The sequence below is a fragment of the Coregonus clupeaformis genome, unplaced genomic scaffold, assembly GCF_020615455.1.
Source record: "Coregonus clupeaformis isolate EN_2021a unplaced genomic scaffold, ASM2061545v1 scaf0468, whole genome shotgun sequence".
Classification (NCBI taxonomy): Eukaryota; Metazoa; Chordata; class Actinopteri; order Salmoniformes; family Salmonidae; genus Coregonus; species Coregonus clupeaformis.
In genome coordinates this window covers 219,718-289,403 of record NW_025533923.1, presented here as the reverse complement: position 1 = coordinate 289,403, position 69,686 = coordinate 219,718, and the positions used below count along the sequence as shown (strand labels likewise).

At 44.7% G+C, this 69,686-nt stretch overlaps 4 protein-coding genes across 9 annotated transcripts in view; 2 read left to right on the top strand and 2 right to left on the bottom strand.

The window, feature by feature from the left end:
• Positions 1–7,647, bottom strand: part of LOC123481029 (putative glutathione-specific gamma-glutamylcyclotransferase 2) — an 8,308-nt gene extending 661 nt beyond the window's left edge. The window contains exons 1-3 of one of the 2 annotated variants that reach the window (XM_045215527.1): positions 6,667–7,647; positions 6,358–6,393; positions 1–47 (exon numbers count right to left, since the gene is read on the bottom strand). The exon at positions 1–47 is cut by the window's left edge and continues 661 nt beyond it. In XM_045215527.1, the coding sequence (XP_045071462.1) occupies positions 1–47; positions 6,358–6,393; positions 6,667–6,801 (218 nt within the window). In that variant the 5' untranslated portion in view covers positions 6,802–7,647. The remainder of the gene's footprint in view (positions 48–6,357; positions 6,394–6,666) is intronic. The other variant, XM_045215528.1, reaches the window with a different exon arrangement.
• A 1,184-nt stretch (positions 7,648–8,831) lies between these two features.
• LOC123480955 (ubiquitin-conjugating enzyme E2 D4-like) lies at positions 8,832–13,160 on the top strand. Of its 3 annotated transcripts, none has more exons than XM_045215531.1 (8): positions 8,832–8,965; positions 9,603–9,666; positions 11,033–11,064; positions 11,199–11,276; positions 11,380–11,485; positions 11,763–11,856; positions 12,065–12,106; positions 12,254–13,160. In XM_045215531.1, the coding sequence occupies exons 1-8, from the start codon at positions 8,942–8,944 to the stop codon at positions 12,291–12,293; spliced, it is 480 nt and encodes a 159-aa protein (XP_045071466.1). In that variant the 5' UTR covers positions 8,832–8,941; the 3' UTR covers positions 12,294–13,160. The 3 variants fall into 3 exon arrangements, with proteins under 3 accessions (XP_045071466.1, XP_045071468.1, XP_045071467.1); XM_045215533.1 differs by having other exon boundaries at positions 12,065–12,158; positions 12,254–12,320; XM_045215532.1 differs by having other exon boundaries at positions 12,065–13,160.
• A 939-nt stretch (positions 13,161–14,099) lies between these two features.
• On the top strand, positions 14,100–60,888 carry tfam (transcription factor A, mitochondrial). Of its 3 annotated transcripts, XR_006658708.1 has the most exons (9): positions 14,100–14,309; positions 18,127–18,254; positions 18,344–18,414; positions 21,098–21,247; positions 22,684–22,779; positions 27,923–27,979; positions 32,014–32,268; positions 49,358–49,618; positions 60,864–60,888. XR_006658708.1 is itself a non-coding variant. In XM_045215530.1 (8 exons), the coding sequence occupies exons 1-7, from the start codon at positions 14,224–14,226 to the stop codon at positions 32,233–32,235; spliced, it is 810 nt and encodes a 269-aa protein (XP_045071465.1). In that variant the 5' UTR covers positions 14,100–14,223; the 3' UTR covers positions 32,236–32,268; positions 49,358–49,621. The 3 variants fall into 3 exon arrangements, 1 of the variants encoding a protein (XP_045071465.1); XR_006658707.1 differs by lacking the exons at positions 49,358–49,618; positions 60,864–60,888 and adding an exon at positions 32,648–32,953 and having other exon boundaries at positions 32,014–32,609; XM_045215530.1 differs by lacking the exon at positions 60,864–60,888 and having other exon boundaries at positions 49,358–49,621.
• Positions 33,059–53,951, bottom strand: LOC123484800 (glutenin, high molecular weight subunit PW212-like). The gene is made up of 12 exons (XM_045215529.1): positions 52,530–53,951; positions 49,585–49,631; positions 49,334–49,488; positions 49,093–49,217; positions 42,403–42,508; positions 37,809–38,049; positions 37,243–37,691; positions 36,792–37,141; positions 36,178–36,699; positions 35,479–35,583; positions 35,337–35,381; positions 33,059–34,443 (listed from the first exon to the last, which is right to left on the bottom strand). Exons 1-12 carry the CDS (start codon positions 52,698–52,700, stop codon positions 34,303–34,305), a joined length of 2,457 nt encoding a protein of 818 aa, XP_045071464.1. The 5' UTR covers positions 52,701–53,951; the 3' UTR covers positions 33,059–34,302.
• Positions 60,889–69,686: the final 8,798 nt, after the last annotated feature.

The following is a 69,686-nucleotide window of genomic DNA, read 5'->3' as shown; positions in this document are numbered from 1 at the left end:
TGCTCTCGGCCAGACGGCAGCTTATAGGCCACGCCCCAGACACAACCCTGAGAGAGAGAGAGAGAGACAGAGAGAGAGACAGAGAGAGATAGAGAGAGAGAGAGAGAGACAGAGAGAGAGAGAGAGAGAGAGACAGAGAGAGACAGAGAGAGAGACAGAGAGAGACAGAGACAGAGAGAGAGAGAGAGAGAGAGAGAGAGACAGAGAGACAGAGAGAGAGACAGAGAGAGACAGAGAGAGACAGAGAGAGACAGAGAGAGACAGAGAAGCCCAGTTATACCAGGCACTACCTTTACCGACCAATCATTGCCAATAGGGGGAGGAGACACACGCAAAGACATTCAGCAACTTAACGGTTGGTGGCGATGAGCTTGGGCGACCAGAGCTCAGCAACTACGCGATAACTAATCAGAGGAGGGAGGGTATTGCTAGCTAGCTTTGACACTGTGATGGATAGGCTAACAGCCAATGTGATGCTGTGCATGCTGTTTGGAAGCTACACTGACAAAGGGAGAACTGGCCAGCAGAGAGACGGACAGAAGTCAAATCGGAGGACATCTACAGTGCCTTCAGAAAGTATTCAGACCTCTTGACTTTTTCCACTTTGTTAAATTACAGCCTTATTCTAAAATGGATCAAATACAATCCTCAGCAATCTACATCCAATACCCCATAATGACCCAATACCCCATAATGACCCAATGCCCCACAATGACCCAATACCCCACAATGACCCAATACCCCATAATGACCCAATACCCCATAATGACCCAATACCCCATAATGACCCAATACCCCATAATGACCCAATACCCCATAATGACCCAATACCCCATAATGACCCAATAACCCATAATGACCCAATACCCCATAATGACCCCTGACCAAACCCATAATGACCCAATACCCCATAATGACCCAATACCCCATAATGACCCAATACCCCATAATGACCCAATACCCCATAATGACCCAATACCCCATAATGACCCAATACCCAATAATGACCCAATACGCCATAATGACAAAGAGAAAACAGGTTGTTAGCAATTTTTGCTAATTTATTAAACATAAAAAACATAAATACCTAATTTACATAAGTATTCAGACCCTTTGCTATGAGACTCGAAGTTGAGCTCAGGTGCATCCTGTTTCTATTGATCATCCTTGAGATGTTTCTACAACTTCATTGGAGTCCACCTGTTGTAAATTCAATTGATTGGACATGATTTGGAAAGGCACACGTCAGAGCAAAAACCAAGCAATGAGGTCGAAGGAATTGTCCGTAGAGCTCCGAGACAATCTTGTGTGGAGGCACAGATCTGGGGAAGGGTACCAAAAAATGTCTGCAGCATTGAAGGTCCCCAAGAACACAGTGGCTTTTGGCCGCCCGGCCAAACTGAGCAATAGGCCCTTTTCACGTGACGTCAGACAACTTCCGTTCTGCCGCGATGCAGGTTATGTTTACATCCGTGTCGCTTAGGAACGCAGCTAGTAGCACATCATTATGGAGTTCACCCAGTCCCTTTCATCTGCCACCAATAACGACTTAACGACGTAGAACGACTTGCTGACAAGTGGTCCCTTACTTCAAGATCGAAGCTTGATAAAGGCTACAAGTTCTTCGTTGAAGGTTACCTGTTTGATTATGAAGGTACGTGTTTATCTTTATTTAGCTTAAATTAGCCCTATGCTAGCTGAAGGTTATGAGCTGACGAAGTTTCTGTTTTGCAGCCTCCTTTAATATTACTGCTGTTTGTATCGACCGTAAGATAAGAGTCAGTAATGTATTAATGGCAATGCTGCGCCCTTTCTCCCAATCACTGTATTGAAACAGTCTCAAGTGTAGTTAACGGTGAGGTGACAGTGAGAGGGCGATGTTACAGGTCCATGAAGAAAAATGAGGAGGCTCATCGGCTTCAGGTTTCTCAGATAAACAGTTCTCTAACATTATGATAAGATAGGTTAAGATAGATAAGTTTTTCTTTTTGTTGTGTTTTGCTGCGTTGCAGATTTAATAAGAATGATTCCACAATGTTCCACTGTGGATCAGTTTGTTTCTCAGTCTGAGCTCTGATTTTGTATCATTAAACTTAATACACAACGAAATTCTTACAAACCGATGTGGGTTGTTGACGGCAATAAAGACTGGGAAAGATTCTGTGATAACTCAAAATGTTCAAATTTTCGATAAGTGTTGGCACTACTTGTCAAAGGTTTCAGAACAGCCAATTTTTCTTAATTAAAAAAAGAAATTGGGTTTTGAAAATTGTGTACAGTAGTTTATAATGAAACGCAGAAAAAAATGTTTTGTAAGTACAGCACTAATTGTTATGTCTCTATGAACAGGTTACACTAGACTCTGCAGAGGTTCCTGTGGTACTCAATCACATGTCATGTTCCTGCTCTGCTGGGAAAGCACTATGTAATCACATAGTAGCACTTCTTTTTCAAAGTGCTCACTATGTTACCATGGGCTTTAAGACAGTGCCATTGCCTCTGTCATGCACCAGCGCACTGCAGACCTGGCACCGGCCTAGGACACAGGTCAGACATTATTTGTTACACTGATGCAGAACTTTGCAGTTTGTATTGACTTTTGACAATGTATTGTTCATCATTATTATATCACAGGGAATTGTACCAGAGGCCACCAATGATATGGCGGTGTGTAAACCAGCTGCTAAGAAAAAACAAGTGTCAGAGCTGGTGTGAAGTGCACACTGTACCGAGCCTATGATGGTGAGTCTGAATGAGCCCCCGCTGTACTAGAGCACAAAGACTTTAGTGCATTTCTAAAATAATACAAACATAAAAGTGATTATTATTTGTTACTTTTTATATAGACTTTCAGTGGATATTTTTTTATTTGTATTAGAAGCATGTACGAGACTGGATGAGTGTGGTTGTCTTTTTTAGTGAAAAAGATAAGGTGGCATTTAATGAAATCTAAACTTGACATATCTCACTTTCATGCCAGGGCCTATTCCGGATCCTCACGTCATGGCCAGTGCTGAGAAACTGAAAGACATCCGTCCACAACCAGGATTTGCAAATTGCTGCACGGGCTTGAGGGCCTTAATTTGGTGGACTCTAAATTTGGCCCTGTGCCATTTTGGGTCTGTGCTTTCTTACCAGTGCCCTCTAGAATTAAGTAGAGATATTATTAAACACCCTGGTGCCAGTGAGTTTCCTCAGTTGCCCATTGAAGGTTACAACTTTACATTTCCCATTGATTTTGAGCCCAACTACATACAACAATGTCATTTGGACAGCCTGATTGTGTCAGAGGAGATGTCTGCTGCTATTGAAGCAGAAACAAGAATGCAGTCAGAATGCCAGCTGTGGAGCCAGGTACGCAAACCCCGACTGACAGCCAGCAGATTCCGTGAAATATGCCATGTTCGTGGGGGAGTTGTCTGCCAAGGCTTTGGCAACCCGCAGATTCTGAGAGGAACTCCTCAGACAGCTGCTATGAGAAGAGGGTTGGATCTGGAACCTGAGATACTGAGGCAATATTCTGATTTTTGTGATGTCTCTCTGAAACAATGCGGGGTCATCATCCACCCTGATTCACCTCACCTTGCAGCCAGCCCGGATGCTAAAGTCTTCTGCCCAACAGAAGCACCACCATTTGGTCTTGCTGAGGTTAAGAGTTGCGATGTTGAAAATGTTACCCAAGTTAAACACCTGATCACAGTTAAAGGCCAGGCCTGCCTTAAGAAGAGCCACAAATACTACTATCAGGTTCAAGGCCAACTCGCCTTAAGCGGACTTCAGTGGTGTGACTTCATTACAGATACCCGCACTGACTTCACAGTTGAGAGAATCTTTAGGGATGAGGAGATTATCCACTCAATGCGACAGAAGCTTGATCATTTCTATTATAACATCTACATGGATGTCTTAAGTTATAAAACATAAGGCAGAATTTTATGTGTAAATAGTGTTAAGGTAAATGTGGAAGGTGAACCTTTGACATTTTTTTCTTTAACTGCAAATTAACTTGTCATATACTGTATATCTCCTATGTACTGAAACACACATTTTGAAAAGGATTGTGATGTAAATGTCGACATGTTTTTCTTTAACTGCAAATGAACTTAATTGTGTTATATACTGTATATCTATGTATTGAAATACAAATTTTGAAAAGGATTGCGATGTTGTAAATGCTCTTACCAAAATCAAAAAGGATTGGAAGCAGTTGCTTGCAAACATATATTTAATAGTTCCATCAGTGCCATGACACATAAGCACATAACATGGTTAATAGTTGGATATTTTTACAATATATCACATTAGGTTCATTAATAGCTATGAAAAAGTTATTACCCTTAACAAAAACATACAGTATAACATTAGATCAATTAAATTACCAACAAAGTTAATTCATATTTACATTTTTTTGTACATACAATACAGTAATATAAAAGTACTTCTATTTACAGCCCATCTAGCTTACTCAGGAAATATACAACTTCCAGTTGACAAAAACATCAGACTGGTTTGTCTCCTTTAATGTCAAGAGGTCCCTGATAGTTCGACATGAGGCAGCAGATGGCCCACAGCTGATTCACTGAACCCACTGTGGAAAGAGGAACAAGCCCATCCCAGATATGGTACTCCTTCACCCTCCGTATGGCCCTCTCGACTAAAATCCTCAGCCGGGCGATGGCCTGGGTCTTAAGAGTGTCCTCCCTGCTGAGCTGAGGAGATTTTTACGGGAAGATACGGGAATTTCTGTTTGTTGTTTGAACAAAATGGTACACTGCAATAGCATCTTCTCGAAGATTGTGCCATGCTTCGGTGTTGGATGGGATACTGTTGCGATACAGACACCGGGAGAAAAAGAAACAGCTAAATTAACATTCAGCTTTGACCAGGAATCAATATTTATCTAGCTATCATGCACAACAGTATTTGAATAGGTGAGTTACTATACATTCATGAATAAACTAACTGCCTAACAAAGGGTTAGATAGCTAGCTAAGTAAACTTGTTACATTACAGCCAGGCAGCAATGTAACGCTACCTTTTAACGTTATCGGTATCTGGTACTAAGTTGTTGTTAGCTAACGTTAGCCCACTTTTAAGTAACTAAGGCAGTGAACAATTATGAATTAACAATAACGTTAGCAAGTTACAAACCATTGCATATACGTAAACATTATTACTCTTAACTTTACTAATTTAACTTAAACGTACCTCAGAAGAGAAAGTCTCAGGTTACGGGCGAACGGAAGTGAAGTTAACCTGCTACGCGGAAAGGCGGAAGTTAGATGACGTCATCGTGAAAAGGGCCTATCAGGGGAGAAAGGCCTTGGTCAGGGAGGTGACCAAGAACCCGATGGTCACTCTGACAGAGCTCTAGAGTTCCTCTGTGGAGATGGGAGAACCTTCCAGAAGGACAACCATATCTGCAGCACTCCACCAATCAGGCCTTTATGTTAGAGTGGCCAGACAGAAGCCACTCTTCAGTAAAAGGCACATGACAGCCCGCTTGGAGTTTGCCAAAAGGCACCTAAAGACTCTCAGACCATGAGAAACAAGATTCTCTGGTCTGATGAAACCAAGATTGAACTCTTTGGCCTGAATTCCAAGCGTCACATCTGGAGGAAACCTGGCACCATCCACACGGTGAAGCATGGTGGTGGCAGCATCATGCTGTGGGGATGTTTTTCAGCGGCAGGGACTGGGAGACTAGTCAGGATCGAGGCAAAGATGAACGGAGCAAAGTACAGAGCGATCCTTGATGAAAACCTGCTCCAGAGCGCTCAGGACCTCAGACTGGGGCGAAGGTTCACCATCCAACAGGACAACGACCCTAAGCACACAGCCAAGACAACGCAGGAGTGGCTTCGGGACAAGTCTCTGAATGTCCTTGAGTGGCCCAGTCAGAGCCCGGACTTGAACCCGATCTAACATCTCTGGAGAGACCTGAAAATAGCTGTGCAGCAACGCTCCCCATCCAACCTGACAGAGCGTGAGAGGATCTGCAGAGAAGAATGGGAGAAACTCCCCAAATACTGGTGTGCCAAGCTTGTAGCATCATACCCAAGAAGACTTGAGGCTGTAATCGCTGCCTAAGGTGCTTCAACAAAGTACTGAGTAAAGGGTCTGAATACTTATGTAAATAAGGTATCTGTTTTTTATTTTTAATACATTTGCAAAAATGTCTAACAACCTGTTTTCGCTTTGTCATTATGGGGTATTGTGTGTAGATTGATGATTTTTATTTATTTAATACATTTTAGAATAATGCTGTGAACAAAATGTGGAAAAGTGAAGCGGTCTGAATACTTTCCGAAGGCACTGTTTCACACCGGTTCCATTACCACACAGGTGGCAGCTCACCTCTGGGTCCTCCACTAGAGTCACGACTCGGCCAGGCTGAAAAGAGAAGAGAAGAGAGGAGCTGATTGAGCTGTAATAAATCCAACCTGTAGAGAGGTGGACAACATTGAGCCTCTGTCCCCATCCAGAACCTGTAGAGAGGTGGCCAACATTGAGCCTCTGTCCCCATACAGTGCAGATGCCGTAGAGCAGTCATGTAAATAACTATACACCGCCCCGGTAGCTGGCTGGATATCACCACTAGTCAACAGACTATTATTTAATAATAAACGTACACTACCTTCACTAGTCAGACAGACAGACACACACCTTGCCTGGCACTCCCCTGTGGTCGGTGCTGCCTTGCCAGAAGCGCCGGCTGAAGCCTGTGATGAAGCCGACCCGCTTCTCCTCATAGGGAAAATCCACCTTCCATATCAGAGAGCCATACCCGAACACCCACATAGCTACCGTACCTCCTCCTCCTCCACCTGGCCTGCTAACTGTCACACCGGGGCGGTGTATAGTCACGTAGCTTGTCCTGTCAGACTTTTAGCTTTTAGCACTATATACCAGCATCTCTGCTGTTAGTAGCAGCTCCTACTGCATTCACAATGGCGCTCACTGTCGTGACTAGCTACTTCTGTCTGAAGCAACCAGCAACTCGTCACGTGATCATCAGACAGAACTTGCTGCACAGACTTTGCTTGCCAGGCATTAGTAATCAATCATCATCAAATTCAATCTGCACTCAAAATAAAATCAAAGTTTAATCGTGACGTGCAGAGGATACAGCAGGGGTGTAAACATTATGCCGTTTCTGTATCTGAGCCATTGCAGCGTCTGTGACGTGGGCAGCGCCAACGAGTAAGGTTACATGCATACAATAATGCGATTACTGTAGCTATTCGGATTCATATAATAGTTCTATTAAAACGTTGACATGCTTTGCAAGAAGAGCGATTTCCCTAATAATCCTGTTTACATTGACACACCTGAAATCAGGGTACGTAATGTCAATCTGATAAATGCAGAAAATCGCCAATCAAAAGAAATGTTCTACCACAGTGACCATGTTATTTTTGTGAAGTATGTTTGATTCTCAGTTCGGACATATAAAGTTTGTATGTGATAACTATTTCTAAAACGCATACATTCAGTTGTTCCGAACTCACTTCACTCGCGCTGAAGAGGGAAGCTTGCACTATGGGTGCTGACACGTTCCGATTAAGGTGGTTACATTTTAGTCATTTAGCAGACGCTCTTATCCAGAGCGACTTACAGGAGCAATTAGGGTTAAGTGCCTTGCTCAAGGGCACATCGAAAGATTTTTCACCTAGTCGGCTCGGGGATTAGAACCAGCGACCTTTCGATTACTGGCACAACGCTCTTACCCACTAAACTATCTGCCGCCCTATACGCCTAATCATTTGAAAAATTGCTCACAAAACCAGGTGTTTTAATCGGCGTATGCTTCGATTTAGTCCTTATGCCTTTTAAGATAAACAGAGTAAGGTGTTTACCTGACTATTGCATTATCCGCCTACTGCCATAATCAGTTTAATATCCAATTATTCCTGTGCATGTAAACATACTCATTGAGTATCCATTTTGAAGTAGTCCATTTTCTTCTTCATGATTGGCTGATCCCTCTTGATGACCCGGTTGGACATTACTCCAAAGGGTCACCAGGAGGATCAGCCAATGAAGCTGGAAGTCCCACCCAGTTGACTATGTTAAAATGGTGAAAGGCCGTGCTAATATAGCCTTTTCCCCACTAGAGGCCTCTATCATTCTCTATGGTCCCTCGCAGTTTTGGTTCCATTTGCTCTGTTTGCTTCTGTTTGGTAAACGGTTTCCGTAAGGAATACACCCAGGGGGAAAACGGTACAGTGAAAGGCTTACTTGCAAGCTCTCCTCAACAGTGCAGTCCCCAGTACAAATATAAATCATAAAAAATATAACTAGTAAGTATTAAAAAGTTGTATAGCTGACATAGTGGTCCTCTGTAGCTCAGCTGGTAGAGCATGGCGCTTGTAACGCCAAGGTAGTGGGTTCGATCCCCGGGACCACCCATACACAAAAATGTATGCACTCATGACTGTAAGTCGCTTTGGATAAAAGCGTCTGCTAAATGGCATATTAATTAAAAATAATTAATAATACAATTTACTGCGGTATACACAATAGGATATAGGGTATAAATGATGAAATGCGCTATGTCAAGTAGGCTTATTCTTATTTACAATTAATAAACACGCACTCAGTTGATCAAACGATTTAAAAATACAATAATCAACGAATTGATAGTGGGAAATAAATGTTTTATATCAATAATAAATCATTGTTGAAAGGTAGAAATGTATTATGCTAAAAAAAAATGACATTTTCAAAGAAGAACTACAATTCCCAGAAGTCCCTTGTTTAAAGCCAACCGTAAACAGAAAGCGGAAACAATAGAGAACCACAAACACACACCCTTGCCTTGAGCGATCTACTCAGGGAAATAAAATACCTTTACCTTTTAAGCAATACTATTAAAGTTGACATCTAAGAAAATACCAAGTCGACGAGTACTTAGGGGCATTTGACTAAGTTGGTCACCATGGCATTGAAAAGAATACAAAAGGTAAGATGGTTAGCTAGCATTGTGGCTAGCTGTGCTAGGCTAGCTAGCTAACTAACGTTAGCTTCATGGAACCGAACGTCATCTATCAGAAGTTGTTATTGTTTGTTAACGTTAGCTACATAATCGGTTCATTTTAAAACTAATCCTAACCACGTAGCTAGCTGTCTAGCTATAGAGTGTACACATATGCGGAAGCTATGTGTGTTGTTTCACTGGTTAACTAACACGGTCCACAATCCTAATGTTTAGCATAACATGATATCACGGTATGGCACAACGTCAGAAGTAGATTTTAATGTTCCTTGTTGTCAGCCATTCCCCCTCTCCAGGACACAGCTATTCATGCTAACTACACTTAGCTAGGTGCAGCACCTGTTCGTGTTGTAACGCTAACTAGTTAGTCTAATTTGACTTGAGGGTGTAGCTAAGGCAGGACATGATGAAGAAGGCCAATAATTATGATAACAGTCGGAGTCAAATATATCTACCAATAAAGCTGTGACTAGGGACAGGTTAAGAAACCCAGCTTTTTCGTGGATGTAAAATGCATCCGAGTATCTGACCTAGTCCACAAGGACAACTTTCAGTTTCATGTGTAACCCCTAGCACTACTTGTCTGACTTGTTTTGTCCCCTAGGAGCTTCATGACCTGCAGAGGGATCCGCCAGCACAGTGCTCCGCTGGACCCGTGGGAGAGGACTGTAAGTTTAGACAGAGGGACTCTGAGGGTAATGTACTCTATATCTGGTGAAGAGGAGAGGGACTAGGGCTGGTTGTATAGATCCTACCTAGAGGGACTAGGGCTGGTTGTATAGACCCAACCTAGAGGGACTAGGGCTGGTTGTATAGATCCTACCTAGAGGGACTAAGGCTGGTTGTATAGATCCTACCTAGAGGGACTAGGGCTGGTTGTATAGATCCTACCTAGAGGGACTAAGGCTGGTTGTATAGACCCAACCTAGAGGGACTAAGGCTGGTTGTATAGACCCAACCTAGAGGGACTAAGGCTGGTTGTATAGACCCAACCTAGAGGGACTAAGGCTGGTTGTATAGACCCAACCTAGAGGGACTAAGGCTGGTTGTATAGATCCTACCTAGAGGGACTAAGGCTGGTTGTATAGATCCTACCTAGAGGGACTAAGGCTGGTTGTATAGACCCTACCTAGAGGGACTAAGGCTGGTTGTATAGACCCTACCTAGAGGGACTAAGGCTGGTTGTATAGACCCAACCTAGAGGGACTAAGGCTGGTTGTATAGACCCTACCTAGAGGGACTAAGGCTGGTTGTATAGACCCTACCTAGAGGGACTAAGGCTGGTTGTATAGACCCTACCTAGAGGGACTAAGGCTGGTTGTATAGACCCAACCTAGAGGGACTAGGGCTGGTTGTATAGACCCTACCTAGAGGGACTAGGGTTGGTTGTATAGACCCTACCTAGAGGGACTAAGGCTGGTTGTATAGACCCTACCTAGAGGGACTAAGGCTGGTTGTATAGACCCTACCTAGAGGGACTAAGGCTGGTTGTATAGACCCTACCTAGAGGGACTAAGGCTGGTTGTATAGACCCTACCTAGAGGGACTAAGGCTGGTTGTATAGACCCTACCTAGAGGGACTAGGGCTGGTTGTATAGACCCTACCTGGTGAAGGGGAGAGGGACTGGGGGTTGTTGCAGGCTGTACTTCACCTGGTGAAGGGGAGAGGGACTGGGGGTTGTTGCAGGCTGTACTACACCTGGTGAAGGGGAGAGGGACTGGGGGTTGTTGCAGGCTATACTTCACCTGGTGAAGGGGAGAGGGACTGGGGGTTGTTGCAGGCTATACTACACCTGGTGAAGGGGAGAGGGACTGGGGGTTGTTGCAGGCTATACTACACCTGGTGAAGGGGAGAGGGACTGGGGGTTGTTGCAGGCTATACTACACCTGGTGAAGGGGAGAGGGACTGGGGGTTGTTGCAGGCTATACTTCACCTGGTGAAGGGGAGAGGGACTGGGGGTTGTTGCAGGCTGTACTACACCTGGTGAAGTGATGCTCTATAGGCCTAATACATGTTATCTTTCTATATTCCAGTGTTCCATTGGCAAGCAACAATAATGGGGCCAGTGAGTATGACTTCAAAATGATCTGTGTGGTTTAATGATTGCAACATGGGTCATCTGAACAATGGGTATTGAAATAATTTTGTTGCACATTTTCATAATTTCTAACAATGTCTATCTGTTCCTGTTATTCCTAGGGTGATAGTCCATACCAAAGTGGGGTCTTCTTTCTCACAATCCACTTCCCCACTGACTATCCCTTCAAGCCACCAAAGGTAAGAATAGATTTGTTATGGAAGTCATTACATCATGAAACTGTTGCTAAAGAATGGTCCTCATGGATAAATGGTACATAAACACAGGTCCATGTTTCTACAGGTAGCATTCACAACAAAGATTTATCATCCAAACATCAACAGTAACGGGAGCATTTGCTTGGACATCTTGCGATCCCAGTGGTCTCCAGCACTAACTGTATCAAAAGGTGAGATAACTGGGTTAGTACTTTACCAAACAAATGCTGCCACAATGTAGCTGGTTAACTGGCAGAAATGACACACCTGGTTCCATGTTAAAACATTGTTCCATCCGTTTCCATCCAACACTTGTAGAATGTTCTATTACAACCCTCCTACAACTTGAACCTGATCATTAAATCAGAATGACCAATTATTACATCACATGACCAATCTGACTGACTGGTGATTGAATGTGAAATGGGACCATTAACTGTATCAGCTGCTGCTTCGTCTGTTTTCCAGTTCTGTTGTCCATATGTTCATTGCTTTGTGACCCGAACCCGGACGACCCTCTAGTTCCAGACATAGCACAGATCTACAAACTCGACAAAGAGAAGTGAGTATATTGTTACTGTGTAAAGTGTTAGGCCTATTTCTCCAATGAGCTGCTGGAACCAAATTCTTTGAATAATGGAGGACTTCTTTAGGTCATTGCAGTATATTTGAACATTCTATAGCAAATCAACAGAGATGGCACCTAGACTTTGTTTCATATTATCTTTGTATTTGTTATTGTGAGCAAAACGTGTTTATTTTGTTTCCAGATACAACAGACTAGCAAGAGATTGGACCCAGAAGTATGCAATGTAAAGGCCCTCCTGAAGATTTTTTTAAAGTCACAAAACACTGTACATTCTGGTAATAGAAAGTAAACTTAGGTGATATGGAACACATTGTACTGTCAACATTTTATCATGTGAACCAATTAACTATAGATGATTTTGTGTTTACAGGGGGTATGCACTGCACATATGTACATTAAGGGTGAAATAGGGGGACAATAACTGGACATTGTTGTTCTCCCCACTTCCTGCTTTTGGGAACTTTTGTTTCTCGTCTCCTGAATAGAAGAGGAAGTCATCAGAATACTGTAGCCCACGGTTACATTCAGAATACTGTAGCCTGCTGTTAGTCATCAGAATACTGTAGCCCACGGTTACATTCAGAATACTGTAGCCTGCTGTTAGTCATCAGACTACTGTAGCCCACGGTTACATTCAGAATACTGTAGCCTGCTGTTAGTCATCAGAATACTGTAGCCTGCTGTTAGTCATCAGAATACTGTAGCCCACGGTTACATTCAGAATACTGTAGCCTGCTGTTAGTCATCAGAATACTGTAGCCTGCTGTTAGTCATCAGACTACTGTAGCCTGCTGTTAGTCATCAGACTACTGTAGCCTGCTGTTAGTCATCAGACTACTGTAGCCTGCTGTTAGTCATCAGACTACTGTAGCCTGCTGTTAGTCATCAGACTACTGTAGCCTGCTGTTAGTCATCAGAATACTGTAGCCTGCTGTTAGTCATCAGAATACTGTAGCCTGCTGTTAGTCATCAGAATACTGTAGCCTGCTGTTAGTCATCAGACTACTGTAGCCTGCTGTTAGTCATCAGAATACTGTAGCCTGCTGTTAGTCATCAGAATACTGTAGCCTGCTGTTAGTCATCAGAATACTGTAGCCTGCTGTTAGTCATCAGACTACTGTAGCCTGCTGTTAGTCATCAGAATACTGTAGCCTGCTGTTAGTCATCAGAATACTGTAGCCTGCTGTTCCAGTACAACATACTCATAAATGCCGTAAATGTAAATACTCATGGCTCTGCTGACTGTCACCCATAAAGAGGGAAATTGAGGAATCAAACCAATTTTACTGTATTTTTTTCATTCCTTTTGTTGATTTTCTTTTAGAGATGTTTTTTATTGTATCAAACTATTCTGGACCTACTTTAGTTGTTTTAGCATTAAGTCATCAGAACTTGTATCATTAAAACATTGGTATACATACTCAGCAAATAACAGTGATTTAGGGTCTTCAATTATGGCTATGGCTTATGCTGTTTAGCACTTTGTATAGTTAAAGAACGGTACACTTTTTATTAATGTTCATGTCTTCTAATTCACTGCTGATGGAAGCATGGATTCCAGTTCTATTATGGGTTAAATATTCCACTCTAGTTTAAAGGCTCAACATGTTCAGTGGAGTGAATGACGCTCACACTGAGTTGAGTTGGAACTGCTGACTCCTGAAAGACACTCCCAGGGAAAAGAGTGCAGGCCACTGGAGGGGAAATTCAGATGGTTACTCTTCTGATCAAACAGTTGGAAAGTGTGGTGGAGGCATGCTTACCCCCTGTTATTGGGTATGGCCAAGGGGCATTAGGCCTTGGCCCCTGTTATTGGGTATGGCCAAGGGGCATTAGGCTCTTACACTAGTAGCTGATTATTAAAGATGATACTGCCGTTCCATTTTCATCCCTCAAAATGGTCATCATTTGGGAAGCTCTGATTGGACTTCAGGCAACGCCTACTCACAAGAACTAATGCAATGAAACCCATGGATCAAGAACGCAGCAATGATCATTTATTTAAATGAAACCCTTAGGCCAAGAACACGGCAATTTATTGGAGCTATTCCTAAAGTCACTTGCTTATTTATGGTTGACATTTCTTTTAAATTGGTTGACGTTCCCATTTGTGGTGAATGTGCTGCAGTGAATGTTAAACTACGTAAACACTGCCATGACCTTATCCCACAATGCAGCTGGATGGTGAAAGCGCGTTATCCGTGCATGGCAGGGCAGAAGGACGTTACTGAATTAGATAGCTGTTAAACAACGAGTAGCTAGTGAGCCAGTCAGCCGGGACAGTAACGTTGTTGTCTCTGTCAGAACTATATTCGGACCGTCTAGTTGATTCAACCAGACATGGCGCCCTTCGGTCTCCTGTCTGCTGGTGCCAGCCTTTTGGCCAAGTCACTCAGTCTCTTCTCCAACGCTTCCAGTCTTGCAAGGTAACATAAGGAGCAAAACTTCCTATTGTCAAGATAGTTAGTTAGCTATGTTAGGTAGGCAGTTAGTAAGCCACCCTGTACAATTTCTCATTGGTATTTTAGATTTTTTGAAATTCATGAAGCCAATTCTGCAAAGGAATTGCTGTATTTCCAGCTATCACTCCAGGATTAGCATAATTAGAGCTAAATTAGCTAGCTAGGGTTAGGGTTATCTAACGTTAGCTTGACTGACCACATTGGTTAGATTTGGGTAAACTAGCTAGGAATGATAAGACGTGTTTTACTTCTGAATGTAGTATTGGATGATTATAGAAATGAGTCTCATATATGATTTAACTACTAACTGGCCAATAGCTTCTACCCCCAGACCATCGGGCTGCTGAATAGTGTGGGGTTCTAGATGTGATGACTAGCTTAGAAAGAATGCATTAAGGATTAAACATAAAGGGTTTGTACTGTACTGATATAAAGTGTTTCACATAGCAAGCTGTGATTCATGTGAGGAACGTTAGGGGGTAGGATGAGATAAGACTTGTATTTCTCACAGACACATACACACTGCCTCTTTGTTAAACCATCATACTCAAGGATGTGTACTGCAAAAAGTGCTGACTTTCAGGATAAGTTGCAAAACAAGTAGACACCTGGCAACAGTGGAGCGCCAAGGGTCTGGGACCAGCCTGTGCGCCAACGGATTGGCTGAGTAAGTCTAAACCACGCTCAGTCTCTACCCTGATAGGCCCAGCAAGGAGCGGGAACTATCACTGTCAGGGTATTTAAAGAACAGCCTGTAACAATGGATCAGTTCTCTGTCTGCCCTGCGTTGGTATTTCAGTGAGCCCGTATACGAACCATCATACTTATCATACATACATTTTGCATATAATAAATGTAGCTTGGATTGAATATCTCTTGATTATGTTTTCTCTTATTCCAATACCAGATTTGAATTACGCTATTTCTAACGATAGACACCATTAGTCATGACACAGTTGTTAGTATTTATACAGCACCAGTCAAAGGTTTGGACACATTCTCATTCAAGGGTTTTCATTTATTTTTTAAAAAAAATTTTACATTGTAGAATAATCGTGAAGACATCAAAACTATGAAATAACACATATGGAATCATGTAGTAACCAAAAGTGTTAATCAAATAGCCACCCCTTGCCTTGATGACAGCTTTGCACACTCTTGGCATTCTCTCAACCAGTTTCATGAGGTAGTCACCTGGAATCCATTTCAATTAACAGGTGTGCCTTCTTAAAAGTTAAATTCTGGAATTTATTTTCTCCTTAATGGGTATTCAGAAGATAGCCCTATTTGGTAAACGACCAAGTGCATATTATGGCAAGAACAGCTCAAATATGCAAAGAGAAACGACAGGCCATCATTACTTTAAGACATGAAGGTCAGTCAAAACTGAAAATTTCAAGAACTTTGAAAGTTTCTTCAAGTGCAATCGCTAAAACCATCAAGCGCTATGATGAAACTGGCTCTCATGAGGACCGCCACAGGAAAGGAAGACCCAGAGTTACCTCTGCTGCAGAGGATACGTTCAGTAGAGTTACCAGCCTCAGAAATTGCAGCCCAAATAAATGCTTCACAGAGTTCAAGTAACAGACACATCTCAACATCAACTGTTCAGAGGAGACTGTGTGAATCAGTCCTTCATGGTTGAATTGCTGCAAAGAAACCACTACTAAAGGACACCAATAATAAGAAGAGACCTACTTGGGCCAAGAAACACAAGCAATGGACATTAGACCAGTGGAAATTTGTCCTTTGGTCTGGACTCCAAATTTGAGATTTTTGGTTCTAATCGGCGTGTCTTTGTGACACATTGTGGGTGAACAGATGATCTCTGCATGTGTATTTCCCACCATAAAGCATGGAGGAGGAGGTGTTATGGTGTGAGGGTGCTTTGCTGACTGTCTGTGATTTATTTAGAATTCAAGGCACACTTAACCAGCATGGCTACCACAGCATTCTGCAGCGATACGCCATCCCATCTGGTTTGGGCTTAGTGGGACTATCATTTTTTTTTCAACAGGACAATGACCCAACACACCTCCAGGCTGTGTAAGGGCTATTTTACCGAGAAGCAGAGTGATTGAGTGCTGCATCAAATGACCTGGCCTCCACAATCCCCCGACCTCAACCCAATTGAGATGGTTTGGGATGAGTCGGACCGCAGAGTGAAGGAAAAGCAGCCAACAAGTGCTCAGCATATGTGGGAACTCCTTCAAGACTGTTGGAAAAGCATTCCAGGTGAAGCTGGCTGAGAGAATGCCAAGAGTGTGCAAAGCTGTCATCAAGGCAAAGGGTGGTTACTTTGATGTATTTAAAATATATTTTGTTTTGTTTAACACTTTTTTGGTTACTACATGATTCCATATGTGTAGAAAATAGTAAAAATAAAGAAAAACCCTTTAATGAGTAGGTGTTCTAAAATGTTTGACCAGTAGTGTGTGTGTATATATATATATATATATATATATATATATATATATATATATATATATATATATATATATATATATATATATATATATATATATATATATATATATATATATATATATATATATATATATTTTATACTGCTCAAAAAAATAAAGGGAACACTTAAACAACACAATGTAACTCCAAGTCAATCACACTTCTGTGAAATCAAACTGTCCACTAGGGCTAATGTGGTGTAGGGTTAGGGCTAATGTGGTGTAGGGTTAGGGCTAATGTGGTGTAGGGTTAGGGCTAATGTGGTGTAGGGTTAGGGCTAATGTGGTGTAGGGTTAGGGCTAACGTGGTGTAGGGTTAGGGCTAATGTGGTGTAGGGTTAGGGCTAACGTGGTGTAGGGTTAGGGCTAACGTGGTGTAGGGTTAGGGCTAACGTGGTGTAGGGTTAGGGCTAACGTGGTGTAGGGTTAGGGCTAACGTGGTGTAGGGTTAGGGCTAACGTGGTGTAGGGGTTAGGGCTAACGTGGTGTAGGGTTAGGGCTAACGTGGTGTAGGGGTTAGGGCTAACGTGGTGTAGGGTTAGGGCTAACGTGGTGTAGGGGTTAGGGCTAATGTGGTGTAGGGTTAGGGCTAACGTGGTGTAGGGATAGGGCTAACGTGGTGTAGGGTTAGGGCTAACGTGGTGTAGGGTTAGGGCTAATGTGGTGTAGGGTTAGGGCTAACGTGGTGTAGGGTTAGGGCTAATGTGGTGTAGGGTTAGGGCTAACGTGGTGTAGGGTTAGGGCTAATGTGGTGTAGGGTTAGGGCTAATGTGGTGTAGGGTTAGGGCTAATGTGGTGTAGGGTTAGGGCTAATGTGGTGTAGGGATAGGGCTAATGTGGTGTAGGGTTAGGGCTAACGTGGTGTAGGGATAGGGCTAATGTGGTGTAGGGTTAGGGCTAATGTGGTGTAGGGTTAGGGCTAACGTGGTGTAGGGTTAGGGCTAACGTGGTGTAGGGTTAGGGGCTAACGTGGTGTAGGGTTAGGGCTAATGTGGTGTAGGGTTAGGGCTAATGTGGTGTAGGGTTAGGGCTAACGTGGTGTAGGGTTAGGGCTAACGTGGTGTAGGGTTAGGGCTAACGTGGTGTAGGGTTAGGGCTAATGTGGTGTAGGGTTAGGGCTAATGTGGTGTAGGGTTAGGGCTAATGTGGTGTAGGGTTAGGGCTAATGTGGTGTAGGGTTAGGGCTAATGTATTGTGGTGTAGGGTTAGGGCTAATGTATTGTGGTGTAGGGTTAGGGCTAATGTATTGTGGTGTAGGGTTAGGGCTAATGTATTGTGGTGTAGGGTTAGGGCTAATGTATTGTGGTGTGTTGTAGGTTCGTCAGTGTGATCCCAGCTGTAAAGAGCTTCACCACCAGTGCAGGTGCGCCCCCCAAGAGGCCCCTGAACGGATACATGAGATTTGTGAAACAGCAACAACCTCTCGTTGTCAGGCAGTATCCAGGTGACTGGTGATATAACGTACAGTATTGTATCTCTACAGTTGCACTGTACACTCCTTTATCACTGAGTTAATGTTGATGTGAGTTTCAGATGTGAAAGCTGTGGACGTGATAAGGAAGATTGCACAGCAGTGGAGAACTCTGACAGCAGACCAGAAACAGGTAGGTTGCGTCTAGATTCATTAGAGATTCAGTAAGGCCACCTTGGACAGCAAGGCACCCAGACCCCCGCGGCCCCCTAACACCTTGGCAGCAAGCCAGGCCCACCGACAGCAAGGCACCCAGACCCTAACACCTTGGACAGCAAGCACCCAAGCCCACCCTGACAGCCCAGCCCTTGGACAGCAAGGCACCCAGACCCACCCTGGGACACCAAGCACCCCCCCAGCCCTAACACCTTGGACAGCAAGGCACCCAGACCCTAACACCTTGGACAGCAAGGCACCCAGATATCTTCTGTCTCCTTGGGTGACGGAGAATACATTTGACACTTCTGTAGTCCATGTTTGCACCTTTCATGGAGAAGTAAGACTACACAGACTGTCATCAGTCTACTTCCTACCAACATGGATCTAGACTACACAGACTGTCATCAGTCTACTTCCTACCAACATGGATCTAGACTACACAGACTGTCATCAGTCTACTTCCTACCAACATGGATCTAGACTACACAGACTGTCATCAGTCTACTTCCTACCAACATGGATCTAGACTACACAGACTGTCATCAGTCTACTTCCTACCAACATGGATCTAGACTACACAGACTGTCATCAGTCTACTTCCTACCAACATGGATCTAGACTACACAGACTGTCATCAGTCTACTTCCTACCAACATGGATCTAGACTACACAGACTGTCATCAGTCTACTTCCTACCAACATGGATCTAGACTACAGACTGTCATCAGTCTACTTCCTACCAACATGGATCTAGCCTACACAGACTGTCATCAGTCTACTTCCTACCAACATGGATCTAGACTACACAGACTGTCATGAGTCTACTTCCTACCAAAATGGATCTAGACTACACAGACTGTCATCAGTTTACTTCCTACCAACATGGATCTAGACTACACACTGTCATCAGTCTACTTCCTACCAACATGGATCTAGACTACACAGACTGTCATCAGTCTACTTCCTACCAACATGGATCTAGACTACAGACTGTCATCAGTCTACTCCACTAATATCGCACAGACTGTCATAGTCTACTTCCTACCAACAATGGATCTAGACTACACAGACTGTCATCAGTCTACTTCCTACCAACATGGATCTAGACTACACAGACTGTCATCAGTCTACTTCCTACCAACATGGATCTAGACTACACAGACTGTCATCAGTCTACTTCCTACCAACATGGATCTAGACTACAGACTGTCATCAGTCTACTTCCTACCAACATGGATCTAGACTACAGACTGTCATCAGTCTACTTCCTACCAACATGGATCTAGACTACACAGACTGTCATCAGTCTACTTCCTACCAACATGGATCTAGACTACACAGACTGTCATCAGTCTACTTCCTACCAACATGGATCTAGACTACACAGACTGTCATCAGTCTACTTCCCTACCTACATGGATCTAGACTACACAGACTGTCATCAGTCTACTTCCTACCAACATGGATCTAGACTACACGACTGTCATCAGTCTACTTCCTACCAACATGGATCTAGACTACAGACTGTCATCAGTCTACTTCCTACCAACATGGATCTAGACTACAGACTGTCATCAGTCTACTTCCTACCAACATGTATCTAGACTACAGACTGTCATCAGTCTACTTCCTACCAACATGGATCTAGACTACACAGACTGTCATCAGTCTACTTCCTACCAACATGGATCTAGACTACAGACTGTCATCAGTCTACTTCCTACCAACATGGATCTAGACTACACAGACTGTCATCAGTCTACTTCCTACCAACATGGATCTAGACTACACAGACTGTCATCAGTCTACTTCCTACCAACATGGATCTAGACTACACAGACTGTCATCAGTCTACTTCCTACCAACATGGATCTAGACTACACAGACTGTCATCAGTCTACTTCCTACCAACATGGATCTAGACTACACAGACTGTCATCAGTCTACTTCCTACCAACATGGATCTAGACTACACAGACTGTCATCAGTCTACTTCCTACCAACATGGATCTAGACTACACAGACTGTCATCAGTCTACTTCCTACCAACATGGATCTAGACTACACAGACTGTCATCAGTCTACTTCCTACCAACATGTATCTAGACTACACAGACTGTCATCAGTCTACTTCCTACCAACATGGATCTAGACTACACAGACTGTCATCAGTCTACTTCCCTACCAACATGGATCTAGACTACACAGACTGTCATCAGTCTACTTCCTACCAACATGGATCTAGACTACACAGACTGTCATCAGTCTACTTCCTACCAACATGGATCTAGACTACACAGACTGTCATCAGTCTACTTCCTACCAACATGGATCTAGACTACACAGACTGTCATCGGTCTACTTCCTACCAACATGGATCTAGACTACACAGACTGTCATCAGTCTACTTCCTACCAACATGGATCTAGACTACAGACTGTCATCAGTCTACTTCCTACCAACATGGATCTAGACTACACAGACTGTCATCAGTCTACTTCCTACCTACATGGATCTACTTGGCAGTGTATTTAAATAACAGAAAATAGGCTATATGTCTGACTTATAGCTTACCTGAAAAGACATATCAATATTGTTGTACTGTGGACAGACCTGTGTGGTCAATTAGCTAAATACATGTTGACTTTCCCCCACAGCCTTTTCAACAGGCGTCAGTGGTTGCCAGGGAACAGTTTAAGGTGGACCTGCAGAGGTACCAGTCCCAACTCAGCCCGGCACAGGCTGCTGCTCTGAAAGAGGAGAGGAGACGGAGGCTGGCCAAGAGGAAAGCCATCAGAAGGAAGAGGGTGAGTGTAGTGATGTGCTGTCCTAGTGAATGGAATGGCTTACTACTAAGGCCTTGTGATAGTAGTGGTGTGTTCTGATGATGTGCTGTGGGCCGTGACAGGCCCCTCCTAGTGAATGGAATGGCTTACTACTAAGGCCTTGTGATAGTAGTGGTGTGTTCTGATGATGTGCTGTGGGCCGTGACAGGCCCCTCCTAGTGAATGGAATGGCTTACTACTAAGGCCTTGTGATAGTAGTGGTGTGTTCTGATGATGTGCTGTGGGCCGTGACGGGCCCCTCCTAGTGAATGGAATGGCTTACTACTAAGGCCTTGTGATAGTAGTGGTGTGTTCTGATGATGTGCTGTGGGCCGTGACAGGCCCCTCCTAGTGAATGGAATGGCTTACTACTAAGGCCTTGTGATAGTAGTGGTGTGTTCTGATGATGTGCTGTGGGCCGTGACAGGCCCCTCCTAGTGAATGGAATGGCTTACTACTAAGGCCTTGTGATAGTAGTGGTGTGTTCTGATGATGTGCTGTGGGCCGTGACAGGCCCCTCCTAGTGAATGGAATGGCTTACTACTAAGGCCTTGTGATAGTAGTGGTGTGTTCTGATGATGTGCTGTGGGCCGTGACGGGCCCCCTCCTAGTGAATGGAATGGCTTACTACTAAGGCCTTGTGATAGTAGTGGTGTGTTCTGATGATGTGCTGTGGGCCGTGACAGGCCCCTCCTAGTGAATGGAATGGCTTACTACTAAGGCCTTGTGATAGTAGTGGTGTGTTCTGATGATGTGCTGTGGGCCGTGACAGGCCCCTCCTAGTGAATGGAATGGCTTACTACTAAGGCCTTGTGATAGTAGTGGTGTGTTCTGATGATGTGCTGTGGGCCGTGACAGGCCCCTCCTAGTGAATGGAATGGCTTACTACTAAGGCCTTGTGATAGTAGTGGTGTGTTCTGATGATGTGCTGTGGGCCGTGACGGGCCCCTCCTAGTGAATGGAATGGCTTACTACTAAGGCCTTGTGATAGTAGTGGTGTGTTCTGATGATGTGCTGTGGGCCGTGACGGGCCCCTCCTAGTGAATGGAATGGCTTACTACTAAGGCCTTGTGATAGTAGTGGTGTGTTCTGATGATGTGCTGTGGGCCGTGACAGGCCCCTCCTAGTGAATGGAATGGCTTACTACTAAGGCCTTGTGATAGTAGTGGTGTGTTCTGATGATGTGCTGTGGGCCGTGACAGGCCCCTCCTAGTGAATGGAATGGCTTACTACTAAGGCCTTGTGATAGTAGTGGTGTGTTCTGATGATGTGCTGTGGGCCGTGACAGGCCCCTCCTAGTGAATGGAATGGCTTACTACTAAGGCCTTGTGATAGTAGTGGTGTGTTCTGATGATGTGCCACTGAAATGGTCCAGTCCTGATGACTCATCTGACTTGACCACCATCTTCCACTTTTAGGAGTTGAACAGTCTGGGCAAACCCAAACGCCCCCGGTCGGCCTTTAACATCTACATGGCAGAACACTATGAGGAGTCCAGAGGGATTACCATGCAGGTTAGTATTGGGGAATGGTTACCATGCAGGTTAGTATTGGGGAATGGTTACCATGCAGGTTAGTATTGGGGAATGGTTACCATGCAGGTTAGTATTGGGGACTGGTTACCATGCAGGTTAGTATTGGACTGGTTACCATGCAGGTTAGTATTGGGGAATGGTTACCATGCAGGTTAGTATTGGGGAATGGTTACCATGCAGGTTAGTATTGAGGACTGGTTACCATGCAGGTTAGTATTGGCTGTTACATGCAGGGTATTGGGGAATGGTTACCATGCAGGTTAGTATTGCGGACTGGTTACCATGCAGGTTAGTATTGGGGAATGGTTACCATGCAGGTTAGTATTGGGGAATGGTTACCATGCAGGTTAGTATTGAGGACTGGTTACCATGCAGGTTAGTATTGCGGACTGGTTACCATGCAGGTTAGTATTGGGGAATGGTTACCATGCAGGTTAGTATTGGGGAATGGTTACCATGCAGGTTAGTATTGAGGACTGGTTACCATGCAGGTTAGTATTGGGGAATGGTTACCATGCAGGTTAGTATTGGGGAATGGTTACCATGCAGGTTAGTATTGGGGACTGGTTACCATGCAGGTTAGTATTGGGGAATGGTTACCATGCAGGTTAGTATTGGGGACTGGTTACCATGCAGGTTAGTATTGGGGACTGGTTACCATGCAGGTTAGTATTGGGGAATGGTTACCATGCAGGTTAGTATTGGGGACTGGTTACCATGCAGGTTAGTATTGGGGAATGGTTACCATGCAGGTTAGTATTGGGGACTGGTTACCATGCAGGTTAGTATTGGGGAATGGTTACCATGCAGGTTAGTATTGGGGACTGGTTACCATGCAGGTTAGTATTGGGGAATGGTTACCATGCAGGTTAGTATTGGGGAATGGTTACCATGCAGGTTAGTATTGGGGAATGGTTACCATGCAGGTTAGTATTGGGGAATGGTTACCATGCAGGTTAGTATTGGGGAATGGTTACCATGCAGGTTAGTATTGGGGACTGGTTACCATGCAGGTTAGTATTGGGGAATGGTTACCATGCAGGTTAGTATTGGGGAATGGTTACCATGCAGGTTAGTATTGGGGAATGGTTACCATGCAGGTTAGTATTGAGGACTGGTTACCATGCAGGTTAGTATTGGGGAATGGTTACCATGCAGGTTAGTATTGGGGACTGGTTACCATGCAGGTTAGTATTGGGGAATGGTTACCATGCAGGTTAGTATTGGGGACTGGTTACCATGCAGGTTAGTATTGGGGAATGGTTACCATGCAGGTTAGTATTGGGGAATGGTTACCATGCAGGTTAGTATTGGGGAATGGTTACCATGCAGGTTAGTATTGGGGACTGGTTACCATGCAGGTTAGTATTGGGGACTGGTTACCATGCAGGTTAGTATTGGGGAATGGTTACCATGCAGGTTAGTATTGGGGAATGGTTACCATGCAGGTTAGTATTGAGGAATGGTTACCATGCAGGTTAGTATTGGGGAATGGTTACCATGCAGGTTAGTATTGGGGAATGGTTACCATGCAGGTTAGTATTGGGGAATGGTTACCATGCAGGTTAGTATTGGGGACTGGTTACCATGCAGGTTAGTATTGGGGAATGGTTACCATGCAGGTTAGTATTGGGGACTGGTTACCATGCAGGTTAGTATTGGGGAATGGTTACCATGCAGGTTAGTATTGAGGACTGGTTACCATGCAGGTTAGTATTGGGGACTGGTTACCATGCAGGTTAGTATTGGGGGACTGGTTACCATGCAGGTTAGTATTGGGGAATGGTTACCATGCAGGTTAGTATTGGGGAATGGTTACCATGCAGGTTAGTATTGGGGAATGGTTACCATGCAGGTTAGTATTGGGACTGGTTACCATGCAGGTTAGTATTGAGGAATGGTTACCATGCAGGTTAGTATTGGGGACTGGTTACCATGCAGGTTAGTATTGGGACATTGGGGACTGGTTACCATGCAGGTTAGTATTGGGGACTGGTTACCATGCAGGTTAGTATTGGGGACTGGTTACCATGCAGGTTAGTATTGGGGACTGGTTACCATGCAGGTTAGTATTGGGGAATGGTTACCATGCAGGTTAGTATTGGGGAATGGTTACCATGCAGGTTAGTATTGGGGAATGGTTACCATGCAGGTTAGTATTGGGGACTGGTTACCATGCAGGTTAGTATTGGGGAATGGTTACCATGCAGGTTAGTATTGGGGACTGGTTACCATGCAGGTTAGTATTGGGGACTGGTTACCATGCAGGTTAGTATTGGGGAATGGTTACCATGCAGGTTAGTATTGGGGACTGGTTACCATGCAGGTTAGTATTGAGGACTGGTTACCATGCAGGTTAGTATTGAGGAATGGTTACCATGCAGGTTAGTATTGGGGACTGGTTACCATGCAGGTTAGTATTGGGGACTGGTTACCATGCAGGTTAGTATTGGGGAATGGTTACCATGCAGGTTAGTATTGGGGACTGGTTACCATGCAGGTTAGTATTGGGGAATGGTTACCATGCAGGTTAGTATTGGGGACTGGTTACCATGCAGGTTAGTATTGGGGACTGGTTACCATGCAGGTTAGTATTGGGGACTGGTTACCATGCAGGTTAGTATTGGGGAATGGTTACCATGCAGGTTAGTATTGGGGAATGGTTACCATGCAGGTTAGTATTGGGGACTGGTTACCATGCAGGTTAGTATTGGGGAATGGTTACCATGCAGGTTAGTATTGGGGACTGGTTACCATGCAGGTTAGTATTGAGGAATGGTTACCATGCAGGTTAGTATTGGGGAATGGTTACCATGCAGGTTAGTATTGGGGACTGGTTACCATGCAGGTTAGTATTGGGGAATGGTTACCATGCAGGTTAGTATTGGGGAATGGTTACCATGCAGGTTAGTATTGGGGACTGGTTACCGTGCAGGTTAGTATTGGGGACTGGTTACCATGCAGGTTAGTATTGGGGACTGGTTACCATGCAGGTTAGTATTGGGGACTGGTTACCATGCAGGTTAGTATTGGGGAATGGTTACCATGCAGGTTAGTATTGAGGAATGGTTACCATGCAGGTTAGTATTGGGGAATGGTTACCATGCAGGTTAGTATTGAGGACTGGTTACCATGCAGGTTAGTATTGAGGAATGGTTACCATGCAGGTTAGTATTGGGGAATGGTTACCATGCAGGTTAGTATTGGGGACTGGTTACCATGCAGGTTAGTATTGAGGAATGGTTACCATGCAGGTTAGTATTGGGGAATGGTTACCATGCAGGTTAGTATTGAGGACTGGTTACCATGCAGGTTAGTATTGGGGACTGGTTACCATGCAGGTTAGTATTGGGGAATGGTTACCATGCAGGTTAGTATTGGGGAATGGTTACCATGCAGGTTAGTATTGGGGAATGGTTACCATGCAGGTTAGTATTGGGGAATGGTTACCATGCAGGTTAGTATTGAGGACTGGTTACCATGCAGGTTAGTATTGGGGACTGGTTACCATGCAGGTTAGTATTGAGGACTGGTTACCATGCAGGTTAGTATTGGGGAATGGTTACCATGCAGGTTAGTATTGAGGACTGGTTACCATGCAGGTTAGTATTGAGGACTGGTTACCATGCAGGTTAGTATTGAGGACTGGTTACCATGCAGGTTAGTATTGAGGACTGGTTACCATGCAGGTTAGTATTGGGGAATGGTTACCATGCAGGTTAGTATTGGGGAATGGTTACCATGCAGGTTAGTATTGAGGACTGGTTACCATGCAGGTTAGTATTGGGGAATGGTTACCATGCTGGTTAGTATTGGGGACTGGTTACCATGCAGGTTAGTATTGGGGAATGGTTACCATGCAGGTTAGTATTGGGGAATGGTTACCATGCAGGTTAGTATTGGGGACTGGTTACCATGCAGGTTAGTATTGGGGACTGGTTACCATGCAGGTTAGTATTGAGGACTGGTTACCATGCAGGTTAGTATTGAGGACTGGTTACCATGCAGGTTAGTATTGAGGACTGGTTACCATGCAGGTTAGTATTGAGGACTGGTTACCATGCAGGTTAGTATTGAGGACTGGTTACCATGCAGGTTAGTATCAGTGTTGAGTTATAAAATACTTTTTCATGGGTTCCGAGGCAATGGAATGGAAATATAATGTTCTTTAACATATTACATATTAACCATCTCTTTAATGCTGGTATAATGTAATGGAAATGTAGTTGTATAACGCTGTCACCTGTTATAATGCTGCTATAACGCTGTCACCTGTTATAATGCTGCTGTCACCTGTTATAATGCTGCTATAACGCTGTCACCTGTTATAATGCTGCTATAACGCTGTCACCTGTTATAATGCTGCTGTCACCTGTTATAATGCTGCTGTCACCTGTTATAATGCTGCTATAACGCTGTCACCTGTTATAATGCTGCTATAACGCTGTCACCTGTTATAATGCTGCTGTCACCTGTTATAATGCTGCTATAACTCTGTCACCTGTTATAATGCTGCTGTCACCTGTTATAATGCTGCTATAACGCTGTCACCTGTTATAATGCTGCTGTCACCTGTTATAATGCTGCTATAACGCTGTCACCTGTTATAATGCTGCTGTCACCTGTCATAATGCTGCTGTCACCTGTTATAATGCTGCTGTCACCTGTCATAATGCTGCTGTCACCTGTCATAATGCTGCTGTCACCTGTCATAATGCTGCTGTCACCTGTTATAATGCTGCTGTCACCTGTCATAATGCTGCTGTCACCTGTCATAATGCTGCTGTCACCTGTCATAATGCTGCTGTCACCTGTCATAATGCTGCTGTCACCTGTCATAATGCTGCTGTCACCTGTTATAATGCTGCTATAACGCTGTCACCTGTTATAATGCTGCTGTCACCTGTTATAATGCTGCTGTCACCTGTTATAATGCTGCTGTCACCTGTTATAATGCTGCTGTCACCTGTTATAATGCTGCTATAACGCTGTCACCTGTTATAATGCTGCTGTCACCTGTTATAATGCTGCTGTCACCTGTTATAATGATGCTGTCACCTGTTATAATGCTGCTATAACGCTGTCACCTGTTATAATGCTGCTGTCACCTGTTTGCCCTCAGGGCAAGATGAAGATGCTGCGGGAGGAGTGGACCAAACTGGCAACTTCACAGAAACAAGTAGGTCTAATGAAGTGTTTGATGTACAGTGCATTCGGAAAGTATTCAGACCCCTTTTTCCACATTTTGTTCAGTTTCAGCCTTATTCTAAAATGGATTAAATCGTATTTTCCCTCATCAATCTACACACAGTACCCCATAATGACAAAGCAAAAACAGGATTGTAGAAATGTTAGCAATTTTTATTTTATTTTTTAACCCCCCACATTTACAGAAGTATTCAGACCCTTTACTCAGTACTTTGTTGAAGCACTTTGACAGAGATTACAGCCTCAAGTCTTCTTGGGTATGATGCTACAAGCTTGGCACACCAGTATTTGGGGAGTTTCTATTTTCAGGTCTCTCCAGAGATGTTCGATCGGGCTCTGGCTGGGCCACTCAAGGACGTTCAGAGACTTGTCCCGAAGCCACTCCTGCGTTGTCTTGGCTGTGTGCTTAGGGTCGTTGTCCTGTTGGAAGGTGAACCTTCGCTCCAGTCTGAGGTCTTGAGCGCTCTGGAGCAGGTTTTCATCAAGGATCGCTCTGTACTTTGCTCCGTTCATCTTTCCCTCGATCCTGACTAGTGTCCCAGTCCCTGCCGCTGAAAAACATCCCCACAGCATAATGCTGCCACCACCATGCTTCACCGTGTGGATGGTGCCAGGTTTCCTCCAGATGTGACGCTTGGCATTCAGGCCAAAGAGTTCAATCTTGGTTAAAGGCCTGATTGGTGGAGTGCTGCAGAGATGGTTGTTCTTCTGGAAGGTTCTTCCATCTCCACAGAGGAACTCTAGAGCTCTGTCAGAGTGACCATCGGGTTCTTGGTCACCTCCCTGACCAACGCCCTTCTCCCCCGATTGCTCAGTTTTGCCGGGCGGCCAGCTCTAGGAAGAGTCTTGGTGGCTCCAAACTTCTTCCATTTAAGAATGATGGAGGCCACTGTGTTCTTGGGGACCTTCAATGCTGTTGAAACCTTTTGGTGCCCTTCCCCAGATCTGGGCCTCGACCCAACCCTGTCCCGGAGCTCTACGGACCATTCCTTCCACCTCATGGCTTGGTTTTTTAAATATAAATATGGTGGTGGTGTAGATGTAGTTGTATAAATATGGCTGTGTAAGGGCTATTTTACCAAGAAGGAGAGTGATGGAGTGCTGCATCAGATGACCTGGCCTCCACAATCCCCCGACCTCAACCCAATTGAGATGGTTTGGGATGAGTTGGACCGCAGAGTGAAGGAAAAGCCGCCAACAAGTGCTCAGCAAATGTGGAAACTCCTTCAAGACTGTTGAAAAGCATTCCAGGTGAAGCTGGCTGAGAGAATGCCAAGAGTGTGCAAAGCTGTCATCAAGGCAAAGGGTGGCTACTTTGAAGAATCTCAATTTGTTTAACACTTATGATTCCATATGTGTTATTTCATAGTTTTGATGTCCACTATTATTCTACAATGTAGAAAATAGTAAAAATAAAGAAAATGTATGGTATATAGTGACTGGTTCTGTAGGTGTGGTATATAGTGACTGGTTCTGTAGGTGTGGTATATAGTGACTGGTGCTGTAGGTGTGGTATATAGTGACTGGTTCTGTAGGTGTGGTATATAGTGACTGGTGCTGTAGGTGTGGTATATAGTGACTGGTGCTGTAGGTGTGGTATATATGCTCTACATCAAAATGCAGACTGACACAATATAGTCATATAGTATAGTGAAAGTTTGCACCTGTTCAGATTTCTGTGATGCTGTGTTTCTCTGCTGGCATCTGTCACATGCAGCACCATTCACGTCGAAGGAAGTATGTCACGTCCAGCTTTCAGTGCGGGAAAACTGAATTGACCTTCAAAGATTCTCTCCTATCCGCACCACATCAGAAGATGGTTGGAAAGAGGAGGAGATGGATGGATTCTCTCCTATCCGCACCACATCAGAAGATGGTTGGAAAGAGGAGGAGATGGATGGATTCTCTCCTATCCGCACCACATCAGAAGATGGTTGGAAAGAGGAGGAGATGGATGGATTCTCTCCTATCCGCACCACATCAGAAGATGGTTGGAAAGAGGAGGAGATGGATGGATTCTCTCCTATCCGCACCACATCAGAAGATAGTTGGAAAGAGGAGGAGATGGATGGATTCTCTCCTATCCGCACCACATCAGAAGATGGTTGGAAAGAGGAGGAGATGGATGGATTCTCTCCTATCCGCACCACATCAGAAGATGGTTGGAAAGAGGAGGAGATGGATGGATTCTCTCCTATCCGCGCCACATCAGAAGATGGTTGGAAAGAGGAGGAGATGGATGGATTCTCTCCTATCCGCACCACATCAGAAGATGGTTGGAAAGAGGAGGAGATGGATGGATTCTCTCCTATCCGCACCACATCAGAAGATGGTTGGAAAGAGGAGGAGATGGATGGATTCTCTCCTATCCGCACCACATCAGAAGATGGTTGGAAAGAGGAGGAGATGGATGGATTCTCTCCTATCCGCACCACATCAGAAGATGGTTGGAAAGAGGAGGAGATGGATGGATTCTCTCCTATCCGCACCACATCAGAAGATGGTTGGAAAGAGGAGGAGATGGATGGATTCTCTCCTATCCGCACCACATCAGAAGATGGTTGGAAAGAGGAGGAGATGGATGTATCCAGTATAATAGACGGACTAAGTTAGAAAAACAAAGTCATATAATCACTAGTTAACACTCCCGCTATGGGTAAAGTATATCTACATTAAAATAAAGTTGATAAAATATTTTATAAAAAGTATTAGTTATTGTGACAGTTATTTTACTTCATCCAAAACCGTCAATGTCACGGTTATCCAATTACCATCACAGCCCTTACTACTAGGCTAACTGACTCTGTGATGGGTTATGTTTCAGGTGGATTTATTATGGATCCCCATTAGTTCCTGCCAAGGCAGCAGCTACTCTTCCTGGGGTTTATTATGGATCCCCATTAGTTCCTGTCAAGGCAGCAGCTACTCTTCCTGGGGTTTATTATGGATCCCCATTAGTTCCTGCCAAGGCAGCAGCTACTCTTCCTGGGGTTTATTATGGATCCCCATTAGTTCCTGCCAAGGCAGCAGCTACTCTTCCTGGGGTTTATTATGGATCCCCATTAAATCCTGCCAAGGCAGCAGCTACTCTTCCTGGGGTTTATTATGGATCCCCATTAGTTCCTGCCAAGGCAGCAGCTACTCTTCCTGGGGTTTATTATGGATCCCCATTAGTTCCTGCCAAGGCAGCAGCTACTCTTCCTGGGGTTTATTATGGATCCCCATTAGTTCCTGCCAAGGCAGCAGCTACTCTTCCTGGGGTTTATTATGGATCCCCATTAGTTCCTGCCAAGGCAGCAGCTACTCTTCCTGGGGTTTATTATGGATCCCCATTAGTTCCTGCCAAGGCAGCAGCTACTCTTCCTGGGGTTTATTATGGATCCCCATTAGTTCCTGCCAAGGCAGCAGCTACTCTTCCTGGGGTTTATTATGGATCCCCATTAGTTCCTGCCAAGGCAGCAGCTACTCTTCCTGGGGTTTATTATGGATCCCCATTAGTTCCTGCCAAGGCAGCAGCTACTCTTCCTGGGGTTTATTATGGATCCCCATTAGTTCCTGCCAAGGCAGCAGCGGCTACTCTTCCTGGGGTTTATTATGGATCCCCATTAGTTCCTGCCAAGGCAGCAGCTACTCTTCCTGGGGTTTATTATGGATCCCCATTAGTTCCTGCCAAGGAAGCAGCTACTCTTCCTGGGGTTTATTATGGATCCCCATTAGTTCCTGCCAAGGCAGCAGCTACTCTTCCTGGGGTTTATTATGGATCCCCATTAGTTCCTGCCAAGGCAGCAGCTACTCTTCCTGGGGTCCAGCAAAATTAAGGCAGTTATACATTTTAAAAACATGAATACATTCATAACAGATTTCACAACATATTAAGTGTGTACCCTCTGGCCTCTACTCTACTACCACATATCAATAACACAAAATCCATGTGTGTGTATAGTGCGTATGTTATCGTGTGTATGTATGCACACAGCTGACGGACTCTGTGATGTTATGTTTCAGGTTTACATGCAGCTGGCGGAGGATGACAAGGTGCGCTATAAAAATGAGATAAAGTCCTGGGAGGAACACATGATGGATATCGGACGGGAGGACCTGATCAGACGGAAAGAGACCCGCAAGAAGAAAACCGCCACTAAAGGAGGCAAAAAGAAATCCAAAGGGAAAGTGGTGGAAACCAAAGCTGCAGGAGCGACTACAGCGAGGAGCAGGAAAAAGGCTTGAGTTGTTCTGGAGAGGAAGGGTTCTGTTAGAAAGGCAAGTTACCGTCCCAAATAAAAATCATTTTGTTTCAGTTATCAGTTGTAAATAATCATAGTTTCCTATCAATGCTCGTAGCACCTCCAACTGTGAAAGAACCTTCAAGGCATCAGTCTGGGAAAGATCAGGAAACATTAACATTCTCAACTGACAGTTTCTGCAGAATTATGAGAATTGACTGTGCTTTATTGTAAACTATCATTAAAGCAGTGTTCTTTCTAGTATGAAAATATGAATTACGTTGAAGTTAAGTTCCTGTCATCAGGGCCACGTTCTGTATATGCTGTCTCTATACATGACATCCTGTACAGGCTAGTCTATACTAGATACAGGGCCAGGTTCTGTATATGCTGTCTCTATACGTGAATTAGGCCAGGTTCTGTATATGCTGTCTCTATACGTGACATCCTGTACAGGCTAGTCTATACTAGATACAGGGCCATGTTCTGTATATGCTGTCTCTATACGTGACATCCTGTACAGGCTAGTCTATACTAGATACAGTCTTTAAGAGACTTGCCGGCTGAAGAACAAGACAGCGTTGACATACCAGTTACAAGTTACTTTGCTTGTAGAATGTATTGGTGTTTTCCTGCGTAAAAGTTGCCTCATGTTTTGTATCTAATCTTTTATTAAATAAACATTTACATACATTTTCAAAATAAATGACACTTCATATACACCATGTTTATACAGTGAAAACAAATTGGGGGGGAAATCGACCAAGGTACATAAGAAACGCTGTATGATGAAAGTAAACTATGTACAATATCTACACATTGATGCTGAAAAAGGTGAGTTAGAGATGTGCTGATTGGTAAGGTGATGGCTCCTGTAGCAGAGTTAGAGATGTGCTGATTGGTGAGGTGATGGCTCCTGTAGCAGAGTTAGAGATGTGCTGATTGGTAAGGTGATGGCTCCTGTAGCAGAGTTAGAGATGTGCTGATTGGTGAGGTGATGGCTCCTGTAGCAGAGTTAGAGATGTGCTGATTGGTAAGGTGATGGCTCCTGTAGCAGAGTTAGAGATGTGCTGATTGGTGAGGTGATGGCTCCTGTAGCAGAGTTAGAGATGTGCTGATTGGTGAGGTGATGGCTCCTGTAGCAGAGTTAGAGATGTGCTGATTGGTGAGGTGATGGCTCCTGTAGCAGAGTTAGAGATGTGCTGATTGGTAAGGTGATGGCTCCTGTAGCAGAGTTAGAGATGTGCTGATTGGTAAGGTGATGGCTCCTGTAGCAGAGTTAGAGATGTGCTGATTGGTAAGGTGATGGCTCCTGTAGCAGAGTTAGAGATGTGCTGATTGGTAAGGTGATGGCTCCTGTAGCAGAGTTAGAGATGTGCTGATTGGTGAGGTGATGGCTCCTGTAGCAGAGTTAGAGATGTGCTGATTGGTGAGGTGATGGCTCCTGTAGCAGAGTTAGAGATGTGCTGATTGGTAAGGTGATGGCTCCTGTAGCAGAGTTAGAGATGTGCTGATTGGTAAGGTGATGGCTCCTGTAGCAGAGTTAGAGATGTGCTGATTGGTAAGGTGATGGCTCCTGTAGCAGAGTTAGAGATGTGCTGATTGGTAAGGTGATGGCTCCTGTAGCAGAGTTAGAGATGTGCTGATTGGTAAGGTGATGGCTCCTGTAGCAGAGTTAGAGATGTGCTGATTGGTGAGGTGATGGCTCCTGTAGCAGAGTTAGAGATGTGCTGATTGGTAAGGTGATGGCTCCTGTAGCAGAGTTAGAGATGTGCTGATTGGTAAGGTGATGGCTCCTGTAGCAGAGTTAGAGATGTGCTGATTGGTGAGGTGATGGCTCCTGTAGCAGAGTTAGAGATGTGCTGATTGGTGAGGTGATGGCTCCTGTAGCAGAGTTAGAGATGTGCTGATTGGTGAGGTGATGGCTCCTGTAGCAGAGTTAGAGATGTGCTGATTGGTGAGGTGATGGCTCCTGTAGCAGAGTTAGAGATGTGCTGATTGGTAAGGTGATGGCTCCTGTAGCAGAGTTAGATATGTGCTGATTGGTGAGGTGATGGCTCCTGTAGCAGAGTTAGAGATGTGCTGATTGGTGAGGTGATGGCTCCTGTAGCAGAGCCTGGAGGTCTGGAGAGCAGACCAGCTTGTGCTTGACGTTCCCCAGGATCCTCATGTCTCCAGTCAGGCCCTCAGACAGACGCACAGACACCAGCTGCTGTGGGAGAAATAATACGTTAGTTTCCCCTAGATGATTTAACCCCTTATTGTCTGACCCTAAACCATTATTGTCTGGACAGTGATAGAGGACTACGTGGTTCTTTAGGATGAAACAGGAGAACTAGACCGTTAGGGGAAGGCCGCTCCCTCTGAGATGTCCATAGTGATGTCTCCCAACACCATCTAACCCTGTCCTGGGTAACTATTATATTAACCTACCTGTAGGAAGGGGAAGGCCTCTCCCTCTGAGATGTCCATAGTGATGTCTCCCAACACCATCTAACCCTGTCCTGGGTAACTATTATATTAACCTACCTGTAGGAAGGGGAAGGCCTCTCCCTCTGAGATGTCCATAGTGATGTCTCCCAACACCATCTAACCCTGTCCTGGGTAACTATTATATTAACCTACCTGTAGGAAGGGGAAGGCCTCTCCCTCTGAGATGTCCATAGTGATGTCTCCCAACACCATCTAACCCTGTCCTGGGTAACTATTATATTAACCTACCTGTAGGAAGGGGAAGGCCTCTCCCTCTGAGATGTCCATAGTGATGTCTCCCAACACCATCTAACCCTGTCCTGGGTAACTATTATATTAACCTACCTGTAGGAAGGGGAAGGCCTCTCCCTCTGAGATGTCCATAGTGATGTCTCCCAACACCATCTAACCCTGTCCTGGGTAACTATTATATTAACCTACCTGTAGGAAGGGGAAGGCCTCTCCCTCTGAGATGTCCATAGTGATGTCTCCCAACACCATCTAACCCTGTCCTGGGTAACTATTATATTAACCTACCTGTAGGAAGGGGAAGGCCTCTCCCTCTGAGATGTCCATAGTGATGTCTCCCAACACCATCTAACCCTGTCCTGGGTAACTATTATATTAACCTACCTGTAGGAAGGGGAAGGCCTCTCCCTCTGAGATGTCCATAGTGATGTCTCCCAACACCATCTAACCCTGTCCTGGGTAACTATTATATTAACCTACCTGTAGGAAGGAGAAGGCAGCTCTCCTCTGAGACGTCCATAGTGATGTCTCCCAGCAGCAGCTGCACCTTGCCAGACTTCCTGATCTGTAGTTTACCCAGAATCCCCTCTGTGAACTCTGACAGGACAGGAACGTCTTTACCAGCAGGGTCCTGAGGAAGAACATGGCCTTTAGGGTTGAGGTTAGGGTTAGGAGAACTCTGACCGGATTGGAACGCTATCTCCAGCAGGGTCCTGAGGAAGAACATGGCCTTTAGGGTTGAGGTTAGGGTTAGGAGAACTCTGACCGGATTGGAACGCTATCTCCAGCAGGGTCCTGAGGAAGAACATGGCCTTTAGGGTTGAGGTTAGGGTTAGGAGAACTCTGACCGGATTGGAACGCTATCTCCAGCAGGGTCCTGAGGAAGAACATGGCCTTTAGGGTTGAGGTTAGGGTTAGGAGAACTCTGACCGGATTGGAACGCTATCTCCAGCAGGGTCCTGAGGAAGAACATGGCCTTTAGGGTTGAGGTTAGGAGTTAGGAGAACTCTGACCGGATTGGAACGCTATCTCCAGCAGGGTCCTGAGGAAGAACATGGCCTTTAGGGTTGAGGTTAGGGTTAGGAGAACTCTGACCGGATTGGAACGCTATCTCCAGCAGGGTCCTGAGGAGCAACATGGCCGTTTACTCAGATGGTTTTTTCATTCTCTGTTAGAATGAAGTGGCTGATAGAAAATAAGGAGAGAATATGTGGTCTTTACTCACTGGTGCTTTAATGTGAGAGGAGCGCTTGCCATCGGACTTGGAGTCTTTTTTAGCATTTTTCTCTGGGGCTATGATTGGCTGGCCGGGGGCTGTGGTTGGCTGGCTCGGGGCGGATGCTGTGGTTGGCTGGCCAGGGATAGTATCAGGTAGCTGGATGAACAGCAACTCTTCTGTCTCTGAAACCGTCAGCTGGTGGAAGAGCTCTGCTACAGAGGGCTGGTCTGGGCTCAGGACCCCCTGGCCTGGTCCGTACTGAGGGGTCTGGTCTGGGCTCAGGACCCCCTGGCCTGGTCCGTACCGAGGGGTCTGGTCTGGGCTCAGGACCCCCTGGCCTGGTCCGTACTGAAGGGTCTGGTCTGGGCTCAGGACCCCCTGGCCTGGTCCGTACTGAAGGGGCTGGTCTGGGCTCAGGACCCCCTGGCCTGGTCCGTACTGAAGGGTCTGGTCTGGGCTCAGGACCCCCTGGACTGGTCTATACTGAAGGGTCTGGTCTGGGCTCAGGACCCCCTGGCCTGGTCCGTACTGAAGGGGTCTGGTCTGGGCTCAGGACCCCCTGGCCTGGTCCGTACTGAGGGGGCTGGTCTGGGCTCAGGACCCCCTGGCCTGGTCCGTACTGAGGGGTCTGGTCTGGGCTCAGGACCCCCTGGACTGGTCCGTACTGAGGGGTCTGGTCTGGGCTCAGGACCCCCTGGCCTGGTCCGTACCGAGGGGTCTGGTCTGGGCCCAGGACCCCCTGGCCTGGTCCGTACTGAGGGGGCTGGTCTGGGCTCAGGACCCCCTGGCCTGGTCCGTACCGAAGGGGCTGGTCTGGGCTCAGGACCCCCTGGACTGGTCCGTACTGAAGGGGTCTGGTCTGGGCTCAGGACCCCCTGGCCTGGTCCGTACTGAGGGGGCTGGTCTGGGCTCAGGACCCCCTGGCCTGGTCCGTACCGAGGGGTCTGGTCTGGGCTCAGGACCCCCTGGCCTGGTCCGTACCGAAGGGGCTGGTCTGGGCTCAGGACCCCCTGGCCTGGTCCGTACTGAGGGGGCTGGTCTGGGCTCAGGACCCCCTGGCCTGGTCCGTACTGAAGGGGGCTGGTCTGGGCTCAGGACCCCCCTGGCCTGGTCCGTACTGAGGGGTCTGGTCTGGGCTCAGGACCCCCTGGCCTGGTCCGTACTGAAGGGGCTGGTCTGGGCTCAGGACCCCCTGGCCTGGTCCGTACTGAAGGGGCTGGTCTGGGCTCAGGACCCCCTGGCCTGGTCCGTACTGAGGGGTCTGGTCTGGGCTCAGGACCCCCTGGCCTGGTCCGTACTGAAGGGGCTGGTCTGGGCTCAGGACCCCCTGGCCTGGTCCGTACTGAAGGGGCTGGTCTGGGCTCAGGACCCCCTGGCCTGGTCCGTACTGAAGGGGCTGGTCTGGGCTCAGGACCCCCTGGCCTGGTCCGTACTGAAGGGGCTGGTCTGGGCTCAGGACCCCTGGCCTGGTCCGTACTGAAGGGGCTGGTCTGGGCTCAGGACCCCTGGCCTGGTCCGTACTGAAGGGGCTGGTCTGGGCTCAGGACCCCTGGCCTGGTCCGTACTGAAGGGGGCTGGTCTGGGCTCAGGACCCCCTGGCCTGGTCCGTACTGAAGGGGCTGGTCTGGGCTCAGGACCCCTGGCCTGGTCCGTACTGAAGGGGCTGGTCTGGGCTCAGGACCCCCTGGCCTGGTCCGTACTGAAGGGGCTGGTCTGGGCTCAGGACCCCCTGGCCTGGTCCGTACTGAAGGGGCTGGTCTGGGCTCAGGACCCCCTGGCCTGGTCCGTACTGAAGGGGCTGGTCTGGGCTCAGGACCCCCTGGCCTGGTCCGTACTGAAGGGGCTGGTCTGGGCCAGTAGCAGCAGAGGCTCTGAACCCTGTAGGGCAACAAACACAGGACGATCAACTACCTGGGAACAAAGACACACATTTATCATGTATTTTATGTATTGAGTCTGTACACCTCCATATGTGCATGTCTAATGGTCTACATACTGTATTATGTGCATACAGTGCCTTCAGAAAGCATTCACACCCCTGGACTTATTCCTCATTTTGTTTTGTTACAGCCTGAATTTAAAATGGATCCAATTGAGATTGTGTCACTGGCCTACACACAATACCCCATAATGTCAAAGTGGAATTATGTTTGTAGAAATGAACAAATTAATTACAAATGGAAAAGCTGAAATGTCTTGAGTATTCAACCCCTTTGTTATGGCATGCCTGAATCAGTTCAGGAGTAAAAATGTGCTGACCCATGGACTTCCCCGTTGTCTCTGTACTGCTGTGCTGTTTGATGCTACTTGGCTACCCGACAAACTCTCTTTTTACTGTTAACAGTTACATCAAACTCTGTATTTAACAAGTTTACCAACATCTTAGTTTTGTCTTCACTCAATGTTTTTCATAAAGCATCCGGGGTGAAAGCGTTTTATCTGGCATGGATCTGCAGGACCTCCTCCAGCCCAAAAAGCTAAGTAACATTATGCTTCTCATTGCAGCCGCTGTACTCTTAATATACAGGAGAATTATCGCCTTATGGTGAGGATAGCTGTGTTGCAAACTCTGCTTCAGACGCAGTCGTTAGACAAGGGCAATGGAAGTGTAGGAAAGGATGATACAGCGTCTGTGCCACCAGTAAGTACAGGGAGTAGTGTTAATCCCCCACTGGGAGGGGGCCAGAGACAATTACTCCACTCCAACTCATCTTTCTAGCTGATTTACACGCTGAAGCTCTGTTGCTCTTGGTGACCTCTGACTGTTTCATCCTAACATCGTTGGTGCCGACGTGGATAACAATATCCCTATACCATCTACACTCACCAGTTTTAGTCTCCGCCAGCACCACCTTCAGATTAGCCTTTACATCGGTAGCCCTGCCCCCTGGTAAATCATGTATGATCGCTGGATGAGTCTGTTTAAGTCTAGCGGGTAATGGAGTCGCTAATGACTAGGGTTTTCAATTTGTCAGAGCTAATGGTGGGGAGGCTTCAGCGGCTCAGAACCCGTAACGGGTGGAGGAGAGACCTGGGAAGGCTCGGACTCTGACTCAGACCCCGTAACGGGTGGAGGAGACACCTGGGAAGGCTCTGACTCAGACCCCGTAACGGGTGGAGGAGACACCTAGGAAGGCTCGGGCTCTGACTCAGACCCCGTATACGGGTGGAGGAGACACCTGGGAAGGCTCTGACTCAGACCCCGTAACGGGTGGAGGAGACACCTGGGAAGGCTCGGGCTCAGACCCCGTAACGGGTGGAGGAGACACCTGGGAAGGCTCTGACTCAAACCCCGTAACGGGTGGAGGAGACACCTGGGAAGGCTCTGACTCAGACCCCGTAACGGGTGGAGGAGACACCTGGGAAGGCACCTGGGAAGGCTCTGACTCAGACCCCGTAACGGGTGGAGGAGACACCTGGGAAGGCTCGGGCTCTGACTCAGACCCCGTAACGGGTGGAGGAGACACCTGGGAAGGCTCTGACTCAGACCCCGTAACGGGTGGAGGAGATACCTGGGAAGGCTCGGGCTCTGACTCAGACCCCGTAACGGGTGGAGGAGACACCTGGGAAGGCTCTGACTCAGACCCCGTAACGGGTGGAGGAGACACCTGGGAAGGCTCTGACTCAGACCCCGTAACGGGTGGAGGAGACACCTGGGAAGGCTCTGACTCAGACCCCGTAACGGGTGGAGGAGACACCTGGGAAGGCGCAGACTCAGACCCCGTAACAAGTGGAGGAGACACCTGGGAAGGCTCGGGCTCTGACTCAGACCCCGATCGGGTGGAGGAGACACCTGGGAAGGCTCTGACTCAAACCCCGTAACGGGTGGAGGAGACACCTGGGAAGGCTCTGACTCAGACCCCGTAACGGGTGGAGGAGACACCTGGGAAGGCTCGGGCTCTGACTCAGACCCTGTAACGGGTGGAGGAGACACCTGGGAAGGCTCGGGCTCTGACTCAGACCCCGTAACGGGTGGAGGAGACACCTGGGAAGGCTCTGACTCAGACCCCGTAACGGGTGGAGGAGATACCTGGGAAGGCTCGTGCTCTGACTCAGACCCCGTAACGGGTGGAGGAGACACCTGGGAAGGCTCTGACTCAGACCCCGTAACGGGTGGAGGAGACACCTGGGAAGGCTCTGACTCAGACCCCGTAACGGGTGGAGGAGACACCTGGGAAGGCTCTGACTCAGACCCCGTAACAAGTGGAGGAGACACCTGGGAAGGCTCGGGCTCTGACTCAGACCCCGTAACGGGTGGAGGAGACACCTGGGAAGGCTCTGACTCAGACCCCGTAACGGGTGGAGGAGACACCTGGGAAGGCTCTGACTCAGACCCCGTAACGGGTGGAGGAGACACCTGGGAAGGCTCTGACTCAGACCCCGTAACAAGTGGAGGGAGACACCTGGGAAGGCTCGGGCTCTGACTCAGACCCCGTAACGGGTGGAGGAGACACCTGGGAAGGCTCTGACTCAGACCCCGTAACGGGTGGAGGAGACACCTGGGAAGGCTCGGGCTCTCTCATCTTTTTAAGTGGGAGAACTTGCACAATTGGTGGCTTACTAAATACATTTTTTCCCCACTGTACATCTGCATTGCTTGTTGTTTGAGGTTTTAGGCTGGGTTTCTGTATAGCACTTTGTGACATCTTCTGATGTAAAAAGGGCTTTATAAATAAAGTTGATTGATTGGACTCAGTGTAATGGTCTAATAGTGTTTAACATAATTTTTGAATGACTACCTCATCTCTGTACCCCACACATACAATTATCTGGAAGGTCCCTCAGTCGAGCAGTGAATTTCAAACACAGAGACCAAGGAGGTTTTCCAATGCCTCGTAAAGAAGGACACAAATGTAAAAAGCAGACATTGAATATCTCTGAGCACGGTGAAGTTATTAATTACACTTTGGATGGTGTATCAATACACCCAGTCACTAAGATAAAGGCATCCTTCCTAACTCAGTTGCCGGAGAGGAAGGAAACCGCTCAGGGATTTCACCAATGGTGACTTTAAAACAGTTAAGAGTTTAATGGCTGTGATAGGAGACCTGAGGATGGATCAACAACATTGTAGTTACTCCACAATCCTAACCTAAATGACAGAGTGAAAAGAAGGAAGCCTGTACAGAATAAATATTCCTGTTTGCAATAAGGCACTAAAGTAAAACTGCAAAAAATGTGGCAAAGAAATTAACTTTATGTCCTGAATACAAAGCTTTATGTTTGGGGCAAATCCAACAGCACATCACGGAGTACCACTTCATATTTCCAAGCCTGGTGGTGGCTGCATCATGTTATGGGGATGCTTGTCATCAGCAAGGATTAGGGATTTTTTAAAAATATATATATACAAAGAAACATAATAGAGCTAAGCACAAGCAAAATCCTAGACGAAAACCTGGTTCAGTCTGCTTTCCAACACAGTGGAAACCAAATTCACCTTTCAGCTGGACAATAACCTAAAACACAAGGCCAAATATACACTGGAGTTGTTTACCAAGATGACATTGAATGTTCCTGAGTGGCCTAGTTACAGTTTTGAATTAACCCTCCCGTTGTCCTAGGGTCAAAATGACCCGCCACTGTGTTGAACCAACTTTATTTAACTTGTTTATTTTTTGGATCATTTGTGAGAAGGAGGCAGTGATTCTTTCTTTAAAGTCTCACCCTATTTATCTTTTTATCCAAAGGACGAAATTTTGACCCTAGGACAACGGGAGGGTTAAGTCTGCTATGGCAAGACCTGAAAATGGTTGTCTTGCAATGATGGTGTCCTGTGTAGCTCAGTTGGTAGAGCATGGCGCTTGCAGCGCTAGTGTTGTGAGTTTGATTCCCACGGGGGACCAGTACGAAAATGTATGCACTCACTATTGTAAGTCGCTCTGGATAAAGAGCGTCTGCTAAATGACTAAAATGTTTTAATTTAAAAATGTAATCAACAACCAACTTGACAGAGCTTGAATAATATTTTTAAGAATAATGTGCAGTCCAGGTGTGAAAGCTCTTAGAGACTTACCCAGAAAGACTCACAGCTGTAATCGCTGCCAAAGGTGATTCTAACATGTATTGACTCAGGGGTGTGAATACTTATGTAAATGAGATATTTCTGTATTTAATTTTCGATAAATTCGCAAAAAAATCTTCATGTTTTTCATCCATTTTTAATTCAGGCTGTAACACAACAAAAGTAATGGGGTATGAATACTTTCTGAAGGCACTGTATATACTTACATGGAGTTGTTATTGCCTCTGTTTTCAGGAAGTTGCTGGATTGATACAGTGGCAGTTGAATCGGCCTGTTCTTGGCATTATTTTTCAAACCAGGATCATCCAAAAACTACAATTAAAAAGAAAGTGTGTGGTTTAAAATGTCTGAATATATGTTTTCAACCAGGGGTTGGAACCGGTTCAGGGAAATAACAAAAAATGTATACGAACAGAATCAGAACCCGGAACGAAAGTGATCTATATTGTTCCGGAACAGAACTTAAACACATGGGAACCAGTTAATAACGTTATCCCTCTGTCAATCAGAAACTTCTTCCAGTGTCTGCCTGCCAGCTAAAAATCGTTGCCATTGTGTGTGCGTGTAGGCTACCTGCCCCTCCCCCTTCCGAAGCGTAGCTGCAACCTACTGACGTTACAAGCATGATTCAGAAGATTGGGGGGGGATTTCTAATTAGAGAAGAATGGATTCACTTTTTCAATGCTAGTTAGGGATACTATAGTTATCACATTTCACATTGGATTTATTAACTACAAAAAGGTAAGACATGATTTGAATTCTGGTGCCGCTCTGCACACACAAGCTTGTTAGCTAGCTAGCTTCTCTGGTCCAACGTTAAACCAACTCTGAAGTTCAAAGACATTCAAGGTTCCTCCAGAAGCCGCTCCTCCGTAGGTATAATTCTGTGGGCCTAATTCAGATAATGCATGTCATCACAAGACGCCCAGCGTTTCAAGCCAAGCTGCCGCCTCCATCCTCTCTCACTCTCTCCCCACACGCAAAATTTCAGTTGCATCTCTCGCCCAACACTTGTCTTTCCATCCCGCGTTGTAAACAAGTCACTGAGCTATAGCTTGCTGCTCTATCTGCACTGCATGATGGGTGAAGTAGGTTTCAAAAGGAACAGAAAGGAACAATATAAACCGCTACTTTTGTTTTTGGTTCGAACCGGTTCTGAACTTTTATTTTGCTGGTCGGAACAGAAAGGAACGAAACAAACAAAAAAATGGTTCCGTTCAGACTTCAGTTCCAAGCCCTGATTTCAACCACACAGCACCATGTTATAGCGACTTTAGGTTGACTAGTCATTACGGCTGTTTTACTGTAGGTTGACTAGTCATTAAGGCTGTTTTACTGTAGGTTGACTAGTCATTAAGGCTGTTTTACTGTAGGTTGACTAGTCATTAAGGCTGTTTTACTGTAGGTTGACTAGTCATTATGGCTGTTTTACTGTAGGTTGACTAGTCATTACGGCTGTTTTACTGTAGGTTGACTAGTCATTAAGGCTGTTTTACTGTAGGTTGACTAGTCATTAAGGCTGTTTTCCTGTAGGTTGACTAGTCATTAAGGCTGTTTTACTGTAGGTTGACTAGTCATTACGGCTGTTTTACTGTAGGTTGACTAGTCGTTAAGGCTGTTTTACTGTAGGTTGACTAGTCATTAAGGCTGTTTTACTGTAGGTTGACCAGTCATTAAGGCTGTTTTACTGTAGGTTGACTAGTCATTAAGGCTGTTTTACTGTAGGTTGACCAGTCATTACGGCTGTTTTACTGTAGGTTGACTAGTCGTTAAGGCTGTTTTACTGTAGGTTGACCAGTCATTAAGGCTGTTTTCCTGTAGGTTGACTAGTCATTAAGGCTGTTTTACTGTAGGTTGACTAGTCATTAAGGCTGTTTTACTGTAGGTTGACCAGTCATTAAGGCTGTTTTACTGTAGGTTGACTAGTCATTACGGCTGTTTTACTGTAGGTTGACTAGTCATTAAGGCTGTTTTCCTGTAGGTTGACTAGTCATTAAGGCTGTTTTACTGTAGGTTGACCAGTCATTAAGGCTGTTTTCCTGTAGGTTGACTAGTCATTAAGGCTGTTTTACTGTAGGTTGACTAGTCATTAAGGCTGTTTTACTGTAGGTTGACCAGTCATTAAGGCTGTTTTACTGTAGGTTGACTAGTCATTACGGCTGTTTTACTGTAGGTTGACTAGTCATTAAGGCTGTTTTCCTGTAGGTTGACTAGTCATTAAGGCTGTTTTACTGTAGGTTGACTAGTCATTAAGGCTGTTTTACTGTAGGTTGACTAGTCATTAAGGCTGTTTTACTGTAGGTTGACTAGTCATTAAGGCTGTTTTACTGTAGGTTGACTAGTCATTACGGCTGTTTTACTGTAGGTTGACTAGTCATTAAGGCTGTTTTACTGTAGGTTGACTAGTCATTTAAGGATGTTTTACTGTAGGTTGACTAGTCATTACAGCTGTTTTACTGTAGGTTGACCAGTCATTAAGGCTGTTTTACTGTAGGTTGACTAGTCATTAAGGCTGTTTTACTGTAGGTTGACTAGTCATTAAGGCTGTTTTACTGTAGGTTGACCAGTCATTAAGGCTGTTTTACTGTAGGTTGACTAGTCATTAAGGCTGTGTTTTACAGTAGGTTGACTAGTCATTAAGGCTGTTTTCCTGTAGGTTGACTAGTCATTAAGGCTGTTTTACTGTAGGTTGACTAGTCATTAAGGCTGTTTTACTGTAGGTTGACTAGTCATTAAGGCTGTTTTACTGTAGGTTGACTAGTCATTAAGGCTGTTTTACTGTAGGTTGACTAGTCATTACGGCTGTTTTACTGTAGGTTGACTAGTCATTAAGGCTGTTTTACTGTAGGTTGACTAGTCATTTAAGGATGTTTTACTGTAGGTTGACTAGTCATTACAGCTGTTTTACTGTAGGTTGACCAGTCATTAAGGCTGTTTTACTGTAGGTTGACTAGTCATTAAGGCTGTTTTACTGTAGGTTGACTAGTCATTAAGGCTGTTTTACTGTAGGTTGACCAGTCATTACGGCTGTTTTACTGTAGGTTGACTAGTCATTAAGGCTGTTTTACTGTAGGTTGACTAGTCATTAAGGCTGTTTTACTGTAGGTTGACTAGTCATTTAAGGATGTTTTACTGTAGGTTGACTAGTCATTAAGGCTGTTTTACTGTAGGTTGACTAGTCATTTAAGGATGTTTTACTGTAGGTTGACTAGTCATTAAGGCTGTTTTACTGTAGGTTGACTAGTCATTAAGGCTGTTTTACTGTAGGTTGACTAGTCATTAAGGCTGTTTTACTGTAGGTTGACTAGTCTTTACGGCTGTTTTACTGTAGGTTGACTAGTCATTACAGCTGTTTTACTGTAGGTTGACTAGTCATTAAGGCTGTTTTACTGTAGGTTGACTAGTCATTAAGGCTGTTTTACTGTAGGTTGACTAGTCATTAAGGCTGTTTTACAGTAGGTTGACTAGTCATTAAGGCTGTTTTACTGTAGGTTGACTAGTCATTTAAGGCTGTTTTACTGTAGGTTGACTAGTCATTAAGGCTGTTTTACTGTAGGTTGACTAGTCATTTAAGGATGTTTTACTGTAGGTTGACTAGTCATTAAGGCTGTTTTACTGTAGGTTGACTAGTCATTAAGGCTGTTTTACTGTAGGTTGACTAGTCATTAAGGCTGTTTTACTGTAGGTTGACTAGTCTTTACGGCTGTTTTACTGTAGGTTGACTAGTCATTACAGCTGTTTTACTGTAGGTTGACTAGTCATTAAGGCTGTTTTACTGTAGGTTGACTAGTCATTAAGGCTGTTTTACTGTAGGTTGACTAGTCATTAAGGCTGTTTTACAGTAGGTTGACTAGTCATTAAGGCTGTTTTACTGTAGGTTGACTAGTCATTTAAGGATGTTTTACTGTAGGTTGACTAGTCATTAAGGCTGTTTTACTGTAGGTTGACTAGTCATTTAAGGATGTTTTACTGTAGGTTGACTAGTCATTAAGGCTGTTTTACTGTAGGTTGACTAGTCATTAAGGCTGTTTTACTGTAGGTTGACTAGTCATTAAGGCTGTTTTACTGTAGGTTGACTAGTCTTTACGGCTGTTTTACTGTAGGTTGACTAGTCATTACAGCTGTTTTACTGTAGGTTGACTAGTCATTAAGGCTGTTTTACTGTAGGTTGACTAGTCATTAAGGCTGTTTTACTGTAGGTTGACTAGTCATTAAGGCTGTTTTACAGTAGGTTGACTAGTCATTAAGGCTGTTTTACTGTAGGTTGACTAGTCATTAAGGCGGTGTGTTTTACTGTAGGTTGACTAGTCATTAAGGCTGTGTGTTTTACTGTAGGTTGACTAGTCATTACGGCTGTGTGTTTTACTGTAGGTTGACTAGTCATTACGGCTGTTTTACTGTAGGTTGACTAGTCATTAAGGCTGTTTTACTGTAGGTTGACTAGTCATTACGGCTGTTTTACTGTAGGTTGACTAGTCATTAAGGCTGTGTTTTACAGTAGGTTGACTAGTCATTAAGGCTGTTTTACTGTAGGTTGACCAGTCATTACGGCTGTGTGTTTTACAGTAGGTTGACTAGTCATTACGGCTGTTTTACTGTAGGTTGACTAGTCATTAAGGCTGTTTTACTGTAGGTTGACTAGTCATTAAGGCTGTGTGTTTTACTGTAGGTTGACTAGTCATTAAGGCTGTTTTACTGTAGGTTGACTAGTCATTAAGGCTGTTTTACTGTAGGTTGACTAGTCATTACGGCTGTGTGTTTTACAGTAGGTTGACTAGTCATTAAGGCTGTTTTACTGTAGGTTGACTAGTCATTACGGCTGTTTTACTGTAGGTTGACTAGTCATTACGGCTGTTTTACTGTAGGTTGACTAGTCATTACGGCTGTTTTACTGTAGGTTGACTAGTCATTACGGCTGTTTTACTGTAGGTTGACTAGTCATTAAGGCTGTTTTACTGTAGGTTGACCAGTCATTACGGCTGTTTTACTGTAGGTTGACTAGTCATTAAGGCTGTTTTACTGTAGGTTGACTAGTCATTAAGGCTGTTTTACTGTAGGTTGACTAGTCATTACGGCTGTTTTACTGTAGGTTGACTAGTCATTAAGGCTTTTTTACTGTAGGTTGACTAGTCATTTAGGCTGTTTTACTGTAGATTGACTAGTCATTAAGGCTTTTTTACTGTAGGTTGACTAGTCTAAGGCTGTTTTACTGTAGGTTGACTAGTCATTACGGCTGTTTTACTGTAGGTTGACTAGTCTTTACGGCTGTTTTACTGTAGGTTGACTAGTCATTACGGCTGTTTTACTGTAGGTTGACTAGTCATTAAGGCTGTTTTACTGTAGGTTGACTAGTCTTTACGGCTGTTTTACTGTAGGTTGACTAGTCATTAAGGCTGTTTTACTGTAGGTTGACTAGTCATTAAGGCTGTTTTACTGTAGGTTGACTAGTCATTAAGGCTGTTTTACTGTAGGTTGACTAGTCATTACGGCTGTTTTACTGTAGGTTGACTAGTCATTAAGGCGGTGTGTTTTACTGTAGGTTGACTAGTCATTACGGCTGTTTTACTGTAGGTTGACTAGTCATTACGGCTGTTTTACTGTAGGTTGACTAGTCATTACGGCTGTGTGTTTTACTGTAGGTTGACTAGTCATTACGGCTGTGTGTTTTACTGTAGGTTGACTAGTCATTACGGCTGTTTTACTGTAGGTTGACTAGTCATTACGGCTGTTTTACTGTAGGTTGACTAGTCATTAAGGCTGTTTTACTGTAGGTTGACTAGTCATTACGGCTGTTTTACTGTAGGTTGACTAGTCTTTACGGCTGTTTTACTGTAGGTTGACTAGTCATTAAGGCTGTTTTACTGTAGGTTGACTAGTCTTTACGGCTGTTTTACTGTAGGTTGACTAGTCATTAAGGCTGTTTTACTGTAGGTTGACTAGTCATTGAGGCTGTTTTACAGTAGGTTGACTAGTCATTACGGCTGTTTTACTGTAGGTTGACTAGTCATTACGGCTGTTTTACTGTAGGTTGACCAGTCATTACGGCTGTTTTACTGTAGGTTGACTAGTCATTAAGGCTGTTTTACTGTAGGTTGACTAGTCATTAAGGCTGTGTGTTTTACTGTAGGTTGACTAGTCATTAAGGCTGTTTTACTGTAGGTTGACTAGTCATTACGGCTGTTTTACTGTAGGTTGACTAGTCATTACGGCTGTTTTACTGTAGGTTGACTAGTCATTAAGGCTGTTTTACTGTAGGTTGACTAGTCATTAAGGCTGTTTTACTGTAGGTTGACCAGTCATTACGGCTGTTTTACTGTAGGTTGACTAGTCATTAAGGCTGTTTTACTGTAGGTTGACTAGTCATTAAGGCTGTTTTACTGTAGGTTGACTAGTCATTAAGGCTGTTTTACTGTAGGTTGACTAGTCATTAAGGCTGTTTTACTGTAGGTTGACTAGTCATTAAGGCTGTTTTACTGTAGGTTGACTAGTCATTACGGCTGTTTTACTGTAGGTTGACTAGTCATTAAGGCTGTTTTACTGTAGGTTGACTAGTCATTACGGTTGTTTTACTGTAGGTTGACTAGTCATTAAGGCTGTTTTACTGTAGGTTGACTAGTCATTAAGGCTGTTTTACTGTAGGTTGACTAGTCATTACGGCTGTGTGTTTTCCTCTGTGTGTTTTCCTCTGTGTGTTTTCCTCTGTGTGTTTTCCTCTGTGTTTTCCTCTGTGTGTTTTCCTCTGTGTGTTTTCCTCTGTGTGTTTTCCTCTGTGTGTTTTCCTCTGTGTTTTTTCCTCTGTGTGTTTTCCTCTGTGTGTTTTCCTCTGTGTGTTTTCCTCTGTGTGTTTTCCTCTGTGTGTTTTCCTCTGTGTGTTTTCCTCTGTGTGTTTTCCTTACATCATCCCGTTGAAGCTTCTGTAACATGTCATTATCGTCTTCCTCTGAGGCGCGTCTCTCCTTCTTAAAACACTTGGCTCCAGGAGAGGATCCGCTGTCTCTCAGGTCGGTCCCTCGCCACCCCCCTGCACAGGACAGAGGACAGGACACACTGGAATCAAGGGTTTCTAATGATCACAATAATAACCTATTGTTTTCCTGTTTGTTAAAGACAGCTTCTGGCAGAGAACGTCCAGTTCACCTGCTTTCCTTATTGTGCCTGCAGGACCCTGTTCAAAGATGGAGTGGGACTGAATGGTCTGAGGGGGGCGCTCTCTTCTCTCCACTCTGCTCTCCCTGTGCCTCTCCTCCCTCTCTCTTCTGTCCTTTGGTGCAACATGGGCCTCTTCCTTTAACCTGGGGGAAGGAGTTCAACATTAACATGAATTCATCTAAACGGTATCCTTGGTAGTCTAATGGAATGTGTCTTCAATCAATACAGGCGACACTCACTCATCTTTACTCTTCCTCAGAGAATGGACATTGGGTACGAAGGTTTTCTGTAATAAAAATAGAAATTATTCATAATTTATACTATTTTGTCACTTCTGAATATCATGACTGTTTTACTTAATGCTTGTGACAGGACTCTGGACAGCTGTATATTTGCCTTTGTTCATCACCCACTGTTTCCATTTACACTGTAGACTGGTTATTTAGTGCTACTGATGTAACCGGTGTGAAATGGCTAGCTAGTTAGCGGTGCTAGTGAACCGTGTGCTGCTAGCTAGTGGATTGATGGCTAGCGTTAGCGGTGCTTGCTAGTTAGCGGTGCAGTGTGGCGCTATGCGGTGCCACTAGTGCTTTCAATCGGTGACGTCACTCGCTCTGAGACCTTGAAGTAGTTGTTTCCCTTTGCTCTGCAAGGGCTGCGGCTTTTATGGAGCGACGGGTAACGGTGCTTCAAGGGTGACTGTTGTCGATGTGTGCAGAGGGTCCCTGGTTCAAGCCCAGGTAGGGGCGAGGAGAGGGACGGAAGCAACACTGTTACACTGGCAATAGTGGTGAGGACGAGGAGTCTACCGTGTCCGGAAGAGACTTCACCATTCAGGTTCACTCAGACATCGTTTTAAGCTTTTACTATTGACAGTTACAGCTGATTTCGGAATAGGAATCGATTCGCTCTCCTTAAATATTTCTCATTCGATATATTCCTTTCAGTCTCTCTGAATTGTTTAATCAAACCTTTCCCGGCCAGCTCCTGATATCAGGGCATAAAAACTACTATATGTCCTGAAATAGCCTAGTGTGAATGTGCGCCCAGCTATATCGTGCCTGAGCTTGTTTTCCCTGGCTAGCTGTGTTAGTTTTCGTCCTCGTTGTCAAACTTCATAAATACTGCACCCTCAAATTCAAAACTCCTTTGCTAGTTATACAATCATGTAACTAAGAAATTCGCTGGAAAGAAACTTAAATGACTTATTGTTTTGTTTAACAGTCATGACTGGTTTGAGCTATATGTCGTGTCGTGAGACAACTGCGGCGGAGGAGGATATCATTGCTACTTAACCCGGATCCAAGGTCAGTTTTGAGATCCAGCGACGTCATTGGCGTAGGGTTTGATGGACGTTTCTGATTGGTCTCGGAACTGTGACAACGGGCAGCCTCCCCCGCTTGGCTCGATGGGATATGTAGTGATTTTGCCAACACAGCCAGATATGTACACAGTCTTGTACCCTTAACCTTTTATAAACTGACTATCGTATTTGTTGATTAAATCAGACTTTATTAATATAATGAGTAATCCAGAAATGTCACAAATTAATTGACACTAGAAAATCCGAGAAAATAGCAACTCTACAGTCCGCCCAATGGCTACAATGAATGGCTAAATTACTTCTGGACATGAAGGAAGAATCCACGGAGCTCCTCCTCCTCACCAAGTCATAGAGAATGATAGAGGCCTCTAGTTGGCAAAGGGCCGTTTAGCAAAGATTTTTATAACTCGAGATAAAGCAGCCCGTCGTTTCAAACGGGAACAAATGAGTCCTAGTGGGCAGAACAAGCAAGGTGGTGAGCAGAGCCAAGCACGAGCTAGCGAGATCCTATTGGTGCGTTCTGACATGCATATGCATATTTCTGTTAGAGAATGCCTACTCTGTGATGTGCAATAACTCAAATCGCCTTTGCACTCCTTCTAAACAACGCACATTTTTTTAAACGTTGGAAAAGGGTAAAGTCTACAAAACTTAGTCCACTCTGTTTGTAACATATTCATTGTTCTTTTGGGAACAGAAAATTGTATTGAGATCAAATGTTTAATTGATGAGAAAATTAGCAGAATGTCGGCCAAAATCCATCTCGTTCAGCCTTCTCCCACTGCTGGCCAATGGGCTTCCTCATTACCATATTTGGTAGTGAGTGGAAACGCCAAGCGGATGCTTCACATTTATACATGGGGTGAAATATCTGTCTCATTGTTCTATCTGTGGTATTAGCATGGGCAGCTCCATTGAGTGCTTCCACCATTTTAATGTATTCAACTGGGTGGGACTTCCAGCTTCATTGGCTGATCCCTCCTGTTGAAGTCATGTTCAACTGGGTCATCAGGAGGGTTCAGCCAATCGTGAAGAAGAACATTTACATTTTAGTGGCCCCCTCTTGATGGTGGAGATAATATATTTATTTTTTAAAGTTAATTTCCTGCAAATCTACACATTTTGCCATGGGGTGAAGATATATTTTTTTCAATTTTATAACAAATTTCATGCAATTCTACTCGTTTTGCCATAGGGCAGAGTGATTCTTTTTTGCAGTTTTACAACAAATTTCCTGCAATTCTACACATTTTGCCATAACTTTTGCCATGTTAACGATATCCGAGTAATAGTGATTAACAAAATCAACGGGGGCTCACTGGAGGTCGAGGCCCCTGGGCACGTGCCCTGCGTGCCCGGTCGGTATTCGGCTAGTGTAACCGGTGTGAAATGGCTAGCTAGTTAGCGGTGCGCGCTAGTAGCATTTCAATCGGTGACGTCACTCGCTCTGAGACCTTGAAGTAGTTGTTTCCCTTTGCTCTGCAAGGGCCGCGGCTTTTGTGGAGCGACGGGTAACGGTGCTTCGAGGGTGACTGTTGTCGATGTGTGCAGAGGGTCCCTGGTTCGAGCCCAGGTAGGGGCGAGGAGAGGGACTGAAGCAACACTGTTACACAATGATCACTACAAGTTTAGATAGTCTAGCCAGCTAACTTATCAATCTATTTTTTTTATCTAACATGGCAAATTTAGTGGGGGGGGCGGGGCCCCTTAGCAGCCTGGGGCCCTAAGCGAGCGCTTATTTCGCTTATGACTGGAGCAGGGCCCTGATGGCACAGATACAAAGACGAGTCCTCTATCTATCTCTATGGGTAGAGTACATAGTCTGTGATATACAGTATGACCGTTCCCATTTGGTATCACCTTTTTGAACCCGCCCAGAGTCAGGTCCCGGGACCGCAGGGACGTCAGTCTGCCGTGAGGAGGGGGAGAGTTCAGCACGGTCCGACGAGGTAACCCACAGCCAGCTCCATTTGGTCTGGTGATACCGGAGTAGGCAGCCATAAAGTCCGTGTTGCTGCTTGGATCAGTCATTCTGCTGACCACCGGCTGGAACGGACGGCTTTGTGACCATACAGTATTAAGGGGATGTAGGCTGTTGAAGACTATACTAAACCTACACTCTCTCTTCGATGGGGTAGCCTACAAATGAAATGGCAGCATGACTCCGATTTGGAAGAAACAATAATTGAACCGAATTCCTATTTCTTCTTCATCACGCTGTCCAATAGCCTAATAAACAGGCCTATGATATGTGCATTAAGAATAGGCCCGCTTAGTGTGAAGTTGGAGAGTGCAGGTGTCCCCTCCGGAAACACGGATATCGGTATTAACGCAACACTCTGCTATTATACTGTACGCCTCCAGGAGCTGTAGCCTCCATCTTGTCCGTAATGTCTGGCCACATCTGACCAAAAACAGCGACTGAACAGCAGCATATCTACAATACAAATCCAGCAGTCTACCCTGGAAAGAATATTGGAGGTGTTGCATCCAAGCAGGCCTTTGTAGAAAGCAGTTGGCTACATCCTTGATACAAAGTAACTTACTACCTGATCAAGTGAGCAAGTCTTCAGGAAACACAACCGAGATTCCACTCGCTCTAGCCCAGTTCCTACTCATCTAGGATACTTGGCGATAGATATTCTAGCCTAGTTCCTACTCCTCTAGGATACTTGACGATAGATGGTAATCGCTCATTCGGTTCCCCGAGTTAATCACATCAGCACCGTTTATTCTGCTTTGTATTACGTCTTCAGATGATTCCATGATCTGAACACAAGGTGGCGGTGTTGATTCGGTCTGTGAAGGATAACCGGATTGTTGCCTGATAGAATAGAACCCCTGTTGTTTTTGTTCCAGTTCATTATTCTTATTATTATTTAGATTTTTCTGCCGTTTTGGTGAAAAAAAAGCAAATTCCCGTGAGATGATAAGGCCCAGAAATGGGCAACATAGCAACGTGGTAAAGGACAAAGGGCCACACCCTCTCATGCAATACTATGCCAATTGGCCACATGGTGGCGCTATAACAAGCAATTGAATATGCTAACTTTTAAAGTTCAGCCCCCGCACCCGGTGTGACCTAGAGTCATGAAATGTGGTCCATAGGTCCCTCTCCTCACAAGGAACACATTTCCCTCAAGAACCCATAAAGTCCGGTTTGATGGATTTTCCGGCATTTAGAATTTTGTGAAAATCCCTTAAAACTCTACTCCTCTAGCACTGATTGACCGATCTGCAGCTAGCGACTGGAACAAGCTGCAAAAAACACTCAAACTGGACAGTTTTATCTCCATCTCTACATTCAAAGACTCAATCATGGACACTCTTACTGACAGTTGTGGCTGCTTTGCGTGATGTATTGTTGTCTCTACCTTCTTGCCCTTTGTGCTGTTGTCTGTGCTCAATAATGTTTGTAACATGTTTTGTGCTGCTACCATGTTGTGTTGTTGTCTTAGGTCTCTCTTTATGTAGTGTTGTGGTGTCTCTCTTTATGTAGTGTTGTGGTGTCTCTCTTTATGTAGTGTTGTGGTGTCTCTTTATGTAGTGTTGTGGCGTCTCTCCTTATGTAGTGTTGTGGCGTCTCTCTTTATGTAGTGTTGTGGTGTCTCTCTTTATGTAGTGTTGTGGTGTCTCTTTATGTAGTGTTGTGGTGTCTCTCTTTATGTTGTGTTGTTGTCTTAGGTCTCTCTTTATGTAGTGTTGTGGTGTCTCTCTTTATGTAGTGTTGTGGTGTCTCTCTTTATGTAGTGTTGTGGTGTCTCTCTCTATGTAGTGTTGTGGTGTCTCTCTTTATGTAGTGTTGTGGTGTCTCTCTTTATGTAGTGTTGTGGCGTCTCTCTTTATGTAGTGTTGTGGTGTCTCTCTTTATGTAGTGTTGTGGTGTCTCTCTTTATGTAGTGTTGTGGCGTCTCTCTTTATGTAGTGTTGTGGCTTCTCTCTTTATGTAGTGCTGTGTGGTGTCTCTTTATGTAGTGTTGTGGTGTCTCTCTTTATGTAGTGTTGTGGCGTCTCTCTTTATGTAGTGTTGTGGCGTCTCTCTTTATGTAGTGCTGTGGTGTCTCTCTTTATGTAGTGTTGTGGCGTCTCTCTTTATGTAGTGTTGTGGCGTCTCTCTTTATGTAGTGCTGTGGCGTCTCTTTAGGTAGTGTTGTGGTGTCTCTCTTTATGTAGTGTTGTGGTGTCTCTCTTTATGTAGTGTTGTGGTGTCTCTCTTTATGTAGTGTTGTGGTGTCTCTCTTTATGTAGTGTTGTGGCGTCTCTCTTTATGTAGTGTTGTGGTGTCTCTCTTTATGTAGTGTTGTGGTGTCTCTCTATGTAGTGTTGTGGTGTCTCTCATTATGTAGTGTTGTGGCGTCTCTCTTTATGTAGTGTTGTGGTGTCTCTCTTTATGTAGTGTTGTGGTGTCTCTCTTTATGTAGTGTTGTGGTGTCTCTCTTTATGTAGTGTTGTGGCGTCTCTCTTTATGTAGTGTTGTGGCGTCACTCTTTATGTAGTGTTGTGGTGTCTCTTTATGTAGTGTTGTGGCGTCTCTCTTTATGTAGTGTTGTGGTGTCTCTCTTTATGTAGTGTTGTGGTGTCTCTCTTTATGTAGTGTTGTGGTGTCTCTCTTTATGTAGTGTTGTGGTGTCTTTATGTAGTGTTGTAGTGTCTCTCTTTATGTGGTGTTGTGGTGTCTCTCTTTATGTGGTGTTGTGGTGTCTCTCTGTATGTAGTGTTGTGGTGTCTCTTTATGTAGTGTTGTGGTGTCTCTCTGTATGTAGTGTTGTGGTGTCTCTCTTTATGTGGTGTTGTGGTGTCTCTCTTTATGTAGTGTTGTGGTGTCTCTCTTTATGTAGTGTTGTGGTGTCTCTCTTTATGTAGTGTTGTGGCGTCTCTCTTTATGTAGTGTTGTGGTGTCTCTCTTTATGTAGTGTTGTGGTGTCTCTCTTTATGTAGTGTTGTGGTGTCTCTCTTTATGTAGTGTTGTGGTGTCTCTCTTTATGTAGTGTTGTGGCGTCTCTCTTTATGTAGTGTTGTGGCGTCTCTCTTTATGTAGTGTTGTGGCGTCTCTCTTTATGTAGTGTTGTGGCATCTCTCTTTATGTAGTGTTGTGGTGTCTCTCTTTATGTAGTGTTGTGGTGTCTCTCTTTATGTAGTGTTGTAGTGTCTCTGTATGTAGTGTTGTGGTGTCTCTCTTTATGTAGTGTTGTGGTGTCTCTCTTTATGTAGTGTTGTCTCTCTTTATGTAGTGTTGTGGTGTCTCTCTTTATGTAGTGTTGTGGTGTCTCTTTATGTAGTGTTGTGGCATCTCTCTTTATGTAGTGTTGTGGTGTCTCTCTTTATGTATTGTTGTGGCGTCTCTCTTTATGTAGTGTTGTGGCGTCTCTCTTTATGTAGTGTTGTGGCGTCTCTCTTTATGTAGTGTTGTGGCGTCTCTCTTTATGTAGTGTTGTGGTGTCTCTCTTTATGTAGTGTTGTGGCGTCTCTCTTTATGTAGTGTTGTGGTGTCTCTCTTTATGTAGTGTTGTGGTGTCTCTCTTTATGTAGTGTTGTGGTGTCTCTCTGTATGTAGTGTTGTGGTGTCTCTCTTTATGTAGTGTTGTGGTGTCTCTCTTTATGTAGTGTTGTAGTGTCTCTGTATGTAGTGTTGTGGTGTCTCTCTTTATGTAGTGTTGTGGTGTCTCTCTTTATGTAGTGTTGTGGTGTCTCTTTATGTAGTGTTGTGGCGTCTCTCTTTATGTAGTGTTGTGGCGTCACTCTTTATGTAGTGTTGTGGTGTCTCTTTATGTAGTGTTGTGGCGTCTCTCTTTATGTAGTGTTGTGGTGTCTCTCTTTATGTAGTGTTGTGGTGTCTCTCTTTATGTAGTGTTGTGGTGTCTCTCTTTATGTAGTGTTGTGGTGTCTTTATGTAGTGTTGTAGTGTCTCTCTTTATGTGGTGTTGTGGTGTCTCTCTTTATGTGGTGTTGTGGTGTCTCTCTGTATGTAGTGTTGTGGTGTCTCTTTATGTAGTGTTGTGGTGTCTCTCTGTATGTAGTGTTGTGGTGTCTCTCTTTATGTGGTGTTGTGGTGTCTCTCTTTATGTAGTGTTGTGGTGTCTCTCTTTATGTAGTGTTGTGGTGTCTCTCTTTATGTAGTGTTGTGGCGTCTCTCTTTATGTAGTGTTGTGGCGTCTCTCTTTATGTAGTGTTGTGGTGTCTCTCTTTATGTAGTGTTGTGGTGTCTCTCTTTATGTAGTCTTGTGGTGTCTCTCTTTATGTAGTGTTGTGGCGTCTCTCTTTATGTAGTGTTGTGGCGTCTCTCTTTATGTAGTGTTGTGGTGTCTCTCTTTATGTAGTGTTGTGGCGTCTCTCTTTATGTAGTGTTGTGGCGTCTCTCTTTATGTAGTGTTGTGGCGTCTCTCTTTATGTAGTGTTGTGGTGTCTCTCTTTATGTAGTGTTGTGGTGTCTCTCTTTATGTAGTGTTGTGGTGTCTCTCTTTATGTAGTGTTGTGGTGTCTCTTTATGTAGTGTTGTGGCGTCTCTCTTTATGTAGTGTTGTGGTGTCTCTCTTTATGTAGTGTTGTGGTGTCTCTCTTTATGTAGTGTTGTGGCGTCTCTCTTTATGTAGTGTTGTGGTGTCTCTCTTTATGTGGTGTTGTGGTGTCTCTTTATGTAGTGTTGTGGTGTCTCTCTTTATGTGGTGTTGTGGTGTCTCTTTATGTGGTGTTGTGGTGTCTCTCTGTATGTAGTGTTGTGGTGTCTTTTTATGTAGTGTTGTGGTGTCTCTCTGTATGTAGTGTTGTGGTGTCTCTCTTTATGTGGTGTTGTGGTGTCTCTTTATGTAGTGTTGTGGTGTCTCTCTTTATGTAGTGTTGTGGTGTCTCTCTTTATGTAGTGTTGTGGTGTCTCTCTTTATGTAGTGTTGTGGCGTCTCTCTTTATGTAGTGTTGTGGTGTCTCTCTTTATGTGGTGTTGTGGTGTCTCTTTATGTAGTGTTGTGGTGTCTCTCTTTATGTGGTGTTGTGGTGTCTCTTTATGTGGTGTTGTGGTGTCTCTCTGTATATAGTGTTGTGGTGTCTCTCTTTATGTAGTGTTGTGGTGTCTCTCTTTATGTAGTGTTGTGGTGTCTCTCTTTATGTAGTGTTGTGGTGTCTTTATGTAGTGTTGTAGTGTCTCTCTTTATGTGGTGTTGTGGTGTCTCTCTTTATGTGGTGTTGTGGTGTCTCTCTGTATGTAGTGTTGTGGTGTCTCTTTATGTAGTGTTGTGGTGTCTCTCTGTATGTAGTGTTGTGGTGTCTCTCTTTATGTGGTGTTGTGGTGTCTCTCTTTATGTAGTGTTGTGGTGTCTCTCTTTATGTAGTGTTGTGGTGTCTCTCTTTATGTAGTGTTGTGGCGTCTCTCTTTATGTAGTGTTGTGGTGTCTCTCTTTATGTAGTGTTGTGGTGTCTCTCTTTATGTAGTGTTGTGGTGTCTCTCTTTATGTAGTGTTGTGGTGTCTCTCTTTATGTAGTGTTGTGGCGTCTCTCTTTATGTAGTGTTGTGGCGTCTCTCTTTATGTAGTGTTGTGGCGTCTCTCTTTATGTAGTGTTGTGGCGTCTCTCTTTATGTAGTGTTGTGGCGTCTCTCTTTATGTAGTGTTGTGGTGTCTCTCTTTATGTAGTGTTGTAGTGTCTCTGTATGTAGTGTTGTGGTGTCTCTCTTTATGTAGTGTTGTGGTGTCTCTCTTTATGTAGTGTTGTCTCTCTTTATGTAGTGTTGTGGTGTCTCTCTTTATGTAGTGTTGTGGTGTCTCTTTATGTAGTGTTGTGGCATCTCTCTTTATGTAGTGTTGTGGTGTCTCTCTTTATGTATTGTTGTGGCGTCTCTCTTTATGTAGTGTTGTGGCGTCTCTCTTTATGTAGTGTTGTGGCGTCTCTCTTTATGTAGTGTTGTGGCGTCTCTCTTTATGTAGTGTTGTGGTGTCTCTCTTTATGTAGTGTTGTGGCGTCTCTCTTTTATGTAGTGTTGTGGTGTCTCTCTTTATGTAGTGTTGTGGTGTCTCTCTTTATGTAGTGTTGTGGTGTCTCTCTGTATGTAGTGTTGTGGTGTCTCTCTTTATGTAGTGTTGTGGTGTCTCTCTTTATGTAGTGTTGTAGTGTCTCTGTATGTAGTGTTGTGGTGTCTCTCTTTATGTAGTGTTGTGGTGTCTCTCTTTATGTAGTGTTGTGGTGTCTCTTTATGTAGTGTTGTGGCGTCTCTCTTTATGTAGTGTTGTGGCGTCACTCTTTATGTAGTGTTGTGGTGTCTCTTTATGTAGTGTTGTGGCGTCTCTCTTTATGTAGTGTTGTGGTGTCTCTCTTTATGTAGTGTTGTGGTGTCTCTCTTTATGTAGTGTTGTGGTGTCTCTCTTTATGTAGTGTTGTGGTGTCTTTATGTAGTGTTGTAGTGTCTCTCTTTATGTGGTGTTGTGGTGTCTCTCTTTATGTGGTGTTGTGGTGTCTCTCTCTGTATGTAGTGTTGTGGTGTCTCTTTATGGCGTGTGGTGGTGTCTCTCTGTATGTAGTGTTGTGGTGTCTCTCTTTATGTGGTGTTGTGGTGTCTCTCTTTATGTAGTGTTGTGGTGTCTCTCTTTATGTAGTGTTGTGGTGTCTCTCTTTATGTAGTGTTGTGGCGTCTCTCTTTATGTAGTGTTGTGGTGTCTCTCTCTTATGTAGTGTTGTGGTGTCTCTCTTTATGTAGTGTTGTGGTGTCTCTCTTTATGTAGTCTTGTGGTGTCTCTCTTTATGTAGTGTTGTGGCGTCTCTCTTTATGTAGTGTTGTGGCGTCTCTCTTTATGTAGTGTTGTGGTGTCTCTCTTTATGTAGTGTTGTGGCGTCTCTCTTTATGTAGTGTTGTGGCGTCTCTCTTTATGTAGTGTTGTGGCGTCTCTCTTTATGTAGTGTTGTGGTGTCTCTCTTTATGTAGTGTTGTGGTGTCTCTCTTTATGTAGTGTTGTGGTGTCTCTCTTTATGTAGTGTTGTGGCGTCTCTCTTTATGTAGTGTTGTGGTGTCTCTCTTTATGTAGTGTTGTGGTGTCTCTCTTTATGTAGTGTTGTGGCGTCTCTCTTTATGTAGTGTTGTGGTGTCTCTCTTTATGTGGTGTTGTGGTGTCTCTTTATGTAGTGTTGTGGTGTCTCTCTTTATGTGGTGTTGTGGTGTCTCTTTATGTGGTGTTGTGGTGTCTCTCTGTATGTAGTGTTGTGGTGTCTTTTTATGTAGTGTTGTGGTGTCTCTCTGTATGTAGTGTTGTGGTGTCTCTCTTTATGTGGTGTTGTGGTGTCTCTTTATGTAGTGTTGTGGTGTCTCTCTTTATGTAGTGTTGTGGTGTCTCTCTTTATGTAGTGTTGTGGTGTCTCTCTTTATGTAGTGTTGTGGCGTCTCTCTTTATGTAGTGTTGTGGTGTCTCTCTTTATGTGGTGTTGTGGTGTCTCTTTATGTAGTGTTGTGGTGTCTCTCTTTATGTGGTGTTGTGGTGTCTCTTTATGTGGTGTTGTGGTGTCTCTCTGTATATAGTGTTGTGGTGTCTCTTTATGTAGTGTTGTGGTGTCTCTCTGTATGTAGTGTTGTGGTGTCTCTCTTTATGTGGTGTTGTGGTGTCTCTTTATGTAGTGTTGTGGTGTCTCTCTTTATGTGGTGTTGTGGTGTCTCTTTATGTAGTGTTGTGGTGTCTCTCTTTATGTGGTGTTGTGGTGTCTCTTTATGTAGTGTTGTGGTGTCTCTCTTTATGTAGTGTTGTGGTGTCTCTCTTTATGTGGTGTTGTGGTGTCTCTTTATGTAGTGTTGTGGTGCATTCAGAAAGTATTCCGAACCCTTGACCTTTTCCATATTTTGTTACGTTACAGCCTTATTCTCAACTGGATTAAATAGTTTCCCCCCCTCATCAATCTACACTCAATACCCCATAATGACACAATACCCCATAATGACCCAATACCCCATAATGACCCAATACCCCATAATTACCCAATACCCCATAATGACCCAATACCCCATAATGACCCAATACCCCATAATGACCCAATACCCCATAATGACAAAGCAAAAACAGGTTAGTAGAAATGTTTGCTAATATATAAATGTATAAATTCTAGGCCCTCTCCTATTCTCTCTATACACCAAGTCACTCGCCTGTCATATCCTCACATGGTCTCTCCTATCATTGCTACGCAGACGACACACAATTAATTTTCTCCTTTCCCCCTTCTGATAACCAGGTGGCGAATCGCATCTCTGCATGTCTGGCAGACATATCAGTGTGGATGTCGGATCACCACCTCAAGCTGAACCTCGGCAAGACGGAGCTGCTCTTCCTCCCGGGGAAGGACTGCCCGCTCCACGATCTCACCATCACGGTTGACAACTCCATTGTGTCCTCCTCCCAGAGTGCAAAGAACCCTGGCGTGACCCTGGACAACTCCCTGTCGTTCTCCGCTAACATCAAAGCGGTGACCCGATCCTGCAGGTTCATGCTCGACAACATTCGCAGAGTACGACCCTACCTTACACAGGAAGCGGCACAGGTCCTAATCCAGGCACTTGTCATCTCCCGTCTGGATTACTGCAACTCGCTGTTGGCTGGGCTCCCTGCCTGTGCCATTAAACCCCTACAACACATCCAGAACGCTGCAGCCTGTCTGGTGTTCAACCTTCCCAAGTTCTCTCACGTCACCCCGCTCCTCCGCACACTCCACTGGCTTCCAGTTGAAGCTCGAATCTGCTACAAGACCATGGTGCTTGCCTACGGAGCTGTGAGGGGAACGGCACCTCCGTACCTTCAGGCTTTGATCAGTCCCTACACCCAAACGAGGGCATTGCGTTCATCCACCTCTGGCCTGCTAGCCCCCCTACCTCTGCGGAAGCACAGTTCCCGCTCAGCCCAGTCAAAACTGTTCGATTCGATTTATGGGAAGATTATTCAATTTAATTAGATCTGCTTTCATATTGTTGAGTGATGGGATGAAGTTCCCTTTATATGTTTGTTGTCCCTTATGAAGCATCCTGAGTCTGTGATATGTGTTGGGATGAAGTTCCCTTTATATGTTTGTTGTCCTGTATGAAGCATCCTGAGTCTGTGATATGTGTTCTGGTCCATTTAAAGGATTGCTGTAGATCAGGAGTCATTCTTTTTATTTTTCCTATTGACATGATTTAGTTTTTTTCCACGTACATTTTATAACCTGATATTTTTGAGTATTCTGAAAATACTTTTAGCAAAGGGGGCATTGACTTTTCAATTTAAGTCCGATATATCAGGAGATAATCTGCAAATAAATGTATTTTATATTCATGTTTACCAATACTGATACCTGTTACATTTGGTTCCTGTCTAACATGTTCTTGTATTTGTTTGTAAATGTCTATTTTTAATAAACACTGTCTGATTGATATGTATCAAGTCTGAAAAGACTTTCCCATTCTGTTGCTTATAAGCTTTGTTATTATTTTATTGCCACAATTTATTAAAATGATGTGTTTATAATCAGCAGGGGACGCTCCAGATTATCCTGGTTTTAATATAACTGAAATAACCGTTTGATACTTGAAACTAGCAACTACTGAATTGAGAGACGTGTTATCATTTGTGTAAATAGCGGGGTTACTTTGTCCCAAAATGTTAAGTAGCATTCTATGGGAAAGCTTCCATTCCTGGTGCTTTTCTCCCTGTGAATGTTTTAACAGTATCTAATATTTCTTCTTCTCTGTTTTTAGTGATTATTTTTTCCCCACTGTAGCTGCTTCAGAGTTCAGTCTAAGAAGGCTGTAGGGTTCATTCAACTGTTGTTTAATTCGGATTTATATACATTTTCATAAAAGCTTTTAAAATTGTAATTAATCGCGTTGTTTCTAATTTCCACTTTGTATCTTTTTTTTATTTATTATAACTGGTTTAGCATGTATTTGTTTTGTGAGAGCTGCGATATATTTACCAGGTTTATTTACCATTAAGTAGTATGCTTTATTTGAGTTTAACCTGTAGTTGTTGGCTCGCTTCAAAATTAATAGATCGTATTCCTGCTTAAATTCCGAAATGTAATTTTCTTCTTTACCTTGTAAAAAAATGTTCTGGGTGATTTATTTGTATTTAATTTTATTTTCTAAATCAGATTATATTTTTGCTGAGTATGAGATTATCATCCCCATAATGTATGCCTTAAAATAATCCCAAATTATATCGGGTGTCGGCTTTTCTCTGTCCTCTATGTCCTCTAAGGTTTTAAATTTTTTGTTTACGTATTTAATACATTTCGGGTCCAGAAGATCTGCTCTGTTCATTCTCCAAACTCTCTCGCTAAGTGTATTTTCTATTGGTGTAATTAAACATGATACTGGAGAATGATACTATATAATTCATTTTTTAATCCAGTAAATTGTTGGGCATGTTTGGACAAAAAAAATGTAGTCAATTCTTGAATAGCTTTTCTGACTTTGAGAAAAAAAGGACTAGTATTTTGTAGTTGGGAATAGTAATCTCCAGGTGTAAATTATTTGTAGAGATGAAATTTTTCTGCATCTTTGGAGGCTCCATAAATGTGCCTTTTTTATTACTACGTCTGTCAATCTTATCAAATATAATGTAGGTTCGGGTCCCCTTTTGGGAGCGATGAAGACTCCGCTGTTCGTCGTGAGTGAACAAAGATGCGGGTTCAGCAGTTCTTCTTAGGTGATTGTTCTGTCTGAGTTGCATAAGGCTTCCTAGATCGGCGTTTTGGTTTCCAAGGAGATGGATAGGGCTGTTACGGTGATCGTATTACTGCCTCACCGGCAGTCAAATTCCACGTGACGGTTTATTCACGTTAACTAGGCTTCTCCAAGCTCTGATGCTGCTGATGGTCATTAGTAGCCTACCAAACTTGCTAACTGCCTGGTACTCTGTCGTAGCCGACCGGGAGACCCATGGGGCGGCGCACAATTGGCCCAGCGTCGTCCAGGGTAGGGGAGGGAATGGCCGGCAGGGATGTAGCTCAGTTGGTAGAGCATGGCGTTTGCAACGCCAGGGTTGTGGGTTCGATTCCAGTATGAAAAATAAATAAATGTATTCACTCACTAACTGTAAGTCGCTCTGGATAAGAGCGTCTGCTAAATGACTAAAATGTAAATATAAAAAATGTACTCAGCACTCTATTGTCCCTCTAATCACTCTGACATCAATGCAAATGTAATGGAAAATCTAATCAAACACTTCATGAGAGGCCATGAGCTCATGTTGCGCAACGTTTCCATAGGCTATGCAACTGTTATGGCCTCTATTAAAAAGAGGAGGATCCCATCAGCTTTCTATAGGCTAGGCCTACTATATTTATTTCTCAACTTTCCTAATATTAAGCACATTGCTTGTCTTTACAACAGGAGTATAGCCTACCTGGCTGGCACGAAAATGAACCACTGGGAAAAGCGTCCCCCATTCTCTCTTTAAGTGCATAGATTACTAATTATTTTCCCCCTGTTTCGAGACAGGTGCATTCTAAATCAAAACAAATGTCAAACATATATTATTTAGTAACGACAAGATGAAATCAAGAATAATCTGATGGTGACAATATTAGCCTGTCACTTGTGAATGATATATTATCACTTAAATGATCCTATAAGGTTTGGAACTAAGGCAGGAAACGCATGGCTTTTTCTAATCATAGTCGCCCACCTCATGTAGCCGAGCCCATAGGCCTATAAGGTTTGGAACTAAGGCAGGAAACGCATGGCTTTTTCTAATCATAGTCGCCCACCTCATGTAGCCGAGCCCATAGTCCTATAAGGTTTGGAACTAAGGCAGGAAACGCATGGCTTTTTCTAATCATAGTGGCCCACCTCATGTAGCCGAGCCCATAGGCCTATAAGGTTTGGAACTAAGGCAGGAAACGCATGGCTTTTTCTAATCATAGTCGCCCACCTCATGTAGCCGAGCCCATAGGCCTATAAGGTTTGGAACTAAGGCAGGAAACGCATGGCTTTTTCTAATCATAGTGGCCCACCTCATGTAGCCGAGCCCATAGTCCTATAAGGTTTGGAACTAAGGCAGGAAACGCATGGCTTTTTCTAATCATAGTCGCCCACCTCATGTAGCCGAGCCCATAGTCCTATAAGGTTTGGAACTAAGGCAGGAAACGCATGGCTTTTTCTAATCATAGTCGCCCACCTCATGTAGCCGAGCCCATAGTCCTATAAGGTTTGGAACTAAGGCAGGAAACGCATGGCTTTTTCTAATCATAGTCGCACACCTCATGTAGCCGAGCCCATAGGCCTATAAGGTTTGGAACTAAGGCAGGAAACGCCTGGCTTTTTCTAATCATAGTCGCCCACCTCATGTAGCCGAGCCCATAGGCCTATAAGGTTTGGAACTAAGGCAGGAAACGCATGGCTTTTTCTAATCATAGTGGCCCACCTCATGTAGCCGAGCCCATAGGCCTATAAGGTTTGGAACTAAGGCAGGAAACGCATGGCTTTTTCTAATCATAGTCGCCCACCTCATGTAGCCGAGCCCATAGTCCTATACAGTTTGGCTTTTTCTAATCATAGTCGCCCACCTCATGTAGCCGAGCCCATAGGCCTATAAGGTTTGGAACTAAGGCAGGAAACGCATGGCTTTTTCTAATCATAGTGGCCCACCTCATGTAGCCGAGCCCATAGTCCTATAAGGTTTGGAACTAAGGCAGGAAACGCATGGCTTTTTCTAATCATAGTGGCCCACCTCATGTAGCCGAGCCCATAGTCCTATAAGGTTTGGAACTAAGGCAGGAAACGCATGGCTTTTTTCTAATCATAGTGGCCCACCTCATGTAGCCGAGCCCATAGGCCTATAAGGTTTGGAACTAAGGCAGGAAACGCATGGCTTTTTCTAATCATAGTCGCCCACCTCATGTAGCCGAGCCCATAGTCCTATACGGTTTGGCTTTTTCTAATCATAGTCGCCCACCTCATGTAGCCGAGCCCATAGGCCTATAAGGTTTGGAACTAAGGCAGGAAACGCATGGCTTTTTCTAATCATAGTGGCCCACCTCATGTAGCCGAGCCCATAGGCCTATAAGGTTTGGAACTAAGGCAGGAAACGCATGGCTTTTTTCTAATCATAGTCGCCCACCTCATGTAGCCGAGCCCATAGTCCTATACGGTTTGGCTTTTTCTAATCATAGTCGCCCACCTCATGTAGCCGAGCCCATAGGCCTATAAGGTTTGGAACTAAGGCAGGAAACGCATGGCTTTTTCTAATCATAGTGGCCCACCTCATGTAGCCGAGCCCATAGTCCTATAAGGTTTGGAACTAAGGCAGGAAACGCATGGCTTTTTCTAATCATAGTCGCCCACCTCATGTAGCCGAGCCCATAGGCCTATAAGGTTTGGAACTAAGGCAGGAAACGCATGGCTTTTTTCTAATCATAGTGGCCCACCTCATGTAGCCGAGCCCATAGGCCTATAAGGTTTGGAACTAAGGCAGGAAACGCATGGCTTTTTCTAATCATAGTGGCCCACCTCATGTAGCCGAGCCCATAGTCCTATAAGGTTTGGAACTAAGGCAGGAAACGCATGGCTTTTTTCTAATCATAGTGGCCCACCTCATGTAGCCGAGCCCATAGGCCTATAAGGTTTGGAACTAAGGCAGGAAACGCATGGCTTTTTTCTAATCATAGTCGCCCACCTCATGTAGCCGAGCCCATAGTCCTATACGGTTTGGCTTTTTCTAATCATAGTCGCCCACCTCATGTAGCCGAGCCCATAGGCCTATAAGGTTTGGAACTAAGGCAGGAAACGCATGGCTTTTTCTAATCATAGTGGCCCACCTCATGTAGCCGAGCCCATAGGCCTATAAGGTTTGGAACTAAGGCAGGAAACGCATGGCTTTTTCTAATCATAGTCGCCCACCTCATGTAGCCGAGCCCATAGTCCTATACGGTTTGGCTTTTTCTAATCATAGTCGCCCACCTCATGTAGCCGAGCCCATAGGCCTATAAGGTTTGGAACTAAGGCAGGAAACGCATGGCTTTTTCTAATCATAGTGGCCCACCTCATGTAGCCGAGCCCATGGGCCTATAAGGTTTGGAACTAAGGCAGAAAACGCATGGCTTTTTCTAATCATAGTCGCACACCTCATGTAGCCGAGCCCATAGGCCTATAAGGTTTGGAACTAAGGCAGGAAACGCATGGCTTTTTCTAATCATAGTGGCCCACCTCATGTAGCCGAGCCCATAGTCCTATAAGGTTTGGAACTAAGGCAGGAAACGCATGGCTTTTTTCTAATCATAGTGGCCCACCTCATGTAGCCGAGCCCATAGGCCTATAAGGTTTGGAACTAAGGCAGGAAACGCATGGCTTTTTCTAATCATAGTGGCCCACCTCATGTAGCCGAGCCCATAGGCCTATAAGGTTTGGAACTAAGGCAGGAAACGCATGGCTTTTTTCTAATCATAGTCGCCCACCTCATGTAGCCGAGCCCATAGGCCTATAAGGTTTGGAACTAAGGCAGGAAACGCATGGCTTTTTCTAATCATAGTCGCCCACCTCATGTAGCCGAGCCCATAGGCCTATAAGGTTTGGAACTAAGGCAGGAAACGCATGGCTTTTTCTAATCATAGTGGCCCACCTCATGTAGCCGAGCCCATGGGCCTATAAGGTTTGGAACTAAGGCAGGAAACGCATTCCTTTTTCTAATCATAGTGGCACACTTCATGTAGCCGAGCCCATGGGCCTATAAGGTTTGGAACTAAGGCAGGAAACGCATGGCTTTTTCTAATCATAGTGGCCCACCTCATGTAGCCGAGCCCATGAGCCTATAAGGTTTGGAACTAAGGCAGGAAACGCATGGCTTTTTCTAATCATAGTCGCACACCTCATGTAGCCGAGCCCATAGGCCTATAAGGTTTGGAACTAAGGCAGGAAACGCATGGCTTTTTCTAATCATAGAAACACCTCATGTAGCCGAGCCCATAGGCCTATAAGGTTTGGAACTAAGGCAGGAAACGCATGGCTTTTTCTAATCATAGTGGCCCACCTCATGTAGCCGAGCCCATAGGCCTATAAGGTTTGGAACTAAGGCAGGAAACGCATGGCTTTTTCTAATCATAGTCGCCCACCTCATGTAGCCGAGCCCATAGGCCTATAAGGTTTGGAACTAAGGCAGGAAACGCATGGCTTTTTTCTAATCATAGTCGCCCACCTCATGTAGCTGAGCCCATAGTCCTATACAGTTTGGCTTTTTCTAATCATAGTCGCCCACCTCATGTAGCCGAGCCCATAGGCCTATAAGGTTTGGAACTAAGGCAGGAAACGCATGGCTTTTTCTAATCATAGTGGCCCACCTCATGTAGCCGAGCCCATAGTCCTATAAGGTTTGGAACTAAGGCAGGAAACGCATGGCTTTTTCTAATCATAGTGGCCCACCTCATGTAGCCGAGCCCATAGTCCTATAAGGTTTGGAACTAAGGCAGGAAACGCATGGCTTTTTCTAATCATAGTGGCCCACCTCATGTAGCCGAGCCCATAGGCCTATAAGGTTTGGAACTAAGGCAGGAAACGCATGGCTTTTTCTAATCATAGTCGCCCACCTCATGTAGCCGAGCCCATAGTCCTATACGGTTTGGCTTTTTCTAATCATAGTCGCCCACCTCATGTAGCCGAGCCCATAGGCCTATAAGGTTTGGAACTAAGGCAGGAAACGCATGGCTTTTTCTAATCATAGTGGCCCACCTCATGTGCTCGAGCCCATAGGCCTATAAGGTTTGGAACTAAGGCAGGAAACGCATGGCTTTTTCTAATCATAGTCGCCCACCTCATGTAGCCTGAGCCCATAGTCCTATACGGTTTGGCTTTTTCTAATCATAGTCGCCCACCTCATGTAGCCGAGCCCATAGGCCTATAAGGTTTGGAACTAAGGCAGGAAACGCATGGCTTTTTCTAATCATAGTGGCCCACCTCATGTAGCCGAGCCCATAGTCCTATAAGGTTTGGAACTAAGGCAGGAAACGCATGGCTTTTTCTAATCATAGTCGCCCACCTCATGTAGCTGAGCCCATAGGCCTATAAGGTTTGGAACTAAGGCAGGAAACGCATGGCTTTTTCTAATCATAGTGGCCCACCTCATGTAGCTGAGCCCATAGGCCTATAAGGTTTGGAACTAAGGCAGGAAACGCATGGCTTTTTTCTAATCATAGTGGCCCACCTCATGTAGCCGAGCCCATAGTCCTATAAGGTTTGGAACTAAGGCAGGAAACGCATGGCTTTTTCTAATCATAGTGGCCCACCTCATGTAGCTTGAGCCCATAGGCCTATAAGGTTTGGAACTAAGGCAGGAAACGCATGGCTTTTTTTCTAATCATAGTCGCCCACCTCATGTAGCCGAGCCCATAGTCCTATACGGTTTGGCTTTTTCTAATCATAGTCGCCCACCTCATGTAGCCGAGCCCATAGGCCTATAAGGTTTGGAACTAAGGCAGGAAACGCATGGCTTTTTCTAATCATAGTGGCCCACCTCATGTAGCCGAGCCCATAGGCCTATAAGGTTTGGAACTAAGGCAGGAAACGCATGGCTTTTTTCTAATCATAGTCGCCCACCTCATGTAGCCGAGCCCATAGTCCTATACGGTTTGGCTTTTTCTAATCATAGTCGCCCACCTCATGTAGCCGAGCCCATAGGCCTATAAGGTTTGGAACTAAGGCAGGAAACGCATGGCTTTTTTCTAATCATAGTGGCCCACCTCATGTAGCCGAGCCCATGGGCCTATAAGGTTTGGAACTAAGGCAGAAAACGCATGGCTTTTTCTAATCATAGTCGCACACCTCATGTAGCTCGAGCCCATAGGCCTATAAGGTTTGGAACTAAGGCAGGAAACGCATGGCTTTTTCTAATCATAGTCGCCCACCTCATGTAGCCGAGCCCATAGTCCTATACGGTTTGGCTTTTTCTAATCATAGTCGCCCACCTCATGTAGCCGAGCCCATAGGCCTATAAGGTTTGGAACTAAGGCAGGAAACGCATGGCTTTTTCTAATCATAGTGGCCCACCTCATGTAGCCGAGCCCATAGGCCTATAAGGTTTGGAACTAAGGCAG

Bases quoted from the DNA above. Each gene is read 5' to 3' on its own strand.
- tfam (XM_045215530.1), top strand. From the start codon at position 14,224: ATGGCGCCCTTCGGTCTCCTGTCTGCTGGTGCCAGCCTTTTGGCCAAG. The intron at 18,415-21,097 runs GTAGGTTGCGTC...TTTCCCCCACAG, and splicing joins TGACAGCAGACCAGAAACAG to CCTTTTCAACAGGCGTCAGT. The intron at 27,980-32,013 runs GTAGGTCTAATG...GTTATGTTTCAG, and splicing joins TGGCAACTTCACAGAAACAA to GTTTACATGCAGCTGGCGGA.
- LOC123484800 (XM_045215529.1), bottom strand. From the start codon at position 52,700: ATGACTGATCCAAGCAGCAACACGGACTTTATGGCTGCCTACTCCGGT. The intron at 38,050-42,402 runs GTAAGTATATAC...GTTGCCCTACAG, and splicing joins AGAGGCAATAACAACTCCAT to GGTTCAGAGCCTCTGCTGCT. The intron at 37,692-37,808 runs GTCCTGAGCCCA...CAGCCCCTTCAG, and splicing joins CAGTACGGACCAGGCCAGGG to TACGGACCAGGCCAGGGGTC.
- LOC123480955 (XM_045215531.1), top strand. From the start codon at position 8,942: ATGGCATTGAAAAGAATACAAAAG. The intron at 8,966-9,602 runs GTAAGATGGTTA...TTTGTCCCCTAG, and splicing joins CATTGAAAAGAATACAAAAG to GAGCTTCATGACCTGCAGAG. The intron at 9,667-11,032 runs GTAAGTTTAGAC...TCTATATTCCAG, and splicing joins TGGACCCGTGGGAGAGGACT to TGTTCCATTGGCAAGCAACA.